This window comes from Eulemur rufifrons, chromosome 2 (genome assembly GCF_041146395.1).
Source record: "Eulemur rufifrons isolate Redbay chromosome 2, OSU_ERuf_1, whole genome shotgun sequence".
Classification (NCBI taxonomy): domain Eukaryota; kingdom Metazoa; phylum Chordata; class Mammalia; order Primates; family Lemuridae; genus Eulemur; species Eulemur rufifrons.
Window position 1 is genome coordinate 35,090,400 of NC_090984.1, and position 72,089 is coordinate 35,162,488.

General features: G+C 36.4%; 2 protein-coding genes and 1 non-coding gene across 4 annotated transcripts; all 3 read left to right on the forward strand.

Moving 5' to 3' along the window:
• The first annotated feature begins 415 nt into the window (after positions 1-415).
• On the forward strand, positions 416-522 carry LOC138381056 (U6 spliceosomal RNA). Its single transcript, XR_011233006.1, has one exon. It is a non-coding gene; the product is annotated as a U6 spliceosomal RNA (small nuclear RNA).
• Positions 523-19,332: 18,810 nt separating this feature from the next.
• Positions 19,333-40,300, forward strand: BNIP2 (BCL2 interacting protein 2). Of its 2 annotated transcripts, XM_069483338.1 has the most exons (11): positions 19,333-19,511; positions 25,459-25,565; positions 26,585-26,652; positions 27,270-27,446; positions 29,102-29,278; positions 31,828-31,930; positions 32,999-33,130; positions 34,533-34,619; positions 34,954-35,052; positions 35,776-35,811; positions 38,653-40,300. In XM_069483338.1, exons 2-11 carry the CDS (start codon positions 25,516-25,518, stop codon positions 38,702-38,704), a joined length of 981 nt encoding a protein of 326 aa, XP_069339439.1. In that variant the 5' UTR covers positions 19,333-19,511; positions 25,459-25,515; the 3' UTR covers positions 38,705-40,300. The 2 variants fall into 2 exon arrangements, with proteins under 2 accessions (XP_069339439.1, XP_069339431.1); XM_069483330.1 differs by lacking the exon at positions 35,776-35,811.
• A 3,620-nt stretch (positions 40,301-43,920) lies between these two features.
• GTF2A2 (general transcription factor IIA subunit 2) lies at positions 43,921-58,935 on the forward strand. Its single transcript, XM_069459293.1, has 5 exons — positions 43,921-44,031; positions 49,507-49,628; positions 50,441-50,545; positions 56,283-56,409; positions 58,678-58,935. The coding sequence occupies exons 2-5, from the start codon at positions 49,557-49,559 to the stop codon at positions 58,701-58,703; spliced, it is 330 nt and encodes a 109-aa protein (XP_069315394.1). The 5' UTR covers positions 43,921-44,031; positions 49,507-49,556; the 3' UTR covers positions 58,704-58,935.
• The last annotated feature ends 13,154 nt before the right edge of the window (positions 58,936-72,089 follow it).

A 72,089-nucleotide genomic window follows, 5' to 3' on the forward strand; every position in this document is an offset into this window, starting at 1 on the left:
GGCAACAGAGTGAGACTCTGTCTCAAAAAAAATAAATAAATAAATCATATAATTTAAAGGATTACAAATAAAGAAATTATGTTGTAAAATGCCTAGCATATGACTGACACTTAGATATCAGCCTCTGATAGATAAAGTACCTGTTGGGGCTGTGAGTCATGATATAAGGTTACTTGGTTTTTCTCTAACAATAACCTCTCTCTCTGGTGGAGATGTCAAGGTGTTGCCCTAAGTGGAGGAATAAAAATCAAAACATTGAACTCATGAGTAAATGAGAAGTGTATTCAATACCTACCTTCATCTTCTCTAACCACTCCAGTCTGAGTCTTTTCAAGGTAGCCTAAGGACAAGGGACACCGGCACCTGAGTATCTTCCCCAAGCCCAAGGCACACAAAAAGTTAAGAGTATATGCCGGTGCTCTCTTCTGCAGCTCATATACTAAAATTGGAATGATACAGAGAAGGTTAGCATGGTCACTTTACCAGGATGGCACAGAGATTTGTGAAGCATTCCATATTTTTTTAAAAAAGAATACATGCAGACCAGACTGGGTATGATGGCTCATGCCTGTAATCCCAGCAAACTGGAGGATTGCTTGAGGCCAGGAGTTTGCGCCCAGCCTGAGCAACATAGCTAGACACCATCTCTACAAAAAATTTTTAAAAATTATCTGGGCATGGTGGCACACGCCGGTAGGTCTAGCTACTTGGGAAGCTGAGGCAGGAGGATCACTTGAGCACAGCAGTTTGAGACTGCAAGTGAGTTATGATTGTACCACTGCACTCTAACCTGGTGGCCTAAGTGACAAGAATGAGACCCTGTCTCAAAAAAAAAAAAAAAATGTGTGATCACAGTGGGCAGGGGATGGAGCTACATTTACAGAGACCTGTGGATGCATCTTATAAAATTTCAGGACAGTTATATTTTGAAATAAACAGAAATAAATGTCCAAATATTGTCCAATGATCAGAGCAACTGAACTGCTGCCGTTCAACAACAGTATGATTTTTAATGAAGATGAATAATTCTAGTAGATTCCACAATTCAAGATGTCCCAGGTAGCTGAACTATTTTGTGTTTGATATTTGCATTGCTGAAGAAGTGACATTTCATCTGCGTCAGAGTTTTTTCCTACTGTGGGCCCAGTGAAACCTCATGAACATTTAGGTCCCATTAGCACTACTCCCCCTGGAGGGAGTACTGCTTTAATTGGGAGACAAGACACATTTACACCTCTTTGGGAAAAAAAAAAAAAGTCTCAGGATCTGGGTATGATTAACAGAAAAGGCTCTGTATGGCACTATGAGGAATAATTAAGCTATAAATTTCATCTCTGTTTGGCAAATGAGAAACGCCTTTTTAAACAAAACACGATCCACTCTTTTCCCCCCAACTTTATCTGTCTAGATAAATATAATTAGGTAATGGGTGATGATTTGTTAGCATTTTATTTCCTGTGTTTGCCCGGGCATTAAGAGTGATCATAAAGCTCACAACAAATACGGTCAGTTTCTGATTTTCAGAGGCAAGAACGTGACTTTTGAGAATCAGATGGGCCAGGAGCAGGCATTCTTGCAAATTAACGCTTCCTGTATTCTGAACAGGATCAGAGAGACTTTTGTCATAGCTGATTTGCATGCACTAATTGCTAGTTCTGAATAAATTCAGAGTGATCACCTACACAATTACATTCACAAATTAATATTTTTACTTCACAATTATTTACACACAGGAAGAAACAGTATAAATAATTGTAAAGCTGTGTCTACACTTACATAATGAAGTGGTTAATTAAAGTAATGAGTTAGTTAATGACAGGCCCCAAAATTTTTCATGAAATATTCCTATAAGGGAGAAAAAAAATGTCTTTGCCTGAATAATTTTCATAATTGCCTCAACACTTGAGTTCACTTTCTACAAAGAGATATGCCCTACGTGACACTTTGGTTATGAATCCGAATTATCCTTTGGTTTCTTATGGACAGTGTGAATGTCAAGGCTAACTGCTAAGGCTATCTGCCAAAGTAACAGAGGTCTCACACAGGAGGGATACGGCCCCACCTTAGAAGGATGGGACACAGGCTGATTCTGGCAGGCTGGTGGCAATGAATATCAGAAACAGAGGCTTAAACTGAGTCTGAAATAAGTCATTAACTGTCAACACCAATGGGCTTTCTTAATAGCCCCAGCCCAGGGTCATCCATTCCAATTTTATTTATTTATTTTGTGTATGTTTGTTTGGCTGCAGGAGGGGGTTGTTTGTGTGTTGTTTCTTGAGACAGAGTCTTTCTATGTTACCCAGGCTGGGCTCAAGGGATCCTCTTGCCTCAGCCTCCTGAGTAGCTGGAACCATCAGCATGTGTCACCATGCCCAGCTCCATTCCAATTTTAGAGGAGCCCATCTTTTTAGGGACCTCTGATCCTTTGGTCCAATAGACCTCTGATCTTAATGTTGGAGACTGAATTTCCTGTAAATGCATGCTTTACACTTGGAGTCAGGGAAGCTGCAAGGACCCATAGTTACCTGGGTTTGGGCAACCACTTCACTCATTTGGGAAAAGATCTAGCTTCATTTCCCTATTTCAGTGAATGGCATCACCATCCACCCAGCTGCTCACAGCAGAACTCTGGCAATTATCCTTGATTCTTTGTTTTCCCTCATGTTGGGCTGGGCCACCATCATCTCTGACTTGGATCATTACAGTAGTTTCCTTACTGGTCTCCTTGCCTCTACCCTTCTCCCCCAACCCTACCCTGATCCAAACCCCTATTCTCAATGCAGTAGGCAGAATAACTCTTTTTAAATGTGCATGATATTATGTCAATCCTCTGCCCAAACCCTTACAACAGATGGGGCTAAAGCTGTGGAATACACCCTGGATCTGGATATAGAGGAGGTGAGGATTTCAGTTTGTGTGAGATAAGAGAGATTAAAGTGCCCAAGAAGAGGTGGAAGACTAGAGCACCTCTAACTGTTTGAAACTATGACTAAGATGGAGCTCCTCTGTTTAAGCTCAAGGATGCTTTGGCCTGGGGATATGATTTACCAGAAAATGAGCATCTAGGGAAATTAAAGGACACAGACACAGCCTCTTGACGTGGACTTGATTCAATATCACCTTGTATATCATGAATATCCTCGAGGACAGGAACTAGGAACAGCTGATACCAGACTAGGTTCTGGCCTAAGGCCCCTGGAGATCATGTAAAGGCAATTGTAAAATCACTAGACAGCAGGAGGTAAGCACAGAAAAAGAGAGAAAAATAAAAACTTCCCATTCTAGACGAGTCTGAAAACCTATAAGAAGAAAACTAAGTCTAAGAAAGAGCCAAACAAAACTATGGTTGAAAAAGAAATTTACTTGAGATGAAAGAAAATAATAAATATTTTATATGACATCTTTAAACAAGTATGTTAGGATCCACAAATAAATAGATACAAAAATAACATTCATTTGAAATAAAAACAAAACTGTGAAACAGGTAGAAATTAAACAAAATACATGGTTAATAAAACATGCTAACTAGAAGGTGTTCAAATAAAAAGATATAGTGATTGAAATTTTAAAAAGTCAATAGAAGGTATAAACTCTAGATAAAAGAGTTAAAGAGAAAATCACTAAATTGGAAGATAGAACTGGGAAATTCTCTTGGCATGCAGCACTTTATACAAAGAAATAAAAATATACAGGAATAGCTAATATACATGGAGTATAAATTGTTTTGGATATAGTTCTCTTGAGAGTTCCAGGAAAAAAGAATGGAAGGAATTCAGGAGAAGAAATACTTGAAGAAAAAGACAGAATTTTGCAAAATTTAAGAAAGATAGGAGTTCTTAAGTTGAAAATACACTCTGGAAACCAACAGGATAGAAAATAGATAAATAACTCCATATCTAAGGCCGGGCGTGGTGGCTCACACCTGTAATCCTAGCACTCTGGGAGGCCGAGGTGGGTGGATCGCTCGAGGTCAGGAGTTCAAGACCAGCCTGAGCAAGAGTGAGACCCCGTCTCTACTAAAAATAGAAAGAAATTATATGGACAACTAAAATATATATACAAAAAATTAGCCGGGCATGGTGGCGCATGCCTGTAGTCCCAGCTACTCGGGAGGCTGAGGCAGTAGGATCGCTTAAGCCCAGGAGTTTGAGGTTGCTGTGAGCTAGACTGATGCCACGGCACTCACTCTAGCCCGGGCAACAGAGTGAGACTCTGTCTCACAAAAAAAAAAAAAAAAATAACTCCATATCTAGACTTGCCCTAGTGAAACTGGAAAAATATCACTGTTAAAGAGAAACTTTTAAGTGTCATCAAGGAGAAAAAACATTTCTTATAAAGAAAGCACAATTAGACCAGTAACCAACTTCAGTCTTCACAATACAGAATCCAGAAGGCAATGGAGAAGTAACTGTAAACATCAATTAAAATTTCACCTTAGCAAGAACTACCATTTAAAAGTAAGAATGAGAAAAAGATATTTTCTGACAACTAGAAGTGTTTAATAGTTACTGACCCTCACTAAAATTATTACTAAAGGATATAGTACCTTGTCAAAGAGAAAAGTGAACCCAGAGGAAAGAAGTAAGTTGCAATAAACAGGGAGCAACATTGAAATTAGCTTTTTTAGATGTTGATATATAGTAGGCTGAATTATAAGATGACCCCCAAGATTCCCTCTCCCTGGTGAATACACCTTATCTAATCCCTACCCTTGAGTGAGGATGGAATCTGTGAATATGATTGGATGGCACAACCATGATTAGCTTATGTTTTATGGAATAATTGACTATAAGAAAGGGAGATCATCCTGCGTGAACATGACCTAACCCAGTGAGCCCTTAAATGGGACTGGGCTGTCCTTAGAGAGAGAGATTTGAAGCATGAGAAGGATTTTATGTAAGGGAGATTTTCCATTGTTGCCTTTGAAGATGAAAGAGACCATGTGTCAAGAAATCAGGGTGACCTCCAGGAACTGAGAGTGTCTCCCAGTTGACAGCCAATAAGAAACAGGAACCTCAGTCCTACAACCATAAGGAATTAACATTCTGCCACAACCATATAAGACTAGAAGATGGTCCCACACTCCAGATGAGAATGCAGCCCAGTCAACACCTTGACCTTGGCTTTGTGACACTCTAAGTAGAGAATGTAGCCACACTGTGCCCAGACTTCTGAACTAAAGAACTGTGAACAAATAAATGAGTATTGTTTTAGGCCACTAAATTTGTGCTGATTTGTTATGCAGGAACAGAAAACTGTTTTTAGTAGATTAGTTTAATGGCTATAATTAGGACTGACTGTAGTAGAAAGGATCTAGAGGACACAAGTCAGTTAGAAATTGCCATAGTAATTTAGGATGAAATGATAAAGGCCTGAACTGAGGTACTGACAGCAGAAAACAGGAAGGAACAAAAACTAGTAACAGATTATGAAGAAAGAGTCCATTAGACTTAGTGTCTGCAAAAGCATGTAGAGACAATGATTAACTTAGCAATAATTAATAATTCAATGAAAATCAATCCTGTACTTTCTTCTGATATCATTCCTGCTACCATCCTGGACTACTATTGAAATATTTCATTTGATTTTTGTGTGTATTTGTATTGGCTTCTTACCTAAAAAACAAGCTCCATTTGGGAAGAATTACTTAAACTTCATTGAATTCCCCCATGGAATCAAATATTATAGATGTTCAATAATTTAATTAAATTACAACTTACTCTACTACGTACCTATTAGACTGGCTAAATCAAAACAAGCTGACAAGATCAAGTGCTGAGAAGGATATAGAGCAACTGGAAATGTACTGTATTTTCAGGGGGGAATTAAAAATGGTATAGCCACTTTGGAAAACACCATGGCAGTTTCTTATAAAGTTAAACATACACTTCTCATACAATCCAAAAATTTTACTCCTAGGTATTTACCTAAGAAAAGCAGACATATATACATATATATATATACACAAAACCTTATACTTCAATGTTTATAGCAACTTTATTCATAATCATCAAAAACTTGAAACAATCCAAATATCCACCAAGTGACTGATAAATTATAATACATCCACACAATGGAATACTATTCAGCAATAAAACAGAACCAACAGAACCATGATAGCAAAAAGCATTATGCTAAGTAAAAAAATTCCAACTCAAAAGACTATATACTATATGATTTCATTTATATCATACTGTCAAATGGCAACACTATAAGGACAAAGAATAGATAGATCAATGGTTGCCAAGGACTGAGGGTGGGTGACAGGTAAAAGAGAACTTCTTAGGATAAGAGAAATAGTCTGTATCTTGATTTTAATAGTGCTTATAAGACTGTATACAATTGTCAAAATTCATGGAACTGTACATCTAAATGGGGCGTTTTTTTAATAGATGTAAATTATACCTTGATAAGTCTGGCTTAACAAAAACAAAAATTATAATGCACCAAGAGATATTCTATAGCAGCTTTATTATCTGTCTAGTGAATTAGGCCTCCATCCATCCAGATCTTTAGGGCTTTTCAAGGCTGGGCTCAAAGCATCATATGTAATACCCTCCCTTCTCTCACCTCCCACCTCCCAATTTCTGCAAGAAATGTGTGTATATACATATACATGTTAATTTATTTTTACACAGAAAAACCTAACAAAACAACAACAATGGTTGTGCTAAACAGGGAAAGAAGAGCAGAAAATGTTTCAAAAGGCCCTGTTCAGGGTGATGAAGAGGTCTGAACAAGGAGGGCCTGCCAAGCTCAGAGAGCATGTTTATGCAAATGTGTATCGGTGCTTCCAGTTTGTTTCTGGCACCACCTGGTAGCGTTCTTCGTTCCTTCACTCTCTTTGGCACCATGTAGCAACAGCTGCTAAATCCTGTGAAAGAGTTTAGAACCACTCCAAACACAGGACTCTGGGCAGTTTTAATCATTATTTTCCGTATCCTAGAGAGGTCTCTGCCTATAGGAATTCACAGGTATCTATGACAGATCAAGCCTTAAGAAGGTCTGTGGCAGTATTTCCATGTTCATCTTTCTACTGATACAAAATGCAGATACAATAGTTAATATCCTATTTATGTTTGACCTGGCTTGGGTGTAATTTCTATATAAACAGAGAGAGTAGACTATTACAAGACTCACCTCTAATCTTAGGGAAAAGGGGGAGGCTTTATCCTATTTTTTCTTGCAACTTCATACACAGCACACAAAACTTCCCTATACACTCCAATGACACAGTTTAGGAAAACAAGTCAAACGAGAAGGTGATGTCACTGTGGGACAGGAAGGAACAGAACAATAGTACTAGTATTAGTGAAAGCATTAATACTAAGAGGACTAAATTAAAGGCAAAAGAGTTCTGTTTTAGCATGATGGCATTTTGTATGTTCAGAAAGATGTAGGTATTTCTGCTTTACTATATTCATTACCTTTCTTGAGTTTTACTTTTAAATTCAAGGTAGGGGTACAAATTTTTTTTAAATGGTTAAACGCTGCTCCCTTTAAGAATAGAGGAATTTTCATTTTAAATTAACAGTATTTTCAATACGTTAAAAGTTAACTACATCCCATGTTCAATATTTTCTTAAATAACGATGGTATATAACAGGCCATTCTGAAGCATAATAAATGATGTCTTCTAAATTCTAATAATGGCTAGCATTACTTACGACCCTTTCTGTAGCAATAGCCAATAAAAAAGATCATATTTTCAGTATATACATATCACTTTGAAGACCCTAACATTCAGAAGTGAGTCAATTTATTTAATTTATGGGAATATGAAAACCGTTCTAGGAATAACATTTTATGATTCTACTCTCATCAGTATCTGATACTCTAAATTTTCTTTTTAAGCATCTTCATTTTCCATTGTCATGTCTGAATTACCTTTATTATTGTATTTTACCTATTTCAATGTCTACTTCTTTTCTTTTATAAATGAATTCACCATTTGAAATTAAAATGAGCCAAAAATGCTTAAGATTTAAAACACACTTTAGTCACCATATATCATGCAATTAAAAAAATCAGATATGGCTCTTGGCTAAGAATTATGTTTACATTTACCTCATTATTAAATTGGACTTATTAAAAATTATCTTTTAACAGCAATAAAAATGGAAATACATACTAAAAATTGATCATGTTCTTATTTTATTATTTTTAAATTTTTAACAATTTGAATACTGTTGTATTTCCATTATTCCCACTGCTTGTTTTACTTAAGAAAAAAATGAGTTACCCATCAAAAGAAGGATGTACAAGTAACAGAGCCTATACATAAATATATAAAATAAATATATATATCAGCAGATAATACTGTACAATGACTCTGTAAAATCTATACTATTAAAGATACTTCAAATATCAGAGATCAGAAAATTATCAAAGATTTCTTTAGAGAACAGCTTAATTAATTTCAGATGAACCTTTTCTGGTCAACTAAGTCCATGAAAACTTTCTTCTCGTTTTTCATTCATCATTTATGTTTCCCCACTAGGCATTTTATAACAAATCAGAAGAATAAATCCAATTTGTTACGATCCAGGCATTGCAGTGTTTATAACGTCTTATAACCTCCACACTGTAAAAGATCTACACATTTGCCTTCAATTTGAATGGGCATTGAAAAAAATGAGAGAGAAAGAAATATGGCTTTTCTTCATAAAGACTAAAAATCATCTAAAAAATTAGTTTATTGTCTATGGTTAAATATTTTATCCTTATAAAGAAATTATATGATATGTTTTTGAATCACTTGATATTATTCATTGCATTAAACCTTCGAGTTTTCACTCCCATAATTATTTTCAATTCTCACCCGTCCCTCCAATTAGTTTTTCCCTTTGACTAGTTTATTTTAATTCTCATGTTCACTTTTCCCAAACTAAATTTTGTAGTTTCCATTATAGAATGAATAAAATCATCCTTGCTCTAATAACCTAAGTGTGTTACTAGCATAGACATTATTAAATGTGTTACAAAATGTTTAAACACCAAGGACAGAAATTGATTCTAAGTTTTAAGAATTTTACTGGAAGGTTTTGGGACACTATACTCTGGCCTAAATTTATGGTTGAAAAACTTAGTGCAAAATAACCCAATATACAGATCAGCAAATAAGTAGCCAAGTCTGACATAAATGCCCTAATTTCTTAGTAACATGTCTCATCTTTCCTATTAAATGATCAGCCTCTCCAGGACACAGCCTAAATAACACTCACAGCACCTAGCATATGCCTCATAAATATCAGGAAATAAATGTTACTTGACTTCGTAAAACCAATGAATCTTTGCAGTATAGATCTATTTATCCTAGACTGAAATGTTATGTCACTTAAGATGTACAGCTGCTAAGTTATTTGCACATCTTATGAGCTCTGCTCAGTCTAACAAATCAATTAGCTTCATTTTCTATTGCTAGTTCCTGAGTTTACATTTCTTCAATATACTAGTCATGGTGGAATGGGGGTTGTTGCCCTTTTCTTAGATTGTATGTCAGTCTTCACAATATTGAGCAAAGCAGAGCATTTCTTTTAGAAAACAATTTTTGTTCCTAACTTACTCTTTTTTTGCTTTTGACATTGCCTAGACATTTTATGCTGGTCGAAAAAAGTAAAATTATTTTAAATGTGCAAATGAAATAAAGGCCAACAAAAAACTGTTCTCTGCATTGGATAATAGAGTTTTAATGTATTTCTGCTGTCGGATTGGTGTATTTGTGTGATAATTTTATGTGACAGTGTAATTAAGTTGTAAAACAATTCCCATTTCCTATGTATTTTATCTATTTATCATCATTTATTTCTTTACCTTCTTTTTCTGCAATAAATATTATTGTATGGAGAGTTAAATAAGTTAAACCAATGCAATTACTTTTACAGATTGAAATTAACTTCATATATCAATTTGTACACATTTGTATAAAGTACCTACAACTTGCCTGGTATAAATAAATGTGTTTATTGCAGTATATTTATGATGTCACTGTGGTTTCCATGTTTGCCTTCCTTTTGAGTAATGATCTATATGTTTAAACTTGACATTTTAACAGTATTTTCAAACAATTTCATTCATTATCAAATAACCATTTATTACACTATGGCAATTTCATACCATTTACTGAACCCTTTAGACACTCCTAAACAATGATTTATCAACCAATATACAGATTTTAATGCTTATCACAGCAAATAGAGAAAGTAACATTAAATAGTGACTTGACAAGAGGTAACTAAATTATCTTTTTTAAAAATCTTGATGAGTCATGCTTAGTAACAGCTAGTATGCATTTATAGCTGTACTAGAAATTAAGAGAAGTATTTTAGATTATTGTAGTCTTCTTGTATTAAAATGGTTAATTATGAAACCTACACAGATATCAACTATTTAACCCCAAGTGTTGATTTTAAAGGAAAGAAAGAAGAAAGCGTATTTGGAATGACTTGAGCGCTGACCTGCTTGGTAGCTTTTTGTATCTTGGCTTCTCCATAGGAGGGAAAATATTCCTGCTCTGAAAAATCATCTCTGGGTAACAAATCTGGGATGATTCAGATGGATCGTGTTGTGTGAGACAAACGGCTACTTACAATAATCCTGTCTGCTCGCTGCACACAAGACATATTCAGATCATTTTAATCCTCATGAGGTCTGATCATATCCTCCTCTCTGGAGCAACTCACAGAAGTTACGTGGTTGTGAACTTTCATGAGAGGGATAAAATTGAATTTTCCTGCCCAAAGGAGCCAAATTAGCAGCAGAATGTATCTCTGTAGAATCACACAGTTGATCCAGAGAATAGTACTACGGTCCTGACAGAATACTGAGAGTAAGTTTAGGTTTAAAAACAAACAATTAACAAGGACAGAAAGGGAGGAGGGAGAAACAAGATAACTTCCTTTCAAGTAGAATCATTTACATAAAACATTAAACCTGATAAAGGTGTCTGTCAGTGTGTAGGAGGGTCTGTATTTCTTCAGTTATCCACATCCAGAATGAATTAATTTGACACTAATTGCAGAGGATTAAATTTATTCAATCTTTATAGACTACTCCTTGACTATTAAAATTAAATGAAGATAAAAATGAATTATTCTTTCCTAGATCAAAAATTAAACACCAAAACCAATTTATGATGGCGTGGGAGAAGAAAGGTAGTGAAGACCACAACCTGTGACTATTTTTTTCTGAAAATAAATTGAAATAGGAAGGTTAATTTTTTGGATAAACTTATTAATTTAATAAAAGATCCCTTATTTAGGAGGCCCCTAGGACACCTTTGAAATATACCCTACCTAAAAGAACCTAAAAACATATGCATTTTTATTAATACTTTTAAAATATGTGGCTAAGCCAAGGAATTCATTGCTAGAGAATGTTTTTTTAAATAGTCAAAACACAAAAAGAATTATTAAAATGAAAAAAGGAACAAGCTTCAAGTGATTGCATTTTAGCATGTTTCCTATATATCTCCAGGTTGGATAAGGAACTGAGGCAAAAACTACCATAAGAAGCAGCAGTCTTATAAATGAAACTTTGAATTCCCATTTTCAGAATGTTCCTAAACAAAAATTATCAATTCAAGGCAATGCTTGAGACTCCCTGAGATTGCCATTGGTTTCTTCATTTGATGTTGCCTGTTTCCTAGTCTTATAGAACGCTTTTGGGAAAAAGCGGGTGGAGAGGTGGGTGGAGGAATCTGCAAATACAAATGTCAGATTGAAAATTTAAAGGAAATTTGCTGATTCTGAGTTCACGGCTCTATCAACTACATTGTGCAAAACCTGCAAACTGTAAATACCAATATCCATTATAAATATTCAGATTTCTGAAATATCTTTCCTAAAAATTAATGAATAAATAAATAAATAAAAGCCAGGTGTGGTGGTTCATGCCTGTAATCCCAACAGTTTGGGAAGCTGAGGAAGGAGGATAGCTTGAGGCCAGGACTTTGAGACCAGCCTGAGCAACATAGAGAGACCCCATCTCTACCAAAAAAAAAAAAAAGTTTTAAAAAATAATAAATAAAGTAAACAAATAAAATATCTTTCCTATCACCTGGTGTGGAATTATGTATGTACTTGGATTGTCTTCTTGTTTTATGCCATTTTTTTTCAAAAGATAGACTATAGACATAATTTTCAGATGTTTGTACTTATCCATATAACATTTTGGTGAATTTCTAAAAATTAAGGAAATGATAATCCCAGCTTTAGGAAAATGCTAAATTAGATAAAATGAGTCTTAGGTACCTCAAAAGTTGACAAGGAAACTGAAGGTCAGGGGAAATTAGGTAACTTGCCCAAGGTCACAGAGAGTGTAGCAAAATAAAGACTAGAATGCTTCTCCTAACCCCAACCCAGTCAGAACGCCTTCCATTTTAGCATAAGGTTTATGTGTTAAGCCCTTCTATGAAAAATAATTGCATTTTAACAAGGATCAGCCTCATAAGCTAATTAAGGAAAGACTAACAATGTAATTTCAGGCATTAATCATCTTATCGATTCAAATCCCCAGCCCCCACCCCCAAGCATTAAGCACAAGGCATATTACACTATTTTTGTAAATAGTGCCTGGGTGAGGTCACTGTTAGGTGGAATGGCATCTCATTCATATATATATATATATATATATACACACACACACACACACATATATGTTTTACATATAAAATCATTCATATTAATGAGTGACCTGCTAAAAAGCTAGTACTCCAAAAAAATCTAGAATTTTATAGATTAAGGATCTTTTGAAGGTGATATTTCCTACTAAACTGCTGTTATTTCACCTCTTCCTATTATATATATACCTGAAATTGGAAAGCTTTCTTCTTTTTCCTAGTAAGCAGAATTTGATGCTTTAGTAATTATATTAGGAGAATGCATTTCTCCTTCATCATAAAGGAATCCATGTAAATGCAAAATAATGTTGCAATTTTAATATTTTCTTCTCAATTATACTGAAATTCATGAAAAAGAATTGAGTTAATACATTTTACCTATTTATAGACTCTCATGTTTTGTTCTGTTTTGTTTGTTTGTTTGTTTGTTTTTGAGACGGAGTCTCACTCTGTTGCCCGGGCTAGAGTGAGTGCCGTGGCGTCAGCCTAGCTCACAGCAACCTCAAACTCCTGGGCTCAAGCCATCCTTCTGCCTCAGCCTCCCGAGTAGCTGGGACTACAGGCATGCCCCACTATGCCCAGCTAATTTTTTCTATATATTTTTAGTTGTTCAGCTAATTTCTTTCTATTTTTTAGTAGAGACAGGGTCTTGCTCTTGCTCAGGGTGGTCTAGAACTTCTGACCTCGAGAGATCCTCCCACCTCAGCCTCCCAGAGTGCTAGGATTACAGGCGTGAGCCACCGCATCTGGCCATAGACTCCCATGTTTTAAAATACAAATAATCATTTAGATTCTCTCAGTTGAATAAGTTACTTTTAGGATATAAAGTATTTTTGGAAATACATTTGTAGGACATTTATCCATTGCAACAATGAATTAGATGATACCATACCATCTTTTAATTTTCATATTTATATTCAATAAAAATGCATTGGCCTTATATAGAGCCATATTAGTGCTTTGTTTTGTCAAATATTAGATTTCCAATTGACCCAACAATTACTTTTGTATTTTGAAATGCACTTGTTTTCTCAAAACAAGTAAGATTGTGTTTTGACTGTAAAGATGCAGAATGAATAGTTAACGGTTTGGTGAATGACAGTGTTATATCTAACTTTGTGTTAATCTCGATGAGAAGACCAAAATTGACTGCAGAACAGTTGCCTTCCATTGGTCAATTCTCATTTTTACGTACCCAACCCAGAAAGAATTTAAAAAGCATTATCACTGGTAAAATCATCATCATCATCAATCAATCAAATTCTGCTTTTTTCTAATAAGAGGCTACTATTCATATTTTCCTAAATATAGATGGTCATAGTGCTGCTAACATTTCATGTCTTAAAAGAGAGAAGGAAGAATGAAATCTTCTCTCTTCAAGATTAATCTTTTTTTTTTTTTTTTTTGAGACAGAGTCTCGCTCTGTTGCCCGGGCTAGAGTGAGTGCCGTGGCGTCAGTCTAGCTCACAGCAACCTCAAACTCCTGGGCTTAAGCAATCCTACTGCCTCAGCCTCCCGAGTAGCTGGGACTATAGGCATGCGCCACCATGCCCGGCTAATTTTTTCTATATATATATTTTAGTTGTCCATATAATTTCTTTCTATTTTTAGTAGAGACGGGGTCTCGCTCTTGCTCAGGCTGGTCTCGAACTCCTGACCTCGAGCGATCCACCCGCCTCGGCCTCCCAGAGTGCTAGGATTACAGGCGTGAGCCACCGCGCCCGGCCAAGATTAATCTTTATTTTAATTATAAACCAAGCATGGTGATACTATGTCTGGATACTTTTGCAAGAGCATTAATTATTAAGTGGAGTGTCTTTTTTTGTATGTTGGTTGGTTTGGCTTTTTTTTTTTTTTTTAGAGTGTCTTTTTAAACAACCTCTATTCAGGATAAAAGATCTTGTATACTATTCTATGTAGAGGATTCGGTATAGGTGGATCTCTGTCCATTTCTGTCATCTTTCCAAGTGACAACCGTGATAGCAACCAAATGGCTGCCATGATTTTTCCAAATTTTATTATTTTATATTATAAAATGTATATCCTCAGATAGTTTTAAACTCATATTTGTCATTTTTTATGATGTCACAGAAACATCTTCACAGAGGACTTGCATATGGACCCTAAGATTTGTTCACACTATTGGTTTTGATGAATAATCTAAACTAGTATTAGTCTTTCCTGAATTCTGTTGGATGAAATGCACATCCCATTAACCTCAACAAACATGACTACATCCACATCTGAACTCTCACTCTTGCTTAACTTCACATCACAACCTAGCTGTCTCCCTGAATGAGTCAAATCCCTAAAATTCTATGCACTAAAATCTTCTCACAAATAAGCCTAGTTTTTCCCTAAAATGTCTATAATCGAATTCTGTATGTGGAAGTATTTATTAGGAATGTATGCTGCTACTTCCTTCTAGTACTTTCTGAGATGGGGAAGCATCACACAGGGGGATGTGTAATATATGTGTACAGTCCAATTTGATTTTCTGAAATAGGGAAGCACAAATTCTCTCTGGAAAAATTTCTTTGACTGGTTCACTGTAGTAAAGAAACTTGTCACCATGCCAAAGACAAAACTGCTGCTGGGTTTAGTTTTGAATTTTATAAAGTGAATAAGGGAAAAATATATACACATTCATTTCAACTCAAGTTATGAATAATTAAATGAATATATAATTGTATCCATTTTTACCCTCAAGCCTAACCAGCAAAGACATCTTCAGTCCATGTAAAAAGGGTACTCCATGCTTTTTTTCTGAAAACTACGAGTGAGCTGCCAAACATCACTGAATTTATATGGTTGTAAGCAAGAATAATAAGCTGTCTATAAAATCATACAATGGGGAGTGAAGCAGCATGCAAGAGTTTTATTCAATGTATCTTATGCATTCTGAAATCTGAACTTACACAAGCATTTTCTTACCATTGTCTCCAATGTCTTGTTCTTCATCCTCTCTCATCTTACCTCTGGTCCAAGGTTGGGTTGGGAGTTGGGGAGTAGGCCGAGAGAACATCATTAAGTAGCATATGTGAATGTAACTAGAAATTGCATTTTCATGTTCAGAACCAGTCCTCCAGAAATTCTTTCTTAATAGAACAATAAAGGGATCTTCTTATCATAAATAAAAGAATTAGATTCAATTCCAAGATCTTGGTGGGGAACTAGGGCCCATCTGTACAGTTGAGCAGGTTGTGTCCTGCACACAGCACTCAGCTGAGGGAGCGCTCCATTTATCAAGACACATGCTCAAGAGCAAGGCTCTATCGGCCCAGGAGGGAGGGTTTTCTTTTGAAACTTTGCACAAAGGCACCTATATGATAATTAGAAAAGGTAGTGTTCAGTTTGCCAACCTTGCACCAAGGAGCTTTATCCAGCCACAGGGAATTCCCTTGGCTACTTTGCAGACAACTGTCACATGGGCTAGCAGCACCTCTGTGAGGAACTTTCCCATTCTAATAGATACCTTGATTTTGCCATCTGTAAGGGAGGAATTATGAGAAACATTCAGGCAAAAACTGTGTAAGGAGATGCTTTTTTATTTACAAAAACAATCTGAAGGAGTGCAATATGCCCTGTCAGTAGGGTAATAGCTTGCACAAAATTCTCCATCTGTTGGGAGATGCCATGAGACTGGTTTGATGAGGGGACAAAAGACTAGCAATGGGAATAGCACAGCACAAAGAAGCAGAAAAGGGCTACCCAAGAATCTGTGCACTGAAATGAAGTTAGCACAAGACTCTCATGCTTTCATGGCAGAGTGGGCCAGGTGGAGAAGGGAAATAGGACATAAAACATGTACCAAAACCATAGTTTCTATACGGAAAACATGCCAATACAAAATAATAAACATTTACATGACAACCTCTAGCTGTTAGCTCTATAAAAATAAAAATATAAATAACAACAAAATAAGGAAATTGGGGAGGGGGTAGAAGGAGTAATTAGTAATTTCCAGGCTACAAATGGTCCTTGCCTGTGGAAACCATGTGCCTAATAACAGACAGAGCTTCCCAGAGAAAAGCCACTTTCTCACTCACCCTGAGACGCTGTTGTCATTCTGACTTTCAAGAAGGTGGCAGAGGGCCTGTGGAGGTTAAAGTAACTCCATTTTGGATGCTCATCTGCTATGTTGACTTCTGATTAACCCCAGTTCTGGGAATGCCCCTACAATTCCAACTTTATCTACTGTTAGTACTTATTTACCTTAAATCCTGCCCTTATGTCAAAACACCCTTGATGTTATCATAAACATGTACTTACCATAAATCCTGCCTTTAAATAAATTATAGACTGTGAAGTACATAGCATTCTTGCCTTTCCCTGAAAGGTCGACTTCAACTACCCTACACATCCTTCTTGAAGCAGTATACCCTTTCCTTATGGTGTATAAGCCCTGAATCTGGGGTAACAGTGCAGGGATCCACTTTCCAAGTGATTACCTTCTATGTATGGTCTGGAAGCCATACTTTCTTTTCCTCTGAATTTTTTTCCAATTTTTAAGAGTTTAAATAACTGCCCATTCAATGTGGCACATAGAAACAATAAATTATTGTAAAAATATACTAAACGGTCAAAAAGTCTGGAAATACAGGGAAAATAGTGTATTTTTAATACTTTTTAGATTAACAGTTGGATCTGTTCCTTTAGAAACACTTCATGGAAGAAGGTGCATGAAGGAAAATATGTTGAGTGTATTATTTTAAAATGTAACTAATATATAGTTTGGAAATAAATTAGTCCTATGTTTCTGACTTTTTGGACTCTCTATGAAGTCTTTTCTTAACTATAAAAAAATGGAGCAATCTAAAAGTTCAATAAAAGACTGCTACTAAATAAATTATCCATAATAAAAATGACATTGACTTGAAAAGGAGTTCATTAGAGATTTTAAATGAAAAGGAAAAGGAAATTGTAAACTATTAAGTACATTATCTCATTTTTATAAAGGCATATATGTGCAATTTATACAGTTATATATATGTACATATATACACATACACACACGAATCTGAAAGGATATACATAAACGTATTAATAGTGATTATCTTTTTTGGCTTGTCTGTAGTTTGTAATGTCTCAACAATAAGTATGAATAATTCATGAGGTGGGGATAAAAAGACAAATAGTAGAATGGCTTACTCAAAACCAAAGCAAACATTGATCAAGCTTATTAAATGATAAAGTTGCTAAAATGAAGAACAGATACAAACTGTGTATGATTTCCAATGATTTTCTGCCACCCTGTGGGCAATTCTACACATTGCAGAACTGAAATAAGCAAAATTTGGAACTATGAAAAATCTATAACTGAAGATGAAATTTTGTACAGGAGCATGGCCCAAGAAGTTGTTTAGCTAAAACCGTTCATCAGTTTTATTTTCTCTGCCAGCTATTTAGGGTAGGATTGGTAGAATAGGATAAAAATAATAATATTTAACACTTACATGTGATTGTAATATAAGAAGCACTATAACATACATATGACTTTATCTCACAAAGGTATTATTTTTTTCTCCATTTTATAGATGAGGTACAGAGTTTAACCATCTACCAACAGTAAGTAAATGTTTCCAAAGTAATGTGAATGCAGGCAGCTGCTCCAGAATGATGCATTTTTTGGTTATGATTAAAATTTTTGAGCCTTTCCATATCCCTCAGGCCCAATCATTCCCTAATGGAATTACCCAAATAGTTGACTACCAGGCCTTTGTACGGATTTAGTAGATAAAATTTCTGAGAAGGATTATCATGTTCTCTAAAGTAATCTCATTTCCTTAAAGCTGTAGAGCAGAATTGCCAGCCTGTGGCTCAGGCCTGTAATACCAGGGCTTTGGGAGGCCCAGTGGCAGGAAGATCACTTCAGGTCAGGAGTTTGAGACCAGCCTGGACAACAGAGCAAGACCCTGTCTCTTAGAAAATTAAAAATGTATATAAAAGTATGGTCCATAGACCTGGACCCTTCACAGAACTGTTTGCTACCAGCAAGACAAGCACAGAAATGGAGATTTTGCCTTTAGAAACCTTTATGGCAATTTTACAGGTAATTTTAGGGCTGTTGACTCTAATGATGAAATGTTTTGACTTGGATTTCGATATCTTTTTTCATTTCATTTTTCTATGTTATTTTATCAAAGTATGGCCCATAACTAATTGAAATTTTTTTTTTAATAATAAACTGATCACTCCCCACAGATCTTTTGAGAAGCACTGCTATAAAGCTGTTCGCACTCGAGGACTTTTACCAAACTCTAAGAATTCTTCTGTAGTCTAGTTCCCCAAAATGAGGCTTCGGATATTTTTCCTCCGCTCATTTCATCCATTTTATAACACACATTATTACTGATCATTATGTAGTGATCATTACATCTACTGTACAGATCAATAAAGACAAGCTGACAGAAAATAAAAATAACTCTTTGAGACCCCACGGCCACTTCCCAGCTAAAAGGAAAAGGTGAAGATGCGACTCGAGCCTCAGAGACTGCGCCAACGAGGGGTTGGCGCGACCCGCCTGCCGGGAGGGGGCAGACAAGGCCGGTCCCGCGCGCGCATGCGCGGGAGTTAGCCCGCGACAGCCGAAGGGGCGGAGGGGCGCTGCGGTTCCAAGAAGATGCCGCGCCTCAGCCTCCGCCTCCTCCGCCCGCTGCAGCGCCTGGAGCAGGTCAGGATGTTGTCACGTCCGGCGGGGCGGCTCACTGCGTCCGGGTCAGCTGCTGCTACCGCAGCGGCGGCGCTGCGGCCCGGGGACCGGGCGTGAGTGTCCACCGCCGACCGAGGGGAGCGGGCTCCACTCGGCACCACTTTCTGCGACCTGGCCGTCAGCCCGACGTCGCCGGCCTGGAGGGACGCAGAGGACGAGGGGGCCAAGGCTTCCTCCGGGGTGAGTGCGGCCTGGGGGCACTCGGCGCGGCGGCTCTGGGCTGGGAACCGGCCGGGGGGCGCACGTTTGACTGGCGCGGGCCCCCGGCGGGCCGGGGAGTGGAAGCCCAGGGCGTTATCTGTTGCACCGGGCGCCATAGAATCTGCTCGGGAGGCGCTTCCTGGATCCCCACCCAGCTTCGGTCCCCGCCCTTGGCTTGGCTCCTGTTTGTCTCTGCCGGCTTCGCCCCCCACCCCACCCCTTTTCCGTTTGGTGTAGTTGTACTTGGAATGGAAGCTGCCCCCTTCTCTGCTCCACACCTCTGCCCTGGCCTGGGTGCGGTGACTGGGCCACGATGGTTCATATTTATGACCAGCGTCTGTCCTGGTGCAGAACAAAGAAACTTGAACTTCTGGTGTCCCTCGTACCCTCGGGGAATAGACACGGAAGCAGGATAAATAATCAGAGGTTTAACAGATCTTACTGAGCAAGCTAAACCAAATATAGAGTATGTACATCAAAAGCCGAGTCCCTGCGTGAATTCAGGAACTGGCTTTTCTGTTTAAATACCTGCCAAATGGTTTGGATTTTCTGGGTGCATCTGAGGCCACTGGAGAGCTACTAGATCAACTAAAGTCAAATCAGAAATTTATTTAGGCCTTTATTACATTTCTTTGAAATTTAACCTTGTTTGTCCTGGGAGCTCTGAACACACAGCTTTTGCCACGTTCATCAAGGTAGCTGTAGTGGCTCCCATTTAGTTAGTTGAATGAAGTAGGTGCGATTGCATTTTAGTATTGCTTTTTTCATTCTCACCTTTTTATTGATTAGAATCTCTTATTTCTCCTAATGCTTGATTTCTTATTTTTAATTAAATATATTCCTTTTCTAACATTTTATAGGAATCTCTAATTGTACAGAAGAAATTCTGTAATTTGTAAATGGATAAGTTACCTCAAAATTATTATAACTGAAGTTACTCAGTTAAAGTTAACCTACAGACTAGTTTCTTAATCATCTTGTACATTTTCTCCTTAGTTCTTGTCATTTTACATTTTCTATAAAATCAATTCCTATTCATAATCTCTAGTGCAGCCTGATATTGTTGGACTTAGACAGGAAGTATGACAGATCCACTTCTGCAAACACAGAGCTTGAACTAGATTATTATTGTAAGTCAGTGCTATTATGATCTTTAGGCATTACACGACCTTTGAAGCTAAGTGTAACGAAGTTGCCAGTGAAGTGAAGACAGTGTGCTGTATTAGAAACAGTTATGAGGCGAGGGCTCCATAGCTCAAGGGTTAGAGCACTGGTCTTGTAGAAACAGTTATGGATGAGATCTGAGGATCAGGATGTGGTGTGATGTGGTGTCCTTGCCTCGGATATAAGCTGGGGATAATAACACAAGTGTTTTATACCTCACAAAGTTGTTGGTTGGAACATAGGAGAGGATGGATGTAGAAGTGATTAATTAATATGAAAAGCACTATTTGGGGAAGTGGTTCTGTTCATTCTATCTGGAGTAATGATGGTAGAAGGGAGTCATGAGGAAGGCTTCTGAGAAAGTAAGTATGTGAATAACCAAATCCAATAAATTAACATGGGCTGACAGTAGATCAAAAGATGTCTTTTTTTTTTTTTTTTTCTGAGACAGAGTCTCACTCTGTTGCCCAGGCTAGAGTGAGTTCTGTGGCGTCAGCCTAGCTCACAGCAACCTCAAACTCCTGAGCTCAAGCGATCCTCCTGTCTCAGCCTCCCGAGTAGCTGGGACTACAGGCATGCGCCACCATGCCCGACTAATTTTTTCTATATATATTTTTAGCTGTCCATATAATTTCTTTCTATTTTTAGTAGAGATGGAGTCTCGCTCTTGCTCAGGCTGGTCTTGAACTCCTGAGCTCAAACGATCCGCCCACCTCGGCCTCCCAGAGTGCTAGGATTACAGGCGTGAGCCACCTCGCCCTGCCTAAAAGATGTCTTGTTAAGCTTACATACCATAAAGCAGAATTCTAGTACAATATGGTGATTGTAATATTCCAAAATTATAATTTTATATTACAACTAATATTTATAACTCTACAATGGTGTTAGAGATCAGTTATTAGACTTCAGTCTTTTTAAAGGTCTCAGAGCACCTCCAGTATGTTCTGCATACAGATAACTTAATAAATGTACCTTTTATAGGTGACATAATTATCCTTTGCTTTATTTTCACAATTTTGAGAGAAGTCAGCACGATTCTAGTTTTTATCTAACTTTTGTGTTAACATTTCTGATAGAGCATCTTATTTCATTCTTAAAAACCTACATGACCCTACCCCTTAAGGAAGCAATGACAAGCAAGCATATAGGACTTTTCTAGGAATGTTTTGGTGATCTTCATAAACATAGAGGTTGTTCATTAAAAAGTGAACATAAATATTTAAATTGCATTCTTTTGGCTTAAATGGGGAAGTAAAAGGCTTGTCTGGGCACTTCCTTCTGCCAACCATAATTGATTTCAGCATAAATGGCTGTTACTAGCACCTATTCCAACAGCAGTGCTAAACTACATTATAGTAGAATTGCCATGTAAAATTATGTTATGGTCTAGACAGTTCTAAATATGATCTTAACGTTTAATTTTTGCTTACGTTGCTAAGCTCCAAGGGGAATCCCCTTTTTCATCTTGGTTGGATCTACCACCACACCTCCCCTCTGAAGCTGTGTCAGGAGGAAATCCATTATTTCCTTGATTTTTAACCTACTGAGGTTAAGGACTGTTTTGAATTCATCTTTATTACCTCCACAGATAACTGGCGTAAGGACTGACATGCCACCACTACCACCAGCCTTTTGAGAAATCGGGTTATTCCTGTTGCATTAGGTTATTTTAACAGATAGCATCTTAGTGTTGTTTCCCCATTGTGATAAAAAAAATCAATAAGCAAAAAATGGGAAGCAACCACAGCTAACTTGTGAGTCAGCGATATCCTGATTTCCTTCAAAGTGGTTGTGCTTATATTAATTCCTTTCTTGTTTGTTTCCTGTTCTTACAGCTGCTTGATGATAAAGTGCTTCCAAGAACAGTACTCTCCCAGTTGTTTAAATTGTCTTTATCTACCTAGTGTACTTTTCCCCTAAAATTCATAATCAAATGGTCAAATGAATCCATCTTTATCTCGCCTATGTTCTGTTTAACAAGCTTGATTGTCTCCAAACCAAATATCCATGTCCATATGCTAAGGTGTATTAAAGTAAAAATGGAATAAAGAGGCTAAAAGAGTTCTTGAAAGAATTGTTTAGAGGAGCTATTTTCAAGTGATAACTTGTTCAAGTGATTCAGCAGCTAAAATGCATGGGTGATCTTCTAGAATTTCCCAAGACAGATATTTCCTCTTACAACCTTAAGGAATAATTTTACCAACAGAAATTTATATTGCATGTATGTAGATTCCCACAGAATATTTTCATTACATTTTTATGAGGTAAGACATAATAGAAATCCTATTTAAGCAGTTTAATAAGCAAAATAAACCTAAGAAATTGAGCAAAGGCTTGCTATCCAGTGTCATATTTTACAGTTAAATATTTATTCATTTAACTAATTTTTACAGGCCTCTTTATGTGTCAGGCACTGGGCTATGTGTTGGGAATATATTGGTTGCAACTTTCAGTCACTGCTTTTATTTTTGAAATAGTAAATATTTTTCTAAGTATTTGAGATATCTGAAAAAGATACCCAGAGAACATCCTGATATTTTTTCCGACACCCAGTAAAAAGGTGAAACGAGATAATGTAAAGTTTTTCTGGTTATTGATTTTGGGAAAATATATTTGTTCACTTTAAAGTGAGTACCAAAGTCTTGAGAAAACTTAACATTGAGAAGGATAGTGAAGTAAAAATCTGGACGAGACTGGGTTTTCAGCCTTTACTGATAGAATGCTTGGTCTCACTTGAGCATGATTCTGAAGTAATAAGTATTAACTGTTTGGGGTTCTTGGCTATAATTCTGGGCTTTGTTTTTTTTTTTTTTTTTCTTTTTTCCTAGTTCTATGTTCTGAATAGGAATTGTTTGGTAAGGTAGGTGTCCCTCTTTTATTTTCCCGTCTGTAGAAAGGAAGAGTTGCTGTCAGAAAGCAATCTATAAAGTAATCATTGCAGATGTGTGTTAATTGCTTTAAGGTATAGGTTACTTATTAGAATCAGAAACTACTAAATAAGTCAGTTATTGTATTTTAACTGTTTTTCATTTCTCAAAATTATCTGGCTCAGAGTTTTCCCAGAGAATTAAAAATGCCTTACTAGTATATATAAATAAACTAACTTTTCCAGGCAAATATGTTAGTGAGGAAAAGTCAGCATCTGTCATTTTTTTCTATGCTAACAAGTGGATCTTAAAAAATTTAAAGCTTTTGGGAATGTTTGAAACCTTCTCTTGAGTATAAGTAAAAATTCAAACTGAGAGGAAAGCCTTCCAGTCTTGGTGGAGATACAAATTTAGTTTACCACATGAAATCTAGCACTTTAGGAAATTTCCATTGTAATTTTTTTGTTGTTCTGGAATATAATGCTTTTTTCTGTATAACTTTGTGCCTTTTTTTGAGTGTTGTAATGACATAGCAGGTAAGGCAACCATAAAACATGACCACATTTTTGTTTTAGACTAGTTGATATGAATGTGAATGGCTAGCATGATTTGTTTTATTTGACAAGTATTTTTTTTAAGTTATACATAGTTTTAAAAATCAGCTAGTTGCAGTGGCTCACGCCTGTAATCCCGACACTTTGGGAGCCTAAGTGGGAGGGTCACTTGAGCCCAAAAGTTTGAGGTTGCAGTGTACTGTGATTGTGCCACTGCACTCCAGCCTTGGCAACAGAGCAAGATTGTCTCAAAAATAAAATACTGTAGAAGGACTTACTAGGAAAGCATCAGTCATTCTCCCTATCTCACTCTCTTTCCTCATCTACTGGTGCCAACCACTTTTAACTGATCTCTTAAGAAATGTATTACTGTTGTTTTTGAATAACTTCAGACATCTGTTGACTGACTTTAATGTAAATGAACTAAATACTCATTTATACCTCTTGCCCTCTATAGTTTTCACTATTCTGTTACACTGTTAACCAGTTGATCTTCATGACTTCTTAAATACCATACCTAAACTTATATTACTTATTCCATCAACTGAAGGGATTAGACTCTTCCCTTTCTCTTCCCTTTGTAAAATGAGGATATTGGCACTCATACCCTTCCTTGGAAAAACTATTAATATAACTAAAGTTCATGGCATAAATTAAAATAAGAAGTTGCATAAACAAAGACATTCAACAAGTTTAGTGTCTGAAAACTTATGCCAAGCCAAATGAGAAAGGCATGGTGTAGATAAGAAACAAATCAAAAGGTAGACTAATTCATTTACTGGACAAGTTACTGCATCAAAACTGTAGAGTAGGAAATATAAATGATAGCACACCACTTGGCCCTGCTGAATCATGAAGAGTGGTAAATGTTATTTACTAGTGTTCACTTTCTAGAATCAACCTGTATCCAAAGGACAGTAAATTTTATTATGAATCTATAGTAGAGAATATGTTATTTACCTTTATTTCTTATTCCCACCTCAAATTTTTTTATATAATCCATAGTATGAAATATATTTTAAATCACAACCTGAAATACTATATATATGACTGAAAACAAATATTTTCACTGAACCATATCTTTACTACAAACAATACTTACTTTACTAGAATATGTGTTTTATATGTGCTAAAATATATATACCAGAATGTTTTCTATTCTAGTTCTTTAAAAAAAAGTTGCAACTCAATAAATTGATTTCATGACCAGACCACTGAACTAAAGCCTATAGTTGATAGAGTGGAGGTGTGAACGAAGGTGTGAGGTTATTGCACCTTTTCAGTAGATTAAAAAGTACAGTATAAATTAAGTTGTTCTAAACGTTTCTCTCTTTATCACAGGACATTGGCTCTCTGGATTATCAGGAATCTGTAGTTGACATTGAATCCAGGCTGAGGATGGAAGGTGTGGAACTTAAAGAAGAATGGCAAGATGAAGACTTTCCAATGTGAGTAATACTTTTAAATGAAAACTAATTCAGCACAAAGCTTCAAGATTTCCTTATTGAGATGTCACTTGTTAAATGAATATTAGGTTTCTTAAAGAAACCCAGTATTACAAGATGATCATTTAGAAAGTTCCTCTCCATTAGTTAGAATAAAATTCCATCTTGCTTTCCACCCACATGTATGTAATCTTCAGTAATCTTTCATTTTTGTTTTGATCATTTAAGTTTCAAAATTTTTGTTTTTATAAACAGTACTTTAATGCAGTATTTTTAAATCTAAGGTCTGAGGGTTTCTTGGTGAAGGGAGTCTTTGGTTATCTGCAAGAATTTTTAAATTTTGTGGTTTTTTTCTAAGAAAAAACTTGTTAAATAAACAAGGATTTTCTAGATCATCTGGCCAACCACCTTGGTACATTTGCATTTGTATTTATAATTGTATTGACACAAGGTGGGCTACTGAAAAAAGAGCAAAGGCAGACTTTATGTTCAAATGATGCTTTCATGCCATCACCGTCAGAAGTCATCCCAGTGCACAGTCAGGTGCCTTAGCAGTTGGAAGATGGACAGCTGGCGGGAGAAGTGAGTCACAGCAGCATATGATGATGATAGTAATGTAGGAATGCTGAACTCAAAAGAGTTGTAGCCATCGTTACCATATTCCCATTGAATAAAATTGAGCTTTGTCATACATTCCATCATACATCACATTATATTCATGCATTTCAGTTATATTTGTTTTGTATTTTGCTTAAAATTTTAAAGTATGTTTTATAGTTGTATAAGAGCTGTTACATAAGGGATTTACATCTACTTTTAGGTGTTACTTATAGTTGTGTAAGTCAACTCTGACAGTCTGAAAATTTTTTCTTTAAAAGTGGTTTGTAAATTAGTAAACTTAAGAAAGGTTTTATTCCATTTTCCACATAATTGTTTCTGTAAGCTGTATTTTTAATAGATTGAACTTCAAAAAATTTTTTTTCTAAAATTTCTGGGTTAAAAAGTATGTCTATGTCTTCTAGACCTTTACCGGAAGATGATAGTATTGAAGCAGATATACTAGCTGTAACTGGACCAGAGAGCCAGCCTGGTAAGAAATTAACAGTTTTAATGAAATGATGGACTTTGTGTTATTTTTGAACATATTTCTTTGTACAAAAGAAAATAATAATAAACACTAAGCTTTTATCCCATCATCGGGAGCCAAAGTATAAGTTGAACATTGAGGAAAGCATTTTTAGAATGCTTGAGAAAATTAACTTTCCAAAAATATATTCTTGGTTTTGGAGAATTTTTACAAAGAATTCGTGGGAGGAAATAATTTTTTAGTAGTAAGAGGTGACCATAAGGTCTGCCTTATTATTTAAAAGACATTGCTACCTCATTGATCTCTTGCCAATGATGTAGAAGCAATGGTGATCAAAATCTAAATTTTGTAAATTAGTGCTTTGGAATTGTGTTTAATGTTGTTTTTCTCAAGAATGAAGTGGCTAGGGCCAGGCTGTGGTAGTTCACGCCTGTAAACTTACTACTCTGGGAGGCGGAGGTGGGAGGATTGCTTGAGCCCAGGAGTTCGAGAGCAGCCTGAGCAAGAGCTAGACCCCGTCTTGACTAAAAAAAATAAAAACAGGAAAAAAGAAAAAAAGAATGAAGTGGCTAAAATTTTTTTCTTACTTGAATATCTTTTTCTTTATTTTCCCATTCCAGGCTCACTAGAAGTTAATGGAAATAAAGTGAGAAAGAAACTAATGGCTCCAGACATTAGCCTGACACTGGATCCTAGTGATGGCTCTGTTTTGTCAGATGATTTGGATGAAAGTGGAGAGATTGACCTAGATGGCTTAGACACCCCATCAGAGAATAGTAATGAGTTTGAGTGGGAAGGTAAATGTTTTACTGTTTTTATCTGATTGTTATTAATGAATGTTTATCTTTATATACATACATGTTTTTATGATGGCATTCTTTTTAAGAAAATTAGGATAATAGGAAGACCTTAAAACTTGATCATGCGCTAACTAAAATCAATATATTAAGGAATTTTGTTTGAAATGTTTTCTTTCTAAAGTTCATATATTTCATATATTTGTTTCTATGATATGAAATTCTGCTAACACTTGAATATTCCCAGGATTTTCAAAACTCTTTATAGATTACACCAGTGCCTTTTTTTTCTTATTTGCCCAATGCTATAAAGTTATGTTTTTTCATAGTTGCTCCAAAAATATTATTTGACAATTGAGACATGTTCTTTTTCAGTTGATCAGCTAAGAAAAATACTTTTGAAGAGACATAATTTAGGAAATGTGCTAAAAATAATTTACAGTTTGTGGAAAGAGAAGTTTTGGAGGGTGATTTTTTTTTAAATGGGTTTGCCTGATAGTGCCTCACTGTGTGAAACAACCAACTTGAATTAATGTATACTCTTAGCCCCCAAACTTACACTTACATTCCTTATTAATTACTTGAAATTCAAAGGAATTGGCATGTGTTTTACTTTGCATGCTCTCTTTAATTAGATAATTGCTGCCTGCAGTATCTTTATATAGTTGTTAGAAATTTTTGGATATATATTTTCCATCTTTAAAATAATTTTTTCTTCAAAGCAGAGGTTAGCATTAGGTATTTTATCTGTAGTAGAGAGTGATAAGGCTATATCTTTGGTTCCTTTTTTCTTCCCTATTTTCCTGGTTCAATAAGCAGTCCAGTAATAAGCAATAATTTGTAAAGATACTGAAATAGTTTTCTGCCTATGTGTTTTGTCTCTTCTTTCTTTAATGCTGCTGTAGTCATTTCCTGGAAGGATATTTTCCGTTAACAGCTATGTCTTGGAAACAAACAACTAACATGCAGTAGGTTCCCCTCCCCCCATCTTTTGGTAAGGACTATGATACAAAAATTTTGAAAATCATTACTTCATTAAAAATCAGCTAAACTGCAATCTTGAAACATAAATTATACCTAATCATTGATGCTTATGCTTTGGCTAATGTTAATTTAAATAGACTTTTGCATGTACACTTCAGAATATTATAAATATATTTCTGCTTTATAAAAGTGATCAAATGAATGATCATTTAGTAGTTAACCACTTTTCTATCTGGTATTACAGTGTTTGGGAATTAATTTATGTGCTCAACAACAACAAAAAGTTGTCTCCAGATAGCTATTTGAAGTAACCTACAGTAGTAACTAGGACAATGTTGTCACAAGTTGAATCTGGAAAGGCACTGTAGGGCTAATGTACTAAGATTTTGATGGCTGCATGAATTTTCTTTTCTGAACTTGTGGATATACATTGCACTGTGATTAGGTACTTTGCTGAATTGGGCAATAAAAAAAGTTAAAGAATTGTGATCTCCAAAGACTTAAAATGGCCTTGTATTAAGAGCAGGCCTTTTCTCCATTATGGAAGAGATTGAAAATCCTGCAGATAATAATGAAAATTCTCTGAACAATCCAGATAGTAAAGTGGTTAACATATAATTTTATTTTTATTCTATACAGATTTGTGATTCAAAAACCTTTTATTTTGACAGATGATCTTCCAAAACCAAAAACTACTGAAGTTATTAGGAAAGGCTCAATTACCGAATACACAGCAGCAGAGGAAAAAGAAGATGGACGACGCTGGCGTATGTTCAGGATTGGAGAACAGGACCACAGGGTTGATATGAAGGCAATCGAACCCTATAAAAAAGTTATCAGCCATGGAGGTAAGAGTTACTAAAGTGGTTCATATTTTTAAATGTGATATCAGAAGTCTAAATGCTTTTAGATGCTCTCCCTAGAAATATTATATAATTGAGGTTTATCCATGTTGTTGCATTATCCATAGTTCATTGTTTCCTATGACTGAGTAGTAGTCCATTGCATGGATAAACCATAATTTGTTTATCTGTTCTCCTTTTGAGGGGCGAGTGAGTTGTTTCCAGTTAGGGCTATTATGAATGAAACTGCTTTGAACATTCTTTTTGAGTCTTTTTGTGGATACAAGTAAAACTTGGACTTTTTTTTTTTGAAACAGGGTCTCACCCTGTCACCTGAGTTGCAGTGCAGTGGTGTTATCAAAGCCCACTGCAACTTCAAACTCCTAGGCTCAAGCAATCTGTCTGCCTCAGCATCCCAAGTAGCTGGAACTATAGACATGTGCCACCACACCCAGCTAATTTTTCAGTTTTTTGTAGAGATTGGGTGTCACTCTGTTGCTCAGGCTGGTCTCAAAATCCTGGCCTCAAGCAATCCTCCCACCTTGGCCTCCTAGAGTGCTAGGATTACAGGTGTGAGCCACGGTGCCCAGCAAAAACTTGCACTTTTTAAACTGTAACTCTTAATTTACCTTAAAACTCTGAGTAAGTCATTTAGCTTTAGTAGAAAACTAGTTCATTGAATATTTTTATGGAGTACCCACTTTGCATATTTATGGCTATACAAAAAACAGGGTTTAGTCCCTTCCCTTGTAAAAAAAATTTACAAGTCAAATGGGAAAAGCCATGAAAATACAATTTATTAACTCCTTTCAGTCTGACTGCAGTATATATAGAAGTTTACCTAGGCACTGTGTAAACAGTGCTAGAATGTTACTGGTGAGTCAAAACAAAACTCACTCTGTAGAACACGTCATATTAACTTAAATCCTCCGAACACAGGGCAGAGGGGCACATGGGTCAAGCAGATTGATTTTTTTTTTTTTTTTCAGAGAGCCATTTCCACTTAATTTACTCTCTGCCAGATGCATTCCCCTGCTTATTTCTACAGTCTTCATTCATCTGAAAGCAATTCACTTGAATATTTGTAGTTACATTCTTCTGCTTAATTTAATCTTATTGAGATGACGAAACAGGATAATCTGGATCAGGAAGTCCATAGACAACATTAATTCAGCTAGTTCATGGGAATCAAATTATGACCTACCTTAGTTTAAACCTAATGTCTTTCAGAAATAGCATTTTATTTTTCTTAGGGGAAAATAATCAATCTTATCTCACTTAATATGTTTTGTGACTAAAGGATTAAGAAAGATAGTGAAGAGTCTCATGTTCTTGAAATGTTCAGATCTTTTCAGTGCAAATTTGTAAACAATAGAAATGAAGGTTAAATCAAAAATATTTGTTTCTGAATACAAGTTTAATATCTAAAGATTGCAATTGAGGCCAGGTGTAGTGGTTCACACCCGTAATTCTAGCATTCTGCAAAGCCAACGTGGGAGGATTGCTTGAGGTCAGGAGTTCGACCAGCCTAAGCAAAACCAAGACCCATCTCTACAAAAAATAGAAAAATTAGCCAGGCATGGTGGCAGGTACCTGTAGTCCCAGTTACTCAGGAAGCTGAGGCAGGAGGATCACTTGAGCCCAGGAGTTTGAGATTGCAGTGAGCTATGATGATGGCACTGTACATTAGCCCGGACAACAGAGGGAGACTGTGTCTCAAAAAAAAAACCTAAAAAATAAAAAGATTGCAATTGAAACATTCATATTATTTTAGCACTGTTTTTCTTCACTGAAAATTTGTCAGATATAATCTTTTAGTTTTAATATCCTAAATTCTGTAAAATGCTAAGCATTGTTGAATTGAAAACTATCTTTTAAAAAGCACCCACTTTAACCATAAGCATAAGAACGCTTTATTTCAGATGTTGTATTTTGTCTGCTTGGATTATATCACTGTATTTGTCTAGTTACTGAAATAGGCCTGGCTTTTTAACTATGCTAGCTTTAGCCGGGCGAGGTGGCTCACATCTATAATCCTAGCACTCTGGGAGGCCGAGGCAGAAGGATTGCTTGAGCTCAGAAGTTTGAGACCAGCCTGAGCAAGAGCAAGACCCCATTTCTACTAACAATACAAAAATTAGCTAGGCATGGTGGCATGAGCCTATAGTCCCAGCTACTTGGGAGGATGAGACAGGAGGATCCCTTGAGCACAGGAGTTTGAGGTTGCTGTGAGGTAGGCTGATGCCACAGCACTCTAGCCTAGGCAACAGAGTAAGACTCTATCTCCAAAAAAATAAATAAATAATAATTATGCTAGCTTCAGTGGTTTTCTTGGTTTTATACCCACCCTTTCCTCTTTAAATTTTATTGTTCTCTTTTTAGGAAGAAGAGATTTAAAGATCTGTATAAGACCATATAAGGTTTAAAAAAACATACTTTTTGAACCAGAAATTTGTGAAAATTAAACTACTGTAATCTATCAGTCATAGAGATGTCCTCTAAAAACTCTTCGAGTAAAATCATGCTGGTGAAATAATTTTTGGTTTCTTTTTCAGGATATTATGGGGATGGACTAAATGCCATTGTTGTGTTTGCTGTCTGTTTTATGCCTGAAAGTGGTCAACCTAACTATAGATACCTGATGGACAATCTCTTTAAGTAAGTATATTTTAACAAAAATGTTTGGACAGAATTCTGAGCTAATTAGATCTCCATCTTAAGTAAGTGAGCTTAAGCTGTGTAAAAATTATAAATATCCCAGTTCTGATTCTTTTAAGTCTTTATTCTTTGGCATTATGAAAAGTTAGTTTTCCAACTCAAAAGAAAAAGATTGTCATTTTAAAACTGAAGATATCTCAGATTATCTGTTCCAACTTTTTTTATTTTACATTTAAGGACACATTAAGTGTAAAATGACTTTTATCTCAAAATCATATGACTAAATTACATTTACATCTAGAAGCCCAACGTATCTGAACTGACTCAGTTCTGTTTCCACAGTCATTCCATTTCTCAGGTTAGTGCAGCTCTTAGAAACTTTATTGTGGAAAGTTTCAAACACATAAAGGTAAAGAGAAAGATATTGAATCTTTATGTATCGGTCACTCACTTCAACAATTAACAATTTATACATTATTCCCTCTTCTCCCTCAAATCCCAGACATCATATCATTTCATCTACAAACATTTCAATATGTATCTCTAAAAAATAATGCTCTTAAAATAATCATAATGCCAACTAACTAATGCAGTTTTAAAATTTTAATTGCATTTGCTCTCATTGTCAAGAAGAAAAGGGAGGCCGGGCGCGGTGGCTCACGCCTGTAATCCTAGCACTCTGGGAGGCCGAGGTGGGCAGATCTTTTGAGCTCAGAAGTTGGAGACCAGCCTGAGCAAGAGCAAGACCCCATCTCTACTAAAAATAGAAAGAAATTATATGGACAGCTAAAAATATATATAGAAAAAAAATTAGCCGGGCATGGTGGTGCATGCCTGTAGTCCCAGCTACTCGGGAGGCTGAGACAGGAGGATCGCTTGAGCTCAGGAGTTTGAGGTTGCTGTGAGCTAGGCTAACGCCACGGCACTCACTCTAGGCTGGGCAACAGAGTGAGACTCTGTCTCAAAAAAAAAAAAAAAAAAAGAAGAAAAGGGAATTGTATAATTTGGAAAAACTAGTTCAGTTCTGCACAATAATATTTAAAGGTTAAACTTAATTTGTTTTTACAGATATGTTATTGGCACTTTGGAGCTGTTAGTAGCAGAAAACTACATGATAGTTTATTTAAATGGTGCAACAACTCGAAGAAAAATGCCCAGCCTAGGATGGCTCAGGAAATGTTATCAACAAATTGATAGAAGGTAATGTAAATATAAGTTGAAAGGTAATCTGAATAATTTTTATAATGGCTTTGTTAGATTAAATTTTATTTTCTGTTGCCACTTAAAGATGCCACATATCCACTTCTTAAATTACATTTGTTAATTTCATAACAGGGGCTGGCCATAGTGGCTCATGCCTATGATCCTAGCATGCTGGGAGGCTGAGGCTGGAGGGTCACTTGAGGTCAGGAGTTCAAGACCAGCGTGAGCAAGAGTGAGACCCTGTCTCTACTAAAAATAGAAAAAAAATTAGCCAGGCAACTAAAAATAGAAAAATTAGCTGGCCTGTAGTCCCAGCTACTCAGGAGGCTGAGGCAGGAAGATTGCTTGAGCCAGGAGTTTGAGGTTGCTATGATCTAGGCTGACGCCACGGCACTCTAGCCAGGGCAACAGAGCAAGACTGTCTCAAAAAAAATAATAAAATAATAATAATTTCATAACAGGTTTCTGTTTATTTCTAAAGATAGTATTTTAGAATGTTATGAAGGAAATTAATTTTGACCATAATTTTATTACATTCTGAGTTTTGCGTAATTTTTAGTGTTTAGCATGTTTTATGTTTCTTAAAGATGCCTGTTTAGCTGTAATCTTTCTTTGGAACAAGAACTAGAAGTATATTTTCTTGGGATTTAGTCATCAATACTTAATGGAAGGAATTTGATCTTCCAATTGGTTTGATTTAGCCGTAGCTAATTTGAACTAGTTTAATCAAATCAGACCCATTAATAGGTTTCTCTTCATGTCTAAACTTGACGTTGGCTAGCTCCTATGGTTAAAAATACATATATACATATAAATATCTCCTTAATGATCACTTTGTGTGTGAAATACGAATGATACAACAATAGTTTTATTTGATCATTTAAAATGAGGTCTAGAATAATGCATTTAATTTTTAATCAAAATGTTAAACTCCTTAACTTAAGAATAGGACTTAGATCTGATTCATGTTTGCTCTTGTGGTCATCTCTAGTCCCACCTCTCTGCCTGCACACAGTGCCTTTCAGGGTATTGAAGAAATTAGTACCAACCTCTCCCCAGTCTTGAAAAATGAAAATAGTTTACGTTTGTATTCAGTATTGGCCTCTTTTCCCCTGGTTGACAGAGTCTTGAAGACAAGTGAGTTAATACTAGGGGACATTTAATACAGGCTTTGGCCAAATGAAGTAATGCTCATTTCATAGCAGTAGGAGGGACCATCAGAATTCAAGAGAGAATTTTCTTGTTTTCCTGAGTATCATACCTAAATAAGAACTCTCACATGAGATTTTTCAATTATTTTGTATAAACTTGCATGTACTTACTGATGTCTTAACATCTAGTCTTAGAATTTATAGAGATTTTTTAATTTTCTTCTGTTTGTTTTTTTTTTAACCTCCAGGTTACGGAAAAACCTAAAATCTCTAATCATTGTACATCCCTCTTGGTTTATCAGAACACTTCTGGCTGTTACAAGACCATTTATTAGGTAATTTTCTAGAGCCATTTACTTTGTCTTTTGGTGTTTTTGTTTCTGTTTTATTTTTTACTTTATTCTTCTCTCCCCCCTTTTATTTTCAGTTGACACATAATAATTGTATATATTTATGGAATACAGAGTGATATTTTAATACAAGCATACAGTATTTAATGATGAAATCAGGATAATTAGCATATCCATCACCTCAATCATTTTATCATTTATTTGTGTTGTGAACATTCAAAATGCCACTGACTTTTAAAAGAAAAATTCCTTGTATAAATTTCTTGTCAGTTCTATTGGTCAGAAATATTGAGGTAATTATTTTTATTTTCTTCCATAGCTCAAAATTCAGCCAAAAAATTAGATACGTCTTTAATTTGGCAGAACTAGCGGAACTTGTCCCCATGGAATATGTTGGCATACCAGAATGCATAAAACAGTATGTTTTGTTTTATTTATTTAATTGTATTGGATCTTTATATTTTGATGTGCAAGAGATAATGTTTTTGAATACTCATTCTTTATATATTGTAAATATTTTGTAACTGCTCTTCTTTTTTTGGTAACAGAGAGGAAGAAACCATTTCCCCACATTGTCCCCTTAAGTCACCATTTTCATCAGGCTATCAGTTGAAGAACTAGGAGAAATGATTTCTGGTTGTGATTCATTTATATTTTTATAGACTGGTTATAATCTAAGAGAGGATTTTCTGATTGGTTACTAAGGAACATTCTCCAAACTTGAACATGGTGCTCTCCAAATTTGAGTGAACTCATCATGGCATTGAATAATCATATTGCTAAGGAAAGAAATATTTAAATCAGCATAACCTTAATATTTTCCAGTGACTGGAATTTGTTCTGTTTGTTAAATTCACATACTTCCATCTAGCTTCTGAAAGGATTTGGTAGAAGGCCATTAACATAAATACCTGAGCATCACAATGCATGTAAAACGTTCTTTGTTCTGTTAACCTATGGTTTTAGTCTGTTTAATGTGTCAAAGCCAGATTTATTAAGTCAGTTTTTACTTTCTACACCATATATTAAATATTTTTGGTTTGCCAGGAAACTTAAATGAGTTTATTTTTAGTGCCTTTTTTTCAAGTTTGTGTTCATCTTCATAACATGTATATTTACTGAAAAACTCTTCCCTACCAAGGTATGAAGAAGAAAAGTTAAAAAAGAAACAAAAAAGGTATATGCACACCTTGAATGGGTTGCATCTAGACTAGTCCATTTGCATTGCACAGACTAACTCTTCCTTATTGGTTGGTTAGCTTCTAAACAAAGATAATAGCATTTGTAAATATAAATATACCCCAACTTCCAAATTTAGAGTGAATCCAAAATTTCTAATGCTGAATATGACCTTGATTCACTTTAATACCATATATAATGCCAATTAGGAATTAACGACCATAGCTCCTTCTTCCTTTTTGGTCTAAGTACTAAATACTAATGGTGAAACCAGAGAAATTACTAAGAATACTATTTGGAACACTAAATCCTTTTAAGACTTTACCTGTTTCACCATCTTCTTTAAATCTCCACCTTGTGTTTTTGAAATACTTAGGCAGACTTTTTAAAGGAATCAGTTTATTTCCCTGGGTTGATGATTATATTTGCAATGCATATATTCTTTGGCTAACCAACATTGATTTCCTTTTATGCTTAAATTAAATGGCTTGCTAACCAGTCAAATTCTACATGTGATAAAATATCTAAAAGTTCAATGTACCATTTAACAGTTAAACATTCTGCTTACTATTTTAAATTTAATTTTGAACACTTCTGCTTTGAGCATAACAAACTATTATCTATTAATATCTTAGCATAAAAGATGAAAGGCAAGGGTTATATAAAATAGCTATGCTCTTTTATCGTAATTTAGAAAAATGCAGAATTTGGATCTAATTTGTTAGTAGATTTTTAAAATACTGACAGTTAAGTTAGCAAAGCATAGTTTAATACAATCTTTCTTAAGAGTTAAGGTGAGAGATTTATATGTAGTTATTTAACCATTCTAAGGAACCAGCTCTAACTAGCTGGTACTGGAACATGCCTAACTTTGAGCACATTTTGGTTCTGTTGATGAGTGAGAATTCAGTAGGCCATGTGATAGAATCATAGCTTTACATTTCTGTATGACACAGTTTAACCAACACTTTAACATAGAGATGTAGACAGTGACTTTAGATCATGCTGATTTCTCATTCCTTTCTAGGCATTGCTGTGCATTTGCCGAACAAGTGGCTAAAATTAAAAATATAATCTGTAACTGTAGAATATTTTGAAGCCATCTGCTTCATGCATTTCAAAACAAATTGCCTTTGTTGATGAAATGTGCTGTATTATGCCTTTTTAAAAACTTTTTAGTACTGTCAAGTAATTCAGACATCAGGAAAAAAGTGGAATTTGTATTTATTTAAATGTATTGTTTGAAACCTATCACTACTATTTTAGTTTTTTTCCTTTGTGTTTAACCTTAAATAGGATCATTACACGTATCTTTCAGGCACTTAGCTTTTGAACCGTTTCTTTGGCCTTAAAAAATAATAAATCCTTGTCAATATGAGAATGATGAGATTTAATGTTTTGAATTAAATAGAAAGGCATGTTTTTAAAACCAAACCTTACAGGAAGATAGGTGCAAGGGAACTTATTTAAGGTGTCATCTTTATGATAAATACTGGTGCTAAGGAGAGTACAAAACTATGAATATTGAAATATAGCCGGTTTGGGGAAGGAGGGGGTGTCAAACCATTTTATTGAGGGGCTTATGGGAAGAGGGTCAAAACAAATGCCAAGGAAGGTGAGATCCAGTGTCCTCAGCCAAGCCAGGATCTACCTGGCCTCACAGTTGTGGGAAAAGTATAGAGCAGTTTTAAATGTTTCAGATATTTCTTTCAAACAACTCAGTGCAAGTATGACCAGGCAGATATAGATTAAAATGTTGCAATGGTATTTTAAAATAATTATGATGTTCTTAAGGCTATTTCATTTCTTTTCCTTTTTTTTTTTTTTTTTTTTTGGACAGCCACAGAAGCTGTGAGCTTAAGGATATTTCACATGTTGAAAAGATTGGATATATTTTGCTTGCCTTATCAAGAATATATACTTTGCAAATTTTTGATACCAATATTAAAAACATTTTAAAATGTTCATCTATCTGGCTTTACCACAAACCAGGGCTTGCTTTTAGGTCTGATTCATTAATGTTCAGGTGATCACAGGAATGGAAATAAATGTGAAAAGTATCTTCCTGTATCATACCAGATTGTTTTAAACATCCCCACATCAGTTGTTCAAACTACTGCAAAGATAATAGTAGTAGACTGTTGTGTATTATCTTTGAAAGGTTGTCTGTAATTATTGTGTGGTAATTATGAAATCCTAATCCCCATATGCCTAAATTTTGATAAGAACTCTGTCCAACGCACCACCATTGAATGAGATTTTTAATCTACATTTAAATAGTTCTAAATGTTAATTTCTTATGGCTTCTTACTATCAAAATAAATAAAATGCATTCACAGACTAAGTGTACAAGTAGATTTTGGAGAACAATTGTGGTTTTTATAAATATGCATTTTTTTCGTGAATTTTAAAAATAGTAATTGATCAATTTGATGGCATTAGTGGCACTTCCATATTTTAGTTAACAAAATCATTTTTGAGGGAATTGTTTTTCCTGCCAGTCTTACCACTTGGATCCCTGCCAAAGCCAAGCTACAAGTCACCATTTTAATATGCCTTTGTAATTTGAACTTTTAAGAAAGTTTTATGTGCATTTGTATGTAAAGTATTTTATAATCTTTAAAGAAACAACCACATTTCTTGCCAGTGTCCTCTGCCTGTTAAAATTCTCTTTTCTTGTTGGGGAAATAATGTTGGGCAACTTTTTTTACTATGTCTGCTTCTTTGCAAAGCTTTGTTTTTAACAGAATAATATTCTATGCTAAAAGTAGTCATTATTTTTAGAAAGAAAATTGTTCAGTTGCTTATGTCTTATTATCATATATTTTTCTTTAAACAGAGTCGATCAAGAGCTTAATGGAAAACAAGATGAACCGAAAAGTGAACAGTAAGTTTGGCATCTAGTCCAAACAAGACTGAAGAATGTGCTGACGAAGCAATGCTTTTTTTGCATTTATAATGCACTTATTGGCCCATATTTTTATGTAATCTGTTAGAAAATTGACTTGACTTTTCCTAACGGACTCAAGGGACTGTTCACTGCTGTACTGGTTTGCAAGTTATCTTGAATTTAGCTCGTTAATAGCTAACTACATTGTAATCATTTTATATTTTATATTGCTAAATAGCAGAGAACCACACTTTATATAAAGCAGTTTTTGCATTTGTTTATTGAATGATGCATCTTCTTCAGTAAAATATTTATATGCATAAATGGTAAAGGAAAGAAATAATATATATTTTTATGTTTTTGAGCAATATTTTTTAATATGTACCTGTCTTGTGGGAAAATGTGCAGGTAAATAAGACCATGATTTTGTAAAGTGTGTATTAGGATTTTTGTTTTTGTAAATGGTTAAATACATTTCCCGGGTAACTTAGAAAATTAAGTTGCTCATAAGGTGAGGGACAGTTAAACTGATTCTCATAATGCCCAAAGATCATGTACATAATCTAAGTAGATTAGTACCATCACAAGCTTCTTTCTCACTTATATATTATTAATTCAGAAGCGCATTTCACGCTTTTTCCTTTTTAAACTTAAAGACAAGTCAAAAGCCATTTTTAGAACTAGAGAATTTAAGAGGCTAGAAATTGGGGTTTTTATATATGTATATGTGGGACATTTTATCTTCTGGCCCGAAGCCAGAACTTTTATAAAAATCTTGAGTTTGTTCACTAATGTGAAATAAGCTGTGTGTCCAGGGTATTGCTCCCCTGAAGGCAAGTGCTATGTAGTAGTGCAGAGAATGTGATGAGTTCTTCACTATCACAACTTTTTCTGTAGAAAACAGGGGCTGCTTTTTAAACTGTTCTCACTGTGGGCACTTTACCAAAATACTTCCGTATCAGTTATTTGAACTCAAGAGTTGTTTGACCTAGTCAGATATGGTGTGTTTTCAAGTTTGTATTGAATCATGTTTCACAATACTGCAAATTAGGTTAATTTTGTAAGTCTTTATGTCATTATACTGTGTGAAGCATATAAACTGTTTCCTTTGTTAAATACCTTTACATTGAAATAAATTGTGCTTGTGCCTCCAAACAGAGCTTATTACCCACAAAATCATTCTAAAACAACAGACTGGTGTAATATTATGTTACATATGTGAGAGATTCTTACACATTTAGTAAACTTAATACTCTCCAAATTTCAGGGTCACACTACTCTCCAACCCTTTCTGTAAGGTATTTTGGCCTGGAGTAGCAAAATTGAAGTGGATGTGAGCTAAGCTTTTAAGACTTTTTTTCTATTATAAACTGAACACACGTAGCTTTTACCATTGCCATTTTTTAGTAGGTTTCTGTTACAAAAGGGAATTTTCCTTTGCTTTTTGTCCTCAGCCATAAACTTGGTGTGCTAACTCCATAATCCAATTATGGGAGATGCTGGAGGTTTCCCAGGATTCCTCAGCAGATCCTGAACTAATGTCGTTAACAGTGAATTAAGCCAAAACCATTAGTGCTTATTCATATCTTAGAAACACTTTGTGTTGAAGAAGCAAACTAACAATAACAATTTAGGCATTCCTTCTGAATTTACCATATAAGGATTTTTTTAATAGGTAGTTTTCCACCATATACTTGCTTCTTCAGTTTGAAAACTACAAAGAATAATTTCAGCTTTTTTTGTGTGTTTATTGGTTTTTGCTTTTGCAGTCATTGTTCCTAATTACAGAGACAACTTGTTGCAAAAGTTATGTTTTTCTAAGTATCTTTTTAAGATAAAAGTGGCCTATATTCTGTTAAACATTAAAATTCAGAGGGAACAGTGGTAACACTTGGGATGTGCTGTGAATCACTAGATTAAAAACATATCTGCTTTAACCTACACTTTAATGGAATCTGGTATAGGGATGTGCCCAACAGTGTTTCATAACCATGACAGTTAAGGTCGTAACTAGTAGGTTAAAAGAAAAGCATTTAAGTTTATTTATAATTTGTAGCTATGTAATATTTTCTCATATTATTCAACTTACTGTTTGAGGTGAAACTACACATAATTGTACTATTTTATCTTTCTGCTGTGGTCATCCATCTGACTTGTTTAATTTGATGCTTCTGTCACTGTTTTTTGTTACACATAGGCTCTGAGTGCCCCTTTTTACTCAGTTTTTCATATGAAGTGATTTGATTCTGTGTTCTGCTTGATCACATTTCTAAGAAAGCACCAACTGACCCCACAGTTTAAGCTTAATAGTCTTTAACCCAGAGGGATGGGTATGAAGAAATAGGATTCTAAGTAGGGTCTAGCAGGGTAGTTAGAAAGAAAGATAAAACTAGAAAGAGAAAGAAAACCTTTAAAAGGGGATAAAGACTTAGCTGTTATCTAAGATGCCACTGAATATGTCCCTCTTAAGGGAAGTACTATATGTGGCAGCTGGTGACACCATTTCTTGTATCCAGGAGGAAAACCTGCAGGCTACCCACAGAATATATGAATAAGGAGACCATGGATCAAAGGGGAAAAGGCTGTTAATACATACCTTTGCTGAGAATTCCTACTTTCCTCTGCTTTCTTTGTCTCTTCATACTGAAACAAGTTTGAACAGAGGGGGTTAACAATTACAGTGCTTAGATTGAAGTTTAGGATTCAGTTAGTTCATATTTCACAGTTGGTAAACATTAATGTAGTCTTCCAAAACGGACATCACTATTTAGTAACTGCACTGAATACTGAAATCTGCTGATTGACAGGTATATATCTATAAGTAGAATTTCTTCAAATGCAATTCCAAAACTGAAAAAGGTAAGGGATCTGCTTTTAGATAGAGACTTTTAAATGACTCTATAGGCATTTCTATTTGGCGGTTTATGTGAATGCTCAGGGAATTTGGGAATTTAATACAAAAGTGGCTTTTTAGATTTTTTTCAATTGATGGATAAATTAGTATTATGATATATCAGGTAGAACAGGCCAGTTTCTTGATGAGGTTAGTAGGTTTGTATGTAAGATGACAGTAGCTTCATCCTTCTTTTCCTCTGTGGTTTGAGGAAAATTATTAAGATTGTTCAGTAAGGTGGGAGAAGGCAATAGGCTGAAAATAGAGATTGATACACCATTCTATGCTGTTTTGTGCCTGATTTTTCCCCTATCCTATGGATGTTTGAGAAATGGATCACAAACAAATATCAGAAGGATGGAGTAAAAAGAGGAATAAATGTACTTATAAGTAGACCTATTTTGCTGTTTAAGTAGTTTATCTTGTCATAGGGAATAGGAATTGTGTAGTTGGAGTTGCTGGGAGAAAGTCAAGAACTTAGACTTACATGAGAAGGCCAACTGGTAAGAGAAGTGTGATATTATCTACTCAATGTTCTAAATGCACAAAAGAATTACATGATGAGCTCTTCATCTCCCTCTCCCCTTCCTGAGATTCTGAATCAGATCAATAGTGAGACCCAGTAATGTAACTTTCCCTTAAAGTTCTAAGTGGTAATTGAAAATTAGTATAGTATGTTGAACTGTAAAGAGTGACACTAAAATCTGGATAGAACAGTTGTGACTATAATAGATCTTCTATTTAATTTGTTATGTTTTGAGAACTAAATAAAATGTGCTATTAAAAATTCACATAAAGCACTTAATAAATCAAGCACAGAGGAAGATCAAGAGTTTAGTGCTTTCATTAAAGAATGATATTAAGATTTTTTGTTTCAAATAGTGGATTTTAAGACATTCTACAAGAGGTGAAAATATTTGCATTTTGAAATTTTTTGCATTTTTACATTCAGTTTGGCTACGGAGGAACTTGGAAAATAACATTATCAGCTACTCCACTGTTTGTATACAGACTTTCTAAAGTTTAATGTTCCTTGAACAGTTGGTTCATTGTTTATTTACATAAACCTAGCTAGTACATATTGGTGGCGTTCAGGGCCACTGACTTGCACAGCCCTTGGGGCACTAGTCACGTAGAACACAATTCAAAGTTTGTTGACACTAACGCACTTTGGTATGCATTTCAAAAATATTTTTGTTACCACAAATTCACATGCTGTCAGTTAAGACAAAATTACTGTACTGTGATCATTTTACTACTATTATTAGGATGATGCTGCCTAGTCTAGTACTGTCATTTTACAGTGTTAGAAATTTAGTTCTGATGTATGTGTGTGCAAGATGTTGTTGATGTGGTCCCTGTAAGAAATACTAGGATTGGTCGTGATTTACTAAGATGTAATATATTTTCTTTTCCTTTGACCTGTTAGGAATACAATAACTTGTCCTGATTTGTTGCACATATTTTTGCAACGTTAATGAATTTAAATAAATAAATTGGAAAACTTGTTTTTGCCTCATTTTATCGGATTTTTCTGTCTTCCATTATGCTACTAGATTTTTTGCTCTGAATTACCTTACAGGCCTTTTCAAGTAATTTCAGACCTTTACTCTTGTTTCTCTTTCTATGAGTCTGAGTGCTCCCTATTCCTTGTAGGAGTAAAGATAGTTTAAGGGCCTGCTCAGAGATCCCAGTTGGTAGCGCTTGTTTTTGCACTGCTGTACACATTACAGCTGCTTTAATCCAGTTAGGATACCATGCATCCTGGCACCTAAAGTAATTTGGGATTGTACAAACTCGAAATATATATTGAAGTATTTGTCTTGCATATTAGGTACAAAGTTTAAATACAAATTCTTCCAAATTAAAATTCTTCATGAATCAATCACAAACTATTATAAAAGCTTGCCAGTCTAAATTAATTGCCGACCTATTGTGAATGGTAAAAAACGATGCCCTGCTGTAATCTTTTCAGAATTTGACTTCAATTTAGTATTGCAAGGTCTTTAACGGTATTATCCTGAACACATTTCAGGCATAAAATGTGAATGTCCTACCTTTCTTTCATTGTGCATCTAACAGTGGAGAAGATTAGTTTCTAAAAATCAAAATTCCCTTACCATTCGGTAAGCCTGGTGAACGCGAATAGGAAGCCTGCCCACCGCTCTAGGGTTCGGCGCTCCGGCCCCGCGCCCCTCCTCTCTCCACACCCCCGCCCTTCCCTCGCCTGGCGTGAGTGGCGTGCGAGAGCGGGCTGGGCGGGGCCTCTCGGCCCATGGACAGGGTGCACTTCCAGGTTCCGCTAGCACTTCCGGGTCGTCGGCCCAGCTCTGCGGTTTCTGCGGCGAGGGAAGCCAGTGGTCGGGTGTAGGAACGTCGTGCTGGGCTCCTGGCAGCTTCTGTCCGCTCTGCGGCGGGAGGCGCCTTTGCCACAGGTAGTGAATGGGTGAGCCGGGCAGGGTAGGGAGGGGAAGTCGGGCCCGCGCTCCCTGCGGGCCCCCGGAGCTGGGGCTGCGGTTGGTTGGGTCGTCTCTGAGGGCGACTTGGAGGGCTCTTCCCTCCCACGGCCGGCCCGTTACCGACTTCGTTGCCGGGGAGGCCCTGCGGCCGGTACCGGGGAAGGGAGGCCAGGCGGCAGGGGACGGTTACGTCCTGTGGCGGGAGGCTTGCGGTCCACCCGGCACCAGCCGAACTGACCGGGGGGAGGTCCTCAGCTGAGCACCGTATTTTCAGCCAGGTGAATGTCTTAAAGCATCCAGATCAGCGACTTGTGTTTCTGCCGCATTTCGGGGAGCATTTCTTAAGAGTCTCTTTCCTGTGTTTCGTCGCTTGTTTGAAGTCTGCTTTCAACTTTCTTCGTGCGAACTCCGACAAAGGAACGAATTTAAACTGGGTTGTTTAATCAAGAAAGACTAGGACTAGTTAACTTCCGAATTTGGAGCTAATTTTCTAGACTGCAAAATGAGAAGGGAGTAATACATTTCTGTAGCTGATACCACATTTAAGATCATTAAAGCGATTAATTTTAACGTTTAAATAACTTTAGCTATTTTCTGGATAACTCTTAGACTTTTGTCAAATGGGGCACAAAATTCTGTAAAGTTTTCATCTACTTTGTAAAGTTTTTATCTCCCTATTGAGACCTCCTTGCCCCTTTTGACACTACACACACACACACGCTGTTTGCCTTCATTCATTTATCAAACAAATGTTTTATTGTGTGTGTCGGGTACTGTTCTAGACGCCCAGTTTACTTCAGTGAATAAAACAGACAAAAATCTGTGCCCTCATGTTGCTTATGCTCTATTGGAGGATGCATAAAATAAACATAAAAGAAGTACATTATATGTATAATGTTTTAGAAGGCGATGGTACCATCAAAGAAATTGAGCAAGAAGATAAGGGGTATGAGGAAGTTTCAGAGAGGAGGCGGGAATTGGTATTTTAAATATGTTGGTCTGTTTAGGCCTCATTTAGTAGGTGCTATTTGAGCAAAAACTTGAAGGAATTAAGAGAGTTAGCCAAGTGAATAGCTGAGGAGAGCCTTCCAGGCAGGAAGAGCAGCCATTACAAAGGCTCTTATGCCTGTCATGTTTGAGGAATAGCAAGGAAGCCAATATGTCTGGAGAGGAATGAGCAAAGGGAGGAGAGGGAAGGGTTAAATAGTAGATAAAGTAGGTGAGATCATGAGTAGCCAGATCATTGTAAGGACTGATGAAAGCAATAGGAGGTTTTTTTGTTTGTTTTTGAGACAGGGTCTGGAACTGTTGCGCTAGAGTGCAGTGGCGTTGTCATAGCCCACTGCAACTTCAAACTCCTGGGTTCAAGCAATCCTGCCTCAGCCTCCCAAGGAGCTGGGACTACAGGCACACCACCACACCTGGCTAATTTTTCTATTTTTTGTAGAGACAGGGTCTCACTTTTGCTCAGGCTGGTCTCGAACTCTCAGTCTCAAGAGATCCTCTGGCCTCAGCCTCCCAGAGTGCTAGGATTACAGGTATGAGCCACTGTGCCTGGCCCATGGAAGAGTTTGAGTAGAGAAGGAAACATGCTCTAACCTATGTTTTAGAAGATTAGCCTGGCTGTGAGTTGTGATTAGAGTATAGGGGGCAAGTGTAGAAGTAGGGAAATCAGTTAGGAGGCTATTACAATAATCCAAATCATGGTGATAGTGGCCAAGGCCAGGGTAATAGCAGTGAAGATGGTGAGAAATGGTTGGATTCTGAATGCATTTTCAAGGTAGACCTTACAGGATTTGCTAGGAGTTGGATGTGAAATGTGACTTCAAAGGTTTTTCCTAAGCCTATAGAAGTATTGAATTATTTCTGCTGAAACACAAAAGATAACAAGTAGAGAGACTGAGTAGGCAGCTAGATCTAGGAATGAGAAGTTCTAATACAGTGTGTGAATTTGTGATTCATCGGCAATGGTATGTAAAGCTATGAGAGTGAATGTTATCACTAAGGAGGGGTTGTAGACAGAAAGTACAGAGGACCAAGGACTGTGTCCTCTGACATTAAGAGTTTAGGGAGAAGAGGATCAACCAACAAACAATATAAAGAATGAACCCGCAAGTTAAAGTTAAAAGGACAACCCAAAAAGTGTAGTGTCCCAGAAGCCAAGGAAAGATCCTTTAACATAGAGGAGGAACTAATCAGCTGTGTGAAATGCTCTGGCCTGGTGAGGATTGAGGATTAGCTTTAGCAGTGCTGTTGGTGACCTTCACCTGTTTCAGTAGAGTGCTGAGGCAAAAGTCAGTTTAAGACAAAATGGGGGAAAAAAGAATGGGAGAGAGTGAGTACAGGCAACTCTAAGTCATTCTGGAAAGGGGAACAAGAGAAATAGAGTGTAGCTGGCAGGGGAAGTGGGTTGAGGGAGTATTTTTGTTTTTTGTTTCTTTTAAGGTAAGTAGCCACCTGTTTGCTGATGGTAATGATCCATAGAGAGAGGAAATTTGATGGTGAGGGAGAGAAGGAACAATTGAATTGTTAGAACAGTCTCCTCCAGTGCCCTAGAGGGGATAACATCTGATACAAAGGTAAATGATTGGATTTAGATAAAAGCATGTAGAATTCAACTATGGTGACAAACAGGGAGGCAGAGTATATGGGTTCAGGTTGAACATCCCAAATCCAAATGCTCCAAAGACCAAAACTATTTGATCACCAACGTGACACTCAAAGGGAATGCTTTTTGAAGAATTTTGGATTTCAGATTTTTGGATTTGGGATGCTCAACCTGTAAGTAAATAAGATGCAAATATTCTAAAATCCAAAACACTTCCAGTCCCAAGCATTTCGGATAAGGGATGTTCAACCTGCATGGATATTGGTAAGTGGTTAGATGTGATTGTGAGTCTGGAAGTTTTCATTGCTTCAGTTTCCTCAGTAAAGCAGAAAATTTTGTATCACACTTAGATACATTTCTAATATTTGATACTAGTGCTTTGATATGCCACTATAGAATAAGCATATGTATCTCAACTTCAGTTATTAGTATGAATGAAAATAAAGCAGTGTGGGAAGGAAGAGGGGTAGTTCTTTTTTATAGCTTGGTCACAGAAAGCCTTTCTGATGAGGTGATATTTGAGCAAACCAAATGAGTAAGTGAACTATGCAGGTATCTGGGAAGAACACACAGCAAAAAGAGCAGCCAGCACAAAGGCCCTCAAGCAGGAACATGCTTTCCATGATGAAGAGCAGCAGGGGACCAGTATGACTGGAGCAGAGTGAGTGGGGTGGGGGGATAAGTAGATAAAGATAGGGGTAGGAGACAGTGGGGGGCCAAATCCCGTAGGCCTTGCAAACCATGGGAAGGACTTTGTGTTTTTTACTCCAAGTGAGAAGGGATGCTGCCATTGGTGGTTCTGAGTAGACCAGTGATGTGATTTGCCGTATATTTTAAAATCTCAGCCTGGCTGCTATGAGGGTGGGGCTGGGATAGGGAAGGGTGGAAAGAGGGAGACCACTTAATGGTCTGTCACATTAATTTTAGTCACAGATGATGGTGACTTAGAGTGATAGCATTGAAGATGGTAGAAGTTGTCAGATTCTGGCTCTATTTAGAAGGAAGAGCTGAAAGGATTGGCTGACAGATTGAATGTCTAGGTAAGAAAAAAAGAAAGACATTAATGTTGACTCTGAGGTTTTGGGGCTTATTACTAGATGACTAGATTTTCTGTTTACTCAGGTGGATAAAACTGAAAACATCAAATTTGGAAGGGTAGTATCAGGAATTTGCTTTTTGATTAATTTGAGCTACCTACTTGATATTTTTATCCAGTGTCAAGTAGGCAGTTATATGTGGGTTGTCTAGAAGGTATCCAGCCATGTGGTATGAAAAATTGTATTAAGAATGGCTGGATACTTTCCGGACAGCCCTGGTATATGTGTACAAAGGGAGAATTCAGGGGTGGAGGTACACATTTGGGAGTCTAAGCCTGGATGAGGTAACTAAGGGAATAAAGCATATGGAAAAGAGAAGACCTAAGAAGCCTTAGGGCAGTTCAGTAGTTAGAAGTCAGGGAACTGAGGAGGAACCAGCAAGAAAAAAACAAGAAATGTAGTAGTATCTAGTGAGGTGATAGGAGAAAACTGAGAGTGGTGTCCCATAGCCAAAGAAATATTACAAAAAGGCAGAAGTGATCTGTCGTAGCAAATGCAGACAAGGCATGTAATGTGAAGAGACTGATGGCTGACCATTAATTTTGCTGAATTTTACTTGTGTCTCCTCCTGTCCATCTCTAGACTGAAAGTGCCATGAGGTCAGGGATCTTATACCTGACAAGTAGTAGCTCAGTTAATATTTGTTGACTCTGTACTACTGCTACCCCTTTTAAGCCTTCATCCCTCATCTATTTCTTTTTTTTTTTAATTGATACATAATAGATTTATGTTTGGGGGTACATGAGATAATATACATTTATATAATTAGATCAGGATAATTGGGATATCCATCATCTTAAATATTCATCTTTATGCTACGAACATTTGAATTATTCTTTCTAGCTATTTTAAATGTACAATACATTAATGTTAACTATAGTCATGTTACTGATCTATCAAACACCCAGTCTTATTTCTTCTGACTGGATATTTGTACCCATCTGTTTCTAATCTCACACTCAAACCCATTTGACCTTTTTTGCCCAAAATGCTTCAGTGGCACTCCATTGCCCGAACCTCTCCTGCAGAATAAGTTCATCCATGCCATCTCTTTAGCCACTCCCTGTTAACACTTAATGCCCTAATAATGTGGAATAGTTTGTTTCTCAAACTGAAGAATCAGTTTGAAGAAACAGGAAGCTTTTCTGAGCCACTTCTCTTAGCCCACAGGCAGCCTCCATAGTATGCTGTGTACCTCTATCACAGGTCTTATTTTATACTGAATTTAACCTTTTTATATGTCCATTACCCTCTCCAGGATATAAATTTAGGATTGGGAGTATATCTTTAGTCCTCTTCCTCTTGCTGGTACCTATCACAGTGCCATCCTTTTGGTAGGCACTCTATAAATACTGAATTTTAAGAGAACAGGAAAATAAAGGGGCAGGCATGCAAATCTGGGCTGAAGATTGTCTGCATCAGTCACTTGACAGCAAATAGAAAGGATGGTTCATGAAAAATTCTTGCTTTAGAAGGCAGACTTTTGAAAAGTGGTAAAGATATACATTTTTATAAATATAACATCTAAACTGTATAAAGGCGTATAAATGCCTATGTCAAAATTACAGAAAAGAGAAAAATCATTAACTGTTGTAATTATAAAATTATTATATAGTAACTTGCAATTACTAAGAATCCTACTAGTATTAAAACTGTCTTAGACTATATGAAGTAGACTGTATTATATAATTTATGTTACAGTATGATCTTTTTTTTTTTTTTAACAATTTTATATTAAATTTTTAGGACATCAATGCAAGCCTGAATAAGAATAACAATTTCTTCCTCCTAAAGCCATGGCATATCAGTTATACAGAAATACCACTTTGGGAAACAGTCTTCAGGAGAGCCTAGATGAGCTCATACAGGTGAGTCTGAAAATCAAACATTTTTATTTCAGTGGGCCTGCAATAATTCTCATCATATCCTTTATCCCATGCAAAGAGATATGAGGTAAAATCGCTTAGACCATTTGACCTAGCAAGTCAGTATCACTCACCAATGAATAACCTGAGATTCCTGTTTATTGTACCATCCTGACAACGGCACACAAAATATGATGATTGAATGATACAGTTGAATATAGCTAAATCTTCAAAATTTTTTGTTAAACATAAAAATTGAGATTGTTGATTTTAGACTCATGTTTTATGTACCTTTAAGATAATTTTGTCTAATTCAGTAAAGTATTTTTAGATTTAAATTAGAATTTTGAATTTATATTTCAATTTTAAGAGAATTAACTTTTTAATATAAACCTCCCAACCAAGAACAAATTAAGTATTTTCATTTGTTGATATGTTTTATGGGCTTTAATAAGATCTAATAGGTGTTTTTTTAATATAGGCCCTGTGTATTTTATTTAAAAGAAATGGTTCCTTCGAGTTATTGAAAACCTCTTTCCAGACACTGTGAAAGGAAGATAGACAAAGTTTTGTTCTGGCTTTGTAACATCACAGCATGTTTTCTTTTTAAAATTATTTTTGTGTCAAGATAATGCAAAAGATATTTTCAGGTTTCAGGCTTTGCTTCTTCATTGTCCATTATGGCAAAGGAGAATAAAGAATTCTAGTTCAGAGGCTCTGGTTAACCTCAGTTAAATTTTAGGTGAAAATTTGTGTATTTTTACTTATTTTGATGTTCTTCCCTAAGAGGATTTATGACCTTTACTTTTTCTCAGTCTCAACAGATCACCCCCCAACTTGCCCTTCAAGTTCTACTTCAGTTTGATAAGGCTATAAATTCAGCATTGGCTCAGAGGGTCAGGAACAGAGTCAATTTCAGGGTAAGGATATTTTCCTAAATTCAGAAGCCTGCATCAGTGGTTGTTACAATAGTGTTTTTTAGGACCCCTACATACTTGTTAATCATAAGAGGAAGACATGGTTTAGTCAAATTTTGGAATCTGTTTTATAATAACTAAATTATAATACTTTTCAATCAACTGTATACTACTAAGTTCATCCACTTAATGTGAGATAGAGTTGCTTTTAGATTTTTATTCCGTTGTTTCACAAATCAGCCTGTGTATGTTTGGCTACCTTCCCTGAAGACTTACTGAGATTTTAAGCACCTGAAACATTATCTGCAGAATTGAAGGTAAGTGGCAAAGTAACACCCTAGGTTCACAGTTAGGTTTCAAACTCTGGCTTTCACCCATACCAGGGAAGTATACTGTTATTTCTAGAAACTTCATGTTATCTCCCACCCACTCCTTGATAACATGGCTTATAAAAACTTGATCTAGTGGTAGATAATAGTCTGTTTTGATAGCTTAATCTCATTTGAGTCATTTATGCTTTGAAAAGTCATCCATTCAAAGCCAAACAAAAGTATGTTCCAATTTCATAGTAAATTCAGATTAAGGGCCCATTGAAAAAATCATAGTAGAATAGAAATAATTTTACCATATTATGATGATGTAATATGATATTGAAGGAGTCATATAACATAGTTTATAATGTTTGGTTATTGTCCAATTTATCTAATTTATGTTTATGTTGTATTACAAGGCATAACCAAAATGTATAAATTAAAAGGTTAAGATATATGAAAATCTTTAATACTCTAAGGAGCAAAGGAAAAAAACTAAAAATAAATAAAATATATGACAATGAATATATAAAAAGAACTTAGAGGTTACCTTGCATTTAAAAGAACCTTAGTATTTTAGGTTGTTTTATTTTTGGTTTTGTTGGTGATGAAAAACACAAAGGACAAATTTATTATTTATTCAACAAACATTTGAGTGCCTGTTACATACCAGACATTGTTCTAGATATTGTGAATACAAAAATGAACAAGGTAGACAAGACTATTTGACTTACATTTTAAGACTATAAAATTTGACGAGTTGATTCTTGAATTTTTAACAGCAACAATTCTGGCAAAATTAGTTTGTGTGTTTGTATAACCATATGTAAAAACCTGCCTAGTTGATTCATGTTAATATATTAACTTTGCCCATGTAGAAAATTTGGTGGACTACTTACTAGAGGGTATAAAGTTCACAAGGTCTGAATAGTCTTCTAGTTGAGTTATTATAGGTTTCTAGTTTGGATCTCTCTAGCTAAAGTTAACAGTAATTTGATGTTTGAATTTCTCTTGCCTAGTGTTTTGTAAGTTTTTCTATTTTCTGAGAGCTGTACATACTCAGTCTTTACCAGGACTTTTCCATTATTGCTTTTCTTTTCCTGCTGTTACTGTTCTAGCTCAGGCTTTCGTCACTCTGCTCCCTCCTGGGTTACAGCCAACTTGATCAATTTTAAGTCTAGAATGTTTGCAAATAGCATTCTGTTTAGCTTGGTGAAGCACATGGCCAAGACAAAAGAGATAATACATTGGTAATCTTATTTTCAAAGCTATATTGCTAGATCACACTTAATATATGTTTTTATTTATAACAATTTTTGCTGTCCTAGCAATTAGGTTAAGTACTCATTAAAAGAATAATATAGCATGTTAAATTGCTTTTTGTTTTAAGTCCTTATATGAATTCCATGTAAGTGAAATTATTTGGTAGAATATTATAGGAAAAAAATCTCCCTGCCTATGAAAGGTAAGGTTTTAATTATTTATATGTTGAAATGTGTTAGTAAAAAAGTAAAAATCTATGTACCAAGGACCTTGATCTGAATTAATTTTTAGGGAGAAAATTCAGATTGAACTAGTATGTATAACTGGGCTTTTAAAGAGCCATTGTTGCCGGGAACAGTGGCGTGCACCTATAATCCCAGCTACTCCGGAGACTGAGACGGGAAGATCACTTGAGCCCAGGGGTTCAAGACTATCCTGAGCAACATAGCGAGAACCCATCTCTTAAAAAAAAAAAAAAAATTAAAAAAGCCATTGTATGTTTTTGAGAGAATGTATGCCCACAGATAAAAGTAATGATTATTTAAGCATTATAATACTGAGCTTCAAACAGTAATTAAGCAAGCATTAAGAGATTTAATGGTCAAAAAAAAAAGATGTAATGGTCAAGAAAAAGCCTTTCTAACAACATTTTTCTTTTCCCTGTTTTTGATGGTTCTATAACGAACATGTTATTATATAACTTTTCAGATGTTTTTTAACTTAAAAAAAGTGCTGCCCAGTTATGACACATGTAAATGCATGTAAATAGAGACGTTTATTACATTAACAATGTCTGGATACTCTCTGGTCAGCCTTGTGTGTGCACATGCGCATACATATATGCATATATATATATATATATATATATAAAATATATATGAGGTGTACTGAAGGTACACTTAGGCCAAATGACTATGTTAAAGTCAATATCTGACCAAAGCCAAATACAATCTTTTAGAAGGAACTTTTTAAACATAAAGAATAAATCTACGCTAGGTAGCTCACACCTGTAATCCCAGCACTTTGGAAGGCTGAAGCGGGAGGACCACTTGAGGCCAGGAGTTCAAGACCAGCCTGGACAACATTGTAAGACCCTGTCTCTATAAAAGATTTTTTAAAAGAATACGTCTAAAATTTTACTTAAAAATATAATTATTCTTTTAGTACTTACACTGCACTTGAGATGCTTAATAGATCCTGACTTTCAAATAAAGACAGTGAGAAAGCAAGATATTTAAATAACTAAAAATTATATATAATTTATATAAAAATATGTAAAATTTATATAACTAAAAATTATCTTATTTCATGTTGGGGGTTTTAATTCACCAAATTATTCTAAAGGTTAGGTTCACATTATGTATTTTCTTATGTTTAAGTTTTTTTTTAACATTGTTGGCTCTGTAATTATCTAGCTGATGTAATCTTTAATTATGTTAATCATCAATTTATTTTAATCTAAAATTGGAAAGCATTTAATAACTGTTTCATATGTAAAATTAATGTTTTCACAATCAAGTTTTATAGCATTTTACTTTCTTAATAAAACAAGTGTATACATTTATACTACAACTAATCTGTTATGATTATATATTTTTCAGTCCAAGCTACATCTAAAATGCTTTATTTATATTTGAAAGTGAATATTCACATACTGACCATAAATCTCAACAGCATGCTTTGTTCAGATTGTTGACACAGCTAACATCAATTATCCAGTGAGAGTAACCAACATACTTAGACGGTCATGGATTACTTACAAATTCAGGGTGCCAGAAATGAACATAGAAATTGTATTTGGCTGTTTAGGTTTCCAAAGTGTCAGATTGTAGCAAAGGAGCAGATAATTTTTAAATATTTTTTTACATTTACAATTCTTTAGCCGGGCGCGGTGGCTCACGCCTGTAATCCTAATACTCTGGGAGGCCGAGGCAGGAGAATCACTTGAGATCAGGAGTTCAAGACCAGCCTGAGCAAGAGCGAGACCCCGTCTCTACTAAAAATAGGAAAAAAGTTAGCCAGTCAACTAAAAATAGAAACAAAAAATTAGCCGGGCTTGGTGGCTCACGCCCGTACTCCCAGCTACACGAGAGGCTGAGGCAGTAGGATCACTTGAGCCCAGGAGTTTGAGGTTGCTGTGAGCTAGGTTGACGCCACGGTACTCGCTCTAGCTCGGGCAACAAAGCAAGACTCTGTCTCAAAAATAATAATAATACAGTTCTCTGTCTTGACTTAACATATCATAAGTGATTTTCTATGCATTAATTACTACTCCACTAAAAATGCTCTTGCCAAGTTACTTTTACTAAACCTAATGCATAATTTGTGATACTGTTGATTATTCCCTCTTTTTTAAAACTCATACTTTCCTTGAAACCATACTGTTAGCTTTTCTTCTATTCCCTAGCCTCTTACTGTCAGGCTCCTTTTTAGTTTTCTTCTATCTCTGCCTATCATTTAATTGTTGGTATTCCTTAGAGTTATATATCCTCCACATATTCTCCTTGAATGATCTCATCTAACCCTCTGGCCTTAATTGTACTGGATAAGTTCATGTTCCCATGCTTTCTCCTACACTCTAACTGCTTATTGGACATCGTAACTTAGATATATATGAAACTCAACAAGTTCCAAACTTAACTCTCCTCCCAAACTGACTTTTTCTGTGAATGCATTGTCACTCAAGCCAGAAACTTGGGAGTTACCTTAGATTTCTCTCTCCCTACGCCAACATATTTACAGTTGTCAAGTCCTGTTGGGTCTACCTTTTAAAGTCTCTTCATTTTTTTTTTTTTTTTTTTTTTTCCGTTTTTTAAGTCTCTTCATTTCTATTGATCTCCTTGCTACTACTGTAGTAAAGCCACTTTTACCTCTCTAATTCACCCAGCTAAGAGGTATCATCTTCATGGATGGTCTTCCTTCAGTCTTATTCCCCTATAGTCCATTCTTCATGTCATCACCAAAAATGCAGATTTGATCATGTGACTCCTCTGCTTAAAATCCTTCATTGACCTCCCAGTACTGTTACAGGATAGGGCAAAAGTTTTCCAAGGTTGTCCATGGTCTCCTTCACCTTAGGACCTCCTGACACATTCTGTTTTCTGCAATCTACTACTGGTAGCAATTTTTAATATTATTATACTACTGCAGAGAGCATTTGTGCATTTGATGCTTTTTTTTCTAAATTGAAGATTTTTAGGCATTTAAATGCCTTATCAAATGCTAAATTTCATATGTGACTATATGTGTGCGTGTGTGTATCTCAGGTTTTGATTGTATTCTATTGGTTGGCATGTATCCTTGACTTTTACCACACTCTTTAAATTTCCTTTTAGGCCAGTGTGGTGGCTCACACCTGTAATCCCAGCACTTTGGGAAGCCAAGGATTGCTTGAGGCCAGGAGTTCAAGACCAGCCTGGGGAACATAGTGAGACCCCATCTTTACAAAAAATTTAAAAATTAGCTGGGTGTGTTGTTGGTGTACACCTCCAGCTACTCAGGAGACTGAAGTAGGACGATCACTTGAGCCCAGGCATTCCAGGTTATAGTGAGCTATGATCATGCCACACACTCCAGCCTGGGTGACAGAGCGAGACCCTATCTCTAAAAATAAAATAAAATTTCCTTTTAATGCTCAAATATATATTCCTGCTCCTTAACAACTTTTTTATTAACTAGAAGAATGCAAGTTGCACAGGATAATGAATATTGTAGTTTTAGTGGCTAATACAGTAATGCATCTGAGCTAACTAACGGGATTAAAATTAATAAGTATGGAGAATTAACATACACAAAATATGTAGCTTTTTGAAAGTATTTACATAAAGATTCAAATGAACTTTCATAATTTAGCCACATGGAGGCAGTAGAAATACAAGTTCAAGTTTTCATTCCACTTTTCTTCATATTTCAGGTAAGTAATTTGCACACTCTTTTACAGTGCTGAAAATAGTCTGCTAACTGAAATGTTTTTTAGCTCTTAGCAAATTTATCTAAGGTTGTCCTTTTTTTTAAGTAAATAGGATTAAAATGAAGGAAAATCTTAAACATTAAACATGCTATTTTAACAGTTATGTACTTAGTAGAAAGTTCTCTTAAATTGCTTTGAAGAAAAATGTGAGAGGAAAAAATGACTTCATGGTATGTCTAAATATTTTGTTTTAAAGGGCTCTCTAAATACGTACAGATTCTGCGATAATGTGTGGACTTTTGTATTGAATGATGTTGAATTCAGAGAGGTGACAGAACTTATTAAAGTGGATAAAGTGAAAATTGTAGCCTGTGATGGTAAAAGTAAGTGTTTGCCTAATTACTGTGAAAGCAAAACTACGTGAAATCTTGTTTTTATGAGTCTCTAGAAAATCTTCATCTATATTGAAAGCCTAAGGGGGAAAATGGCCAAATGATCAACTCCCTTGATGGAGACCTAACTTCTATCTCAACTAGATTCTGAATTCTAGATCTCAAACCATCCTCTTAACTGACTTTAGGTATATATACATTTCAAATGACAGACCACTAACACAGATTGAATTTGTATGGAGAAGAAGATAAGCAAATTAAAATTTTTTCTTCCCTATTTTAGTTGCAAATTTTAAGTCTTTATCAGGCTTTTCACAGACACCTTTTTCTTTAAGGAAGTGTTTAATTTTGACAATATAGTCTATGGCTTCTATGTTGCTGGAAATATAAAATTTTATAATTAAAAACTTATTTTAAAGCAGATTTTAACCATAAGAACCTTGCAGGTCACAATGGTAAATATCCATTCCTCTAATCTGTTACATCTGTGTGGTGAATTTTCCACACCAGACCCAGGAACTTGTTAGGTCCTTAAATGTTTCAGAAGCTATACATCGCTTTCTGTTTCACGATTCATTATTTCCATTTTGCTAATGATGTTTTAAATATGTGCTTATGTTTGCTTTATAATCTGAACCATTTGTGTTTAGAGCAGCTATTTAAGAATAGTCTCTTCCAAATGAGAAAGTCTTTAAACCTAGCAACATTACAATGACTTGTATCGTTAAGGTTAACTAGGAATAATCATTTTGAGAATTTAAGCATAGTTGACTTTTTAATATAGTCATCAGATACTTACATCTTTTTTGTTGTTATAGCAAGGAACAATTTTATTTTATATTTAGGTCTTTTTTTTTAAAATTCCCATGAAGGTGGTACTATTTCTTGGATCACAAGATAATAACATTTCTATATTTGAGATAATGTATAAATTTTTTTCATAATTTTTCCTGTAATTGAAGCTAATAGCATTCTCATAGTTCTTCAGTTTTTAAGTTTTTATTAGACTGTAGAATTTGGGCATTTATAATTCCTGGACCTCTGTGAAAATGAGTTCATGATATACACCAGCACTGTTCAGTAGAACTTTCTGTAATGATGGCAGTGTTTCATGTATACATTTTTCAATAGTCGTGCATCGCTGTTGAGTAGTTAAAATGTGGGTAGGGCAACTGAGGGACTTAATGCTTTAATTTTATTTAGTTTTATTAGTTAATTTCAATTAATTTAAATAGCCACATGTGGCTAGCCAGTGACTACCATATTGGACAGCACAGATACAGGTTAATAGTCCATTTCAGCCATTTGAACCATAGCTAAGAACCAAAAAGTCAGTAAAGAAGGCCTCTGAACAAACTTAATAGTATCAAAGTGTCCATGTAAAGATATGTATTTTACTGATAGGAGCTCCTATCTGGTGGTCCTTAGAGTGTGTTACTTAAAGATACAACGTTTTGCAAACTTTGCTGGATGAGAAGTAACAATGCAGCCTTATCTATTACAGCAGTTCTGAGGAGCTTCCCCCATTTATAGCACAGTGTAGTAATTGATCTTCAAGGAAAAAATTGTTGAAGATTCAAGAAAAGCTTAGATCGTGTTCCGTTTACTATATAGCTACAGAAAAGAATGCAGTCGTAGAAATTTTTCTTTCCAGAATAAAAATGGTTTGCCATTTACAGGTATAGGTAAGTTTAAATGATTAAGAAAATACATTCCTGAATGATGCCAGATAAGTGAGGGACTACTATAAAGTAAGTCCATTTTATTGTAAAAGTCAGCTTTCTGAAGTAAGGTTGAGTTCTTAATAAAGAAGCAGAGAAAAAGTGATAATAGCTAGAATGGCCTGTGATGGTAAAAAGTGTTTGCCTAATTTTGATCTGTTTCTCACCAGGAAATATCTCTAAATACAATTCTCTTCTGATTATATGTTATGGTCCTTTGTGGTTTAAAATTTAAGGACAGAGGACCTGAAAAAAATGTGGTTATATAGCAGTTATATGAACCAAATGTGGTTTAACCTGGTTTTTCCCATGGACAGGTATATGTCTTTTTATCTCTACCTTAAAAGAAAAGTTATTGAAGTTCTCAAAGTATTTCCATTGGTCAACTTCCCTCTTCATACTTGCCTCCTATTCTTACCCACCCCTCAAACCACCACCACCATTAGTCTTATTTTCTTTTTTTAAAGATATTCTTAAATATTTAAATTTAAAATTAAGTTGCTTCTTGAATTTACTCTCTCTCTCCTTTGTTTCCTAGATACTGGCTCCAATACTACAGAATGAATAGAAAACAATGGCTTTTTTATGCTATCTTCTATTATTATTCATCACTTTTTGAAGAGAAGCATAGAAGAGACTTTTTTTTAATTTATTCTAGCATTGCAGAAATGACTACACTGTGTTATATGAAAATTCCAGTAGAAAGATGCTTATAACTCTGTAGCCTCTTACCTTACAGCCTCTTACAGCATGAAAAAACATAACTTTTTTTTAATGACAAATCAAAACTTGTTGCCTTCCTAAGAATATTCTTTAATAAACTCATTTTAAAACTCTTTGTGAGTAATGACTGGCGAAGCTATTAAGCTAGCAACGTGAAGATATTAGATAAACGTTTTGAAAAAGTACCATGTTCCTTGCAAAGGAAATCAGAAAATGCATTAATTTCAATAAAGTCATGTTACTTTTGTCAGTTGTAACTTGATCTGATAAAAGCATCAGCAGGGGCAAAACCAAATTCTGGATGTAATTTTGCTAAGAAAATACCTTTTTTAAAGTACAAAACCAAGGGTAATCATTGGTATAAAAAGCCCAAATACAACTCGATTAGGAAAAGTTAGACAATCTTTAAACAGGTTCAGTAGCAAAAACAAAAACAAGAAAACTATTCCAAACAACATAAAATAGTCCTATTTGACAAGTCAAATATCTACATTTGACGACTTACTAGACTTTCAATAAAAAGTCCTTAATGTCTGACATGTGATTCCATATCTTTGTGTACTTAATAAGACCTGGCTGTTTTTATCATTTAGTAAGAGTAGGCTCTTGACAGCCCCATCCTGGGTCAACCCCAGTTCACTCCTAGTTCAGCGTTCTTAAGCTACTACATAGAGATGAAAGGTTACCTTTTTTCCTCTGCTGATAAGAGTTGGCGACAATATTAAGCAAAATAGCTTTTCATAAACCTATTAAAATGATAAATAGCTCTTTATGTTGCACACAGTCCCCTATTCTCAGTAGTGGGAGAAGACTGATGTTAATATATAACATATAGGTAACATTTTTAAGCAAGGCTGAAGTCTAAACAGCACAGAAATGAGACTTGTTTGTAGGATAATAGCCAACATTAATTACATTGAAACTAAGTGTTATTGTGTTAGAGATTATTTTGGCTAGTCCTCACAACAGCCCTGGAAAGAAGTTTGTTCCCTTTTTACAGATTAAGAACATGACACAGATTACCAAAGTTCACATAATTAGAATTTTCTTACTTGCAATTAGTCAAAATTAAGCCTTTAGAAGTTCAACATAGTGGTTGAGAGACAAGTATGTTAATAGTAAACTTGGTCGTTACAGAAATCAGAATATCACTTAAGGAGCAAGTCATGGTTTAACATACTGCCACACTCCAAAAAGAAGTTTTTCTTGAGGCCATGGTATTTTATGAAAATAGAATAAAAACTTCAAAAACAAAATGATCCTTTCTAATCTAATGAAGTTTATTTTTTGTCTTTGTGAGTTACATGCAATGCAATCCACGTTTTTAGAATTGTCAATATTAATTGTAACAATAAAGAATATCAACAAGATTTTCACAAACCAATTGCAGGATTTTGCCCAGGGGACCACCCATCACATAATATGTACGCTACAGCATGGCAGAGTGAGTTGCCTGCCCACCACACAGCTCCCAAGGTAAAGAGATGAACGAGTCATATATGCCTCAGGAGGCCCTGGGCTCAAAATGTGTTAAACTTTTTTCCTGTTAGTCACTGAAATCTTAACAGAAGGAAGGATAAGGCTGAAGTTATTATATACCTGTTTGGGAACTTAACATCTTATAAATGATGTCAGTGAATTGTGCTTGTAAGAGATACAGAAGTAGCATGACCATAGGTGAGTTTCTTACATGGCTAACTGGCTTGGCCTACTAATTGGAATAATAGTTTATGCCGTTCTCTGGATGCACCTGAAGTTGTTACCTCATCGTGTCAGAATAGCCCTTGACTCTCACATTAAAACTTTCTCATCGGCTGCTCTCTGCTCCGCTGCCTTTGGCGGTGCAGAGGGTAGTTGCTGGCAAATAATATTTAATACCAAAAAAAAATTAAAAAAATAAAACTTTCTCATCCATGCAACCCATTCTGTGTAATTTATCTGCATGTTCCCTTCCTAACCTTAACTAGCAACATTGCTCCAGTTAAGCTTAAGAAAGAAAAAAAATCTAAGCTCTTTCATGTTTGGTTATGCTGATTCCTCCATTTTTCGTGCCTGTCCCATCAGAATCAAAACCCTACCCATCCTTCAAAACTTAACCCATTAACTGGCACATGAGTTGTATTTAACTCAGGCTAGTTTTGAGCCTGGGGCCTCATGAAGCAAAACCCTGTGGTTGGTTCGTGAAAATCTTACTTGCTGATCTTATTGCAATGAATATTGGCAATTTAATTCTAGAAACGTGGATTGCATTGCATATAATTCATGCACAGAAAACAATAAAAATAGCAAATGGGAAAGGATCATTTTGTTTTAATAAAACACCAAAGCCTCAAGGAAGAAAAATTTTCTAGTGTGTCAGTCAAGCCCAGTTTTATCTCTGAGTGTGACCTATACTGATTTCTTCTGACCTCTTACAAAGGAGTTTTATTTTTCTTTTTTGTGACAGGGTCTTGCGCTTTTGCTTGGGCTGGTGTGCAGTGGCACATAGCTCACTGCAACTTCCAACTCCTGGGCTCAAGTGATCCTCCAGCCTCAGCCTCCTGCGTAGCTGAGACTACAGGTGCATGCCACCATGCCTGGCTAATTTTTAAATTTTTTTGTAGAGACAGAGTCTTGCTATGTTGCCCAAGCTGGTCTTGGACTCCTGGCCTCAAGTGATCCTCCTACTTTGGCCTCCCAAAGTGCTAGGATTACAGACATGAGCCACCGCACCTGACCAGGAATCATGTTAAATACATGAAAAAAAAACACAACAAAGGACAAATAATATAAACCTTTTTGAGAACAGAGGTAGTAATACATGTTTCTCCCAAAGGAGAGTAGGACCATCAATCAGATATGTATCAGATTTTTATTTTGTATTAAAGCCAACCTTTGAATAGTATCATCCAAGGAAAGCATTCATTCACAAATGCTTATTAAACTCTTGTTATGCCAGGCACACAGACTAGAAAAAACTACAAGAGATCCGTAAGGTGTATGTACTACTAAGTGATCTGTACTCAGGGCTTTGCTCAGCATGTTGAGTGGGAGGCCATCCTGTGACAGAACAGGTCTGTATTTAAGGCTGATTAAACTTGGGTCTGTTCTAATACTCAGATACTAGAGTACTCGTACAGATAACTGGCATGGAATGCCTAGGATTTTTATTGCATTCCATGAGTCAAAACCAGTTTTCATATTTAGCTTAGCCACCACACATACGCACCTCTGCTTTTGTCTGGGCAGGGGTGCAGAAGTCAAAGCCTGACATTGCCTCCTGTTAATTTTAATTACTTGCATACACATCACATGACTGACACTTGCACTGTTTGGTGTGTGTGTTCTAATTTTACCATAGTATTATTAAGACTACTGGGATTACAGAAAAGGGTCACACCAAGAGCTTGCTGTGTCTTGGTTGGCCACAGGCTCCAGTGATGTAAGCTTACTTGACTATTCATGTGGAAGAAGAAAAAATCCGTTAATTCATCCACTGTCATGACTGAGAGTGAAAGAAAGCTGGGCTTTTTGTGGTAGTGTACAGTCATTCCTCTCTAGATGCACAGCTACACACTGTTCTAACAGCCAGTGAACAAAGAATAGCCTCTCCCTTGGGTTTAATGCCAGACTGGTGATTGATTGGCTTGCTTATTGTGATCTGCCTTCAGCCAATTGCAGGGGCAGGGGAAGTCATTTCATCTCTTGATAGTTATCAATCATAGTGTCATAACATGCTGATGTGTTCCCTTCAGTTTTGAGTGAGTCACAAATTGCTACTAATTTTTTGAAATTTTTAAATATATACATATATTTGAAATTATGTATACATATATGTTTATGTGTATGGTTATTTATACATGATTCCACTGGGGAAGCAATTATTTGTACGATAGTTATGAAATTTGGATTCAAGTGAAAAATATAGTCGATTTTATGGAATGAGAACAGATTATAGGAGGCCGTGAAAGCTGGGTAGAGAAATTCTTATGGGGCCTTTAATGGTCTTTGAGGATGGGAGACACATGAAAAAAAGCTGAAATATACAGGAAAGATGAAAGAGTATCCAGGCAGGAGTTAAAATTAGTCTGGTGTAGGGGAGTAATTGTGGAAGTGAGAAAGCCCGGATCGGGGAGATGTCACTGAGAATTCAACAGACCAAGGAGTTCAGTTTGTTAACATACATAGGAACATTTCCAGGACCTGCTGGCCAAGATGCCAACTCTTGGTCACACGATGAGGTTCACAGAAACTTTCAAAGCTGAGTGGAACCTCAAAAATGATCCTGTGAATCCAACCTCCTTCATTCAGTGCACAAGAAAATTAAGAGCCAGATAGGGGTTCACATTTCCAAGACTGAAATTCTAGTCAGGAGGAAAGCTTAGTCTAAAACCCCAAAAGCTACAAAACCTAGAATACATGAAAACACAAGCTGTCCTTTATGTCCCATTGTTATTAATAATTATATAAGCATCTTTAAATAAGTCCCTGCTACCACTCACCTAGAAGTACACTAGATGCAGCTAAGTGAGAACCCACTAGATTAAAATCAGTGCTTAATACTAAAATATTTTGGAATAAAATGATGTCTAGCACTGAAAAAATAATTGGGGGCAGAGGGGTGGATATTGAAAAAATAAAGTTGACTACGCATTGATAGTTGTTGCAGCTCAGTAATAGGTAAATGGGATTCATTATATACCCATCTCATTATCTGAATATCTGTTTATCACATGTCATGAGTTGTTCTAAGAAAAAAATATATGTTTAAAAATTTCTTGAAAGATTTTTTTTTAAAAAAATCGAGGCCTGCAATGTGCAACGTTTGGCCTAAAATGTTATATCTGAGGCTTGCTTTCTCTGCTCATGTTATCTTAATATCCTGGCATGTGAATCCCACACAGCAGTCTCATAACTCGTTTCAGCTGCTCAGGATAATTACTTGCCATCTCTTCATGGTACCTTCTAAGAGCCTCCAGAATGAATTGGTAGCTTCTGTTCTGTCAATCCATTCTAAAAATACTCTAATTTGATGAAAATTCATATATTTTTTGCATGCTTTAGTAATAATAGAATCTTATTTTTCTAGTACACAGGTAGACAGAATCTGTATGGGGTTTAGGGCAGGGAGGGCAGGGAAATTCACCTTACAAGAGGTACAGGAACTTGGGAACCTGCAGCAAAGTATTTGGGGGGATTAGCTCAAAAGAGCATTGTGTAGAAAGATGGTCAAAGTATTCCCTCTTGTATAGTCCCCACTCTTATTCTCTGATCCTGTGAACCTCCTGAAATTCTGTTCCAAGAGTGATAGACTTCAAAACTGGTTCTTTTGCCTATAGGTAGAGATGTGAGGTTGTTCTTTCTACTTCCGGAGACACACAGGCAGCACTGATCCTTTGGCCAAGTGAAGGGTCAGGGACAGATGCTCTGCACATTTCTTCCTCTCTACTCTTTCTATTCCCCAATATGAAGACACTATCTGCAGATGTCCACATCTAGTCATGCCAGAGTAAAAAGGATGGGACTTAACTTCCTTCCATAAATAACTAGAAAAGTAGATCAAAGATGTGAAAGAAATGTTTTTCAGATATTGGACCACAGGCAACACCAGACTGTAATCTCTGAGAAGGATGAACCGTGTAAGCATCCCAGTTCTCTGCAGAGAGGCAATATCCAAACTGTCGGCACAGGGAAAGGAAACCCAAACAGAGCCTGGCCGCCTGGCTGAGTGGTTGAAAGTTGCAGAGCAGATTTCCAGAAAGGAGAACACTATGGAGAAAAAAAAAAAAAAAAAATGAGGAATGTATACAGTGCTCCTCTAGAGTCTCTACCGAGTACTTGGCTATAGTAAGCAGGATGCCACTCCACAAGGCCAAGCAGAGAGTGGGGAGTTGTAAACCGAGCAATTCCCAAAGTTCACACAGGGTGGGGAGCCAGAGTGAAAAGAGTCCTCAGTAATCACCAAGGCACTAAGTAGAGCCCCCAGAGGGGTCGCGCCTCAATAGCAAAGTTCAAAGACAGGACTGGAGGGGATCAAACTGTTGCACAAATAACTGCCAAAACAAAGCCCAACACAAATCAGCAAAATCCAGTTCCTTGACAACTGAACAGTCATATTATCCTGCATCTAATAAAAAATTACTAGGCATGCTAAGAAGCAGAAAAATGTGACCATAACTGGGACAAAAAGTATAAGTAGGAACAGATGCAGAAATGACAGGGATGATGCAGCTAGTGGACAAGTAAGTTGAAACAGCTATTTTTGTACAGGTACTTAAAATATAATGAGAAAAATGAAAAATAGTTTTTAAAATAACCAATCAGAACTTCTAGAGATGAAAAATACAATACATGAAGTGAAAAAATATCTGGATAATTAACAGTAATTAATTCTAATTACTGTTAGATACCACAGAAGAAAAAAAATCAGTGAAATCGAAAAAATAGCAAGAAACTTAGTCCAAAATACAGCACAGACAGAATATGACCAGGGGGAAAAAATGAGCTTCAGAGACATGTGGAATAATATCAAGTGGCTGTGTCTATATATTTGTAGTTCCAGAAGGAAGGGGGAACAGAAAAAATATTGAGGAAATAATGGCCAAATTTTTTCAAATTTTATGAAAACTATAAGCCAACAGCAAGAACCTTAACTCCAAGCAGGATAACCACAGTACATCATAATCTAATTGCTGAAAAACAGTGATAAAGACAAAATTTTAAAGCAATAGGAAGTAAAAGACACTTTATACCCACAAAAACAAAGATCAAAATTTCCACAGGGTGTTTTGTTTTGTTTTGTTTTATTTTGTTTTTGAGACAGTATCTCACCCGGCTAGATAGAGTACAGTGGCACCATCATAGCTCACAGCAACCTCAAACTCCTGGGCTGAAGTGACCCTCCTGCCTTGGCCTCCCAAGTAGCTGGGACTACAGGCCCAACACGACGCCCAGCTAATTTTTTCTATTTTGAGTAGAGACGGTCTTGCTCTTGCCCAGGCTGGTCTCAACCTTCCATAAATCAAATGGCCACCACCACTCTAACTCCCTTCAGAGCCAATATTATTTTCCCATTGCCCTCAGTCAGCACCTTAGTTGACTGGGGTTCTTTGCTGGTTAGGGCACCCTAAACTTTATTTCTGAAGTATCTGAGTCCTTATTTAGTGATTCCGCCTTCAGGGGGTTGCTGTAGCCTCCCACTGACTTTCACTACTAAACATGGAGGCAATAAAAGGCACTGTCCCCGTTATTGTTTAGCAATAGCTGTATTGCCCCTGATAATGGGGATCACGCACCCCAGTCAATACAACATGCCAATATGCCAGTGGCATAAAAACCATAAATGCCCAAATGGGAGTCTCAATTTCCAGTTGAGTGGGCCCAGTGTTGGTTTCCTAGTGGAAACATCCTCCCCTGGGACCTAAAACCTATAAACCTGCAGAGTTCAGTGCTGCAGGTACAGAAGCAAAAATTTCTGTTACTGAATTAGTAGATACAATATTAAAAAGTCACACTCACTTCCTCCCTTGATTCCTGGGCCCTTTGATTCAATGGCCAACCATTAACAAAGAGCACCCTAATGCCCAAATTGTGGTTTATAAATACCATTCACACTAAAAAGAAAAAAAAAAGTTTCTTATAGAATGAATGACTGATTAGAGGTAAGTAATAGAAGATATTATACAATAAGTCCAAGCCTTCTGGCCGGGCGCGGTGGCTCACGCCTGTAATCCTAGCACTCTGGGAGGCCGAGGCGGGTGGATCGCTCAAGGTCAGGAGTTCGAGACCAGCCTGAGCAAGAGCGAGACTCCGTCTCTACTAAAAATAGAAAGAAATTATATGGACAACTAAAAATATATATATAGAAAAATTAGCCGGGCATAGTGGCGCATGCCTGTAGTCCCAGCTACTCGGGAGGCTGAGGCAGGAGGATCACTTGAGCCCAGGAGTTTGAGGTTGCTGTGAGCTAGGCTGACGCCACGGCACTCACTCTAGCCTGGGCAACAAAGTGAGACTCTGTCTCAAAAAAAAAAAAAAAAAAAAATAGATTGTTCAGGAGTTGATAATTGTTAGACATGGATGATGGGTCCATGGGGAGTTATTATGCCATTCTCTTCACTTTAGTATATGTGTGAAGATTTTAATATTAAAGGGTTTTTTTTAAAAATATCTGCTGTAGATCCTCATTGCTTACAGAGGAAGTCCAAACTCCCTGACAGAAGCAGAACACCAGGGTTTCTGCAGTCTGGCCATCTTCCAGGGTCATCCTCACCTCCCCTCATTCCCAGCTGCCTCCCCCTTAGCAACAGGGAGCTACAGTTAGTTCTCGGAACATACCTTGTATTTTCACCCATTTGGTAATCCCACTTGCCTACCTGGAAAACCCTTTATCATCTTCGTTGTCTGGTGAACTCCTCATGGCCCAGTTCAAATGTCACTATTTCTATAAACTTCTGATAGACTCCTTGAAATAGAATTAATCCCTCACTTCAAAGCAATTCCAGCATGTCATGGACACGACATCCCACTGTATCCCTTCTTTCATCACCACATCATCCCCTCCCCTCCTCTCTTGCCTGGATTAAATTCCATAGTCCATCATCATGATCACTGCCTTGCACCTATCTGCACCTCCCTTGCTTCGCTCTCATGCTTGCTTGAATAAACCACAACCCAGGGCAAATACTACTCTCTCTCTACACAATGCAGCTGAATGTTTCTGAGTGCCTGATCTCTTTTTAAACTCACTTTCCCTATTATCAATGGGTCCTAAATGCTGCCTAGCATCATATTGCCTTGGTCTGGCTTCTCTTCCAGTTTTCAACTTGATACAACTATTTACACCTTCCTCTCTTCTCATAACTCTAAAATCTCCTTCCTCATCATTGGTCTCATACAATCATCTTTTTCTTTTTTGAGACAGAGTCTCACTCTGTTGCCGGGGCTAGAGTGCTGTGGCGGCATCAGCCCAGCTCACAACAACCTCAAACTCCTGGGCTCGAGCAATCCTTCTGCCTCAGCCTCCTGAGTAGGTGAGACTACAGGCATGTGCCACCATGCCCGGCTAATTTTCTCTATATATTTTTAGTTGTCCGGCTAATTTCTTTCTATTTTTTTTAGTAGAGACTGGGGTCTCGCTCTTGCTCAGGCTGGTCTCGGACTTCTGACCTCAAGAGATCCTCCTGCCTTGGCCTCCCAGAGTGCTAGGATTACAGGCGTGAACCACTGCACCTGGCCCATCTTGTTTTTTATTTTACTGAAAAAAAAAAAAATAAGTAAAGGTGATGGAAAGAGAACTTTTAGGATATCCAAATAGCTGATAAGCACATGAAAAGCCACTCAACATCATTAGCAATCAGGGAAATACAAATTAAAACCACAATCTGCTACCACCAACACCCACCAGAATGGTTAAAATGACCAAGACAGATAGTAGCAAGGTAGTGGAGAAATGGAACTCTCACATATGCTAGTGGGAGTTTAAATTAGTAGATCACTTTGTAAAGCTATTCACTCAAACATAAGTACACCTTATGGTCCGGCAATCTCACTCCTAGATACCTGGATACATACCCGACTGAAATGTACATGCAAACCTCGTTTGATTGCTCTTTGCTTTACTGTGCTTCAAAGATATTGTGTTTTTTACAAACTGAACATATGTGGCAACTCTGCATTGAGCAAGTCTATTGGCACCATTTTGCCAAAAGCATGTGCTCCTTCATGTCTCTGTGTTACATTTTGGTGATTCTCACAATATTTCAAACTTTCTCATTCTATTTGTTATGGTGATCTATGATCGCTGATTTTTTTTTTTTTTTTTTTTAGACAGGGTCTCTCTCTGTCACCTAAGCTGGAGTACAGTGGTGCTATCACAGCTCACTGCAACCTCCAACTCCTGGGCCCCAGTGATCCTGTCTTAGCCTCCTGAGCAGCTGGGACTACAGGTGCACACCACCATGCCAGGCTAATTTTTTGTTGTTGTTGTTATGTTTTGTAGAGATGGGATCTTACTATGTTGCCCAGGCTAGTCTCGAACTTCCGGTCTCAAGCAGTATTCCCTCCTCAGCCTCCCAAAGTGCTGGGATTACAGGCATGAGCCACCATGACTAGACTGATCAGTAATCTTTGATGTTACTATTGTAATTGTTTTGGGGGCCAAGAATCGTTCCCATATAAAAGGGCAAACTTAATCCATAAATGTGTGTGTTCTGACTGTTCCACCAACCAGCCATTCCACCATCTCTACTTCCTCTCCTCAGGCCTCCCTATTCCCTGAGAAACAACAATATTGAAATTAGGCAAATTAATAACCCTACAGTGGCCTCTAAGTGTTCAAGTGAAAGAGTTGCACACCTTTCACTTTAAATCAAAAGCTAGAAATGATTAAGCTTAGTGGGGAACGCATGAAAGCTAGGCCTTTTGCACCAAACAGTTAGCCAAGTTGTGAATGTAAAGGAAAAGTTATTGAAGGAAATTAAAAGTGCTATCCAGTAAACATATGAATTAAAAGAAAATAGAACGGTCTTATTGCTGATATGGAGAAAGCTTGAGGGGTCTGGATGGAAGATCAAACCAGCCATGACATTCCCTTAAGCTGAAGTTTAATCCAGAGCAAGGCCCTAACTCTTCAATACTGCAAAGGCTGAGAGAAGTGAGGAAGCTGCAGAAAAAAAGTATGAAGCTAACGGAGGTTGGTTCATGAGGTTTAAGGAAAGATGAAGTCTCCAGATCGTGAAAGTGCAAGGTTTCATCCCTAAGAGATCTGAGGGGGGGAAAAAAGTGTAAGGTGGAACAAGTGCTGATGTAGAAGCTGCAGCAAGTTATCCAGAAGACCTAGGTAAGATCATTGATGAAGGTGACTACACTAAACAACAGATTTTACATGTAAATGAAACAGCCTTCCTTATCCAATTCATCATGGTAGTAAAAAAAAAAAAAGAAAACAAACAGCCTTCTATTGGAAGAAGATGCTACCTAGGGCTCTCATAGCTAGATAGGAGCTTCAAAGCACCCGCTGACTCTGGTTAGGGGATGATGCAGCTGGTGACTAAGTTGAAGCCAGTGCTCATTTACCATTCTGAAAATCCTAAGGCCCTTAAGAATTATGTTAGACCTACTCTGCTTGTGCTCTAGAAATGAAACAACAAAGCCTGGATGACAGCACATTTGTTTTTAGCATGGTTTACTGAATATTTTAAGCCCACTGTGGAGAACTACGGCTCAGGAAAAAAAAGATTCCTTTCAAAATAGTACTGCTCATTGACAATGTACCTGGTCACCCAAGAGCTCTGATGGAGAGGTACAAGAAGATTAATGTTGTTTTCATGCCTGCTAACACAACATCCATTCTGTAGCCCATGGATCAAAGGGTAATTTCAACCTTCAACTCTTACTATTTAAGAAATGCATCTCAAAAGGGCATAGCTGCCATAGATAGTGATTCCTCTGATGGATCTTGGCAAAGTAAATTGGAACCTTCTGGAAACGGTTCCCCATTCTAGATTTAAGAACATTTGTGATTCATGGAAGGTGGTCAAAATATCAACATTAACAGGAGTTTGGGCCAGGTGCAATGGCTCACGACTGTAATCCTAGCACTCTGGGAGGCCAAGGCTGGAAGATTGCTTGAGCTCAGGAGTTCAACACCAGCCTGAGCAAGAGTGAGACCCTGTCTCTAAGAAAAAGAAAAACTAAAAGAAAAAATAAATTAAAAAAAAAACCAAAACCCAGCCGGGCTTTGCGGCAGGTGCCTATAGTCCCAGCTACCCAGCTATGGCTGAGGCAGAAGGATCGCTTAGAGCCCAGGAGTTGGAGCCTGCAGTGAGCTACAATGACATCACTGCACTCTACCCAGGGCAGCAGAGTGAGACTCCATCTCAAAAACAAACAAACAAAAAAAAAAAAAACAGGGAAGAAAAAATTTAAAAAATAATAAAAAAGAAAAAGAAGTGGAGCCTGAAGATGTGACTGAATTGCTGCAATCTCATGATAAAACTTGAACCGATGAGGAGTTGCTTCTTATAGATGAACAAAGAAAGTGATTTCTTGACCTGGAATCTACTACTGGTCAAGATGCTATGGACATTGTTGAAATGACAATGAAGGATTTAGAATATTACATAAATTTAGTTGCTAAAGCAGCAGTAGAATTTGAGAGGATTGACTCCAATTTTTAAGGACATTCTACTGTGGGTAAAATGCTGTCAAACAGTATTGCAGGCAACAGAGAAATCTTTCATGAAAGGAAGAGTCACTCGATAAGGCAAACTTCATTGTTGTCTTATTTCAAGAAGTTGCCACAGCCACCCCAATCTTTAGCAACCACCATCCTGACTGGTCAGCAGCCATCAACCCTGAGGCAAGACTTTCTACTGTAAAAGGATTACAATTCACTGAAGGCTCAGATGATCATTAGCATTGTTTAGCAATAAAATATTTTTAATTAAGGTATATACATTGTTTTTTCAGACACAATGCTATTGCACGCTTAACAGACTACAGCATAGTATAACCGTAAATTTTATATGCACTGGGAAACCAAAACATTTGTGTGACCTGCTTTATTGCAGTTTTGCTTTATTGCTGGGATCTGGAACCGAACCTGGAATATCTCCAAGGTAAGCCTGTATACATATGTTCACTAGAAATCATGTTCAAGAAGGTTCATAGGAGCACAATTTATAATAGACAAAAGTTGGAAACAACTCATTCATCAACATTAGAATGAATCAACTATGGTATATTCATATATGGAATATTATTACACAGCAGTGAGAATCATTAACCTGCTATGTACAATATAGATGAATCTTAAAAACAAAATGTTGCGGCTGGGCATGGTGTTTCACACCTGTAATCCTAGCACTCTGGGAGGCCGAGGCGGGAGGATCGCTCGAGGTCAGGAGTTTGAGACCAGCCTGAGCAAGAGCGAGACCTCGTCTCTACTAAAAGTAGAAAGAAATGATCTGGACAGCAAAAATATATATAGAAAGAAATTAGCCGGGCATGGTGGCACATGCCTGTAGTCCCAGGTACTCGGGAGGCCGAGGCAGAAGGATTGCTTAAGCCCAGGAGTTTGAGGTTGTTGTAAACTTGACACCACGGCACTCTAGCCCGGGCAACAGAGCAAGACTCTGTCTCAAAAAAAAAAAAAAAAAAAAAAAATTGCATTTAATGAGCCATTTACAAAAGAGAATATAGTATTTATATAAAATTCAAAAACAGGCAAAATAAGGCCAGGCATAG

What these genes read in the sequence shown, in the direction of transcription:
- BNIP2 (XM_069483338.1), top strand. Translation starts at nt 25,516, where the DNA reads ATGGAAGGTGTGGAACTTAAAGAAGAATGGCAAGATGAAGACTTTCCA. An exon ending in CAAGATGAAGACTTTCCAAT is followed by an intron (nt 25,566 to 26,584) that starts GTGAGTAATACT and finishes TATGTCTTCTAG; the next exon opens with ACCTTTACCGGAAGATGATA. An exon ending in ATACCAGAATGCATAAAACA is followed by an intron (nt 35,053 to 35,775) that starts GTATGTTTTGTT and finishes TTCCCTACCAAG; the next exon opens with GTATGAAGAAGAAAAGTTAA.
- GTF2A2 (XM_069459293.1), top strand. Translation starts at nt 49,557, where the DNA reads ATGGCATATCAGTTATACAGAAATACCACTTTGGGAAACAGTCTTCAG. An exon ending in GCCTAGATGAGCTCATACAG is followed by an intron (nt 49,629 to 50,440) that starts GTGAGTCTGAAA and finishes ACTTTTTCTCAG; the next exon opens with TCTCAACAGATCACCCCCCA. An exon ending in TGTAGCCTGTGATGGTAAAA is followed by an intron (nt 56,410 to 58,677) that starts GTAAGTGTTTGC and finishes TTTGTTTCCTAG; the next exon opens with ATACTGGCTCCAATACTACA.